Source organism: Telopea speciosissima, chromosome 6 (genome assembly GCF_018873765.1).
Source record: "Telopea speciosissima isolate NSW1024214 ecotype Mountain lineage chromosome 6, Tspe_v1, whole genome shotgun sequence".
In the NCBI taxonomy this organism is placed as follows: Eukaryota; Viridiplantae; Streptophyta; class Magnoliopsida; order Proteales; family Proteaceae; genus Telopea; species Telopea speciosissima.
This window is the reverse complement of record NC_057921.1, coordinates 37,646,234-37,718,322: the sequence shown is the minus strand read 5'-3', so window position 1 is coordinate 37,718,322 and position 72,089 is coordinate 37,646,234. Positions and strand designations below refer to the sequence as shown.

Sequence of the window (72,089 nt, the reverse complement as noted above, 5' to 3'; positions counted from 1 at the left end):
GTAATAAATATTCCAACTTTTCTTTCTCTATGAGAGTTCACTTGTTTTATGGCTTCTTACTGTGCACATACCACATCCACTCTATATTCAGAAATTGACAATGATGAGTAATGATGAGAAAAAAGTCAAATTTATTTGTTTTGTGATTTTTTTGGGTAAATCTAAGAAATTGTCCAATTATATTATGACTGTAAAAGAAAGATTAAATGGCAGTAACTGAATAGGCCAAGAAAATATTTGATCTCATGACTGATACAAGTTCTTTTTTTAGTAGAAAGCAGGGCTATTCATTCATGCAAGCCCAACGCTGAAGGAAAGAAAACAAGAAACATAACGCAGATAACGAAGATAGTTGACATGTGATACACAAGGTTTTGAAACTGACAGGGTTTAAAAACCAGTGAGAGACATATGGTCCTGACATACATGTTATAGGCGGGACCGATCGGGGAAGGGAATGGGTAACAACCACATCCCAAGGAAACTCGCTGTAGTCACAGCTTACATAATGAAGTGCATGCACGAACATGCCATAAAAAAGGAATACATCAGCAATAAACAAAAAGAAGAAATCATTTTTTATGCCGTATGCCAGACACGATCCTGGGAGACAGGAAAAGTCACAATATGCACGTGGCCCAATGAAGTTCTTGATGGTCGTTGCATCGATTCCAGGGCGAACATTCTGAGTAGCTTCACCATCGCCGGCGATGCTGACCGCCCAATCGAAAAGGGGAAGGGGCTTTGATTTTAGCTAAATCCAAGGCACCACTAATGCCAAAACCTACTAAAGCTACACAGCCACATGCAAAAAAAGAAAAGGAAAAACAAAGCCAGGTGGATGCATAGGGGTGAGCTGGGGGCTGAGGTGGGAATAGGAAATCAGAGCAGGATTTTGGATGGGAGTGAGAGAGGAGGTCTTCGAGTTAGGGCGAACAGGGGGTGCGGTGAGGGTGAACAGGGCGGAGAGGGTGAGGCGTGGAGTATGGTGAGAGTGAGGGTAAATAGGGGGGGGAGGGTGAGTCGTGGGGCATGGTGAGTGTGAGGGCGGTGAGGGTGAGTGATGACGTGGAGGATGGAGGCCTCGGTGAGGGTGAGGAAGGAGGCAGTGAGGGCGATGGCGAGGGGGATGGGAACAGTGAGGGCAGTAGCGTGGAGGATGGGAACAGTGAGGGCGATGGCATGGAGGATGGGGAAGTGAGCAGTGGACGTCGGTGAGGACGAGGAGGTGGCGGTGAGGGGGGTGGGGGTGAGGGCGATGTGGAGGTTCGTCGTCGTTGTTGGCTTCGGTGGCGTCGTCAGTGACACCCAGGGCCATGGCTAGTAAATTGATACTGAACCTCACAAGGAGGAGACACACCACTGGGCACTAGGGTAGAGAGCTTACACCCCACAGGGGTACAGAGATAACATGCCAACAAGGGCAAAGGGGGTGCATGCGGTGGCGGGGAAGGTTGCAGAGCTCATTTGAGCGTAGCGATTAGGGCCAATAATTCCAATGTCCACACTGATACAAGTTCACATTGAATAAAAACCTTACCAATAAGTTTAACATGTGGTGAAATGGGAAAAACTTTCTACTTATGAAGGAATAAATAGGAGTGCATTACATCAAGCATTCAATCAGAGAAAACTGAAAAGACTATGAGTAACACATTCTAAGGGTCATACCTTATGAGTGGGCATACCAGGGCCTACCCGGTTCACCATCAATTTGAGATGAACCCTTTAATTCCAAGCTTGAATAATATTAGTAAAGATAAAATGTATGATTTTTTTGAAGAGGAGGCAAGGATGGATCCAGCGATTTGTATAAGAGATATATTTTACTACTTCATTAAAACTAAACCCAACTAGGAAGATTTTCTTATTTTCTCTTGAGATCATGATTTGATGAATTGGTATCGGATCGATCGGATTGGTCAATTCATATTGATATTAGAAGAGACCGATATTGATTTTTTGTTGATCCTGTATCGATGGATCGAAATAAACCAATCTAAATCGGTCTTTAAAAAAACCTGATTTTTTAAAAACAAAATAAGGGAAAATCTATCCTATCCAAATCAATACGGAACGATCTAGATCGATGATATGAATCTTGATACCAATTACCCAAATTCTGCTTGAGATTGACTTGCAATTGATTAAAAAGCTAGCTGATGCAGTGAATGGGCTCCATGGCCAAGAATGAGAGGGAGTTTAGTCCCACATCGATCGGGTAGTATGCGACATTTTAGCTTATGACCTTGGAAGGACTTCTCCACCCTAAAGCTTGGGTTTTTGGATTTGGATGTCATTAAGAGGTATCAGAGCGGGTAGTCCGTGCATCGGCCATGTAGGGACCCATAGCCCAAAGATGGGGGAGTTGATGCAGTGAATGTGCTCTATGGCCAAGAATGTGAGGGGAGTTTAGTCCCACATCAGTCGAGTAGCGTCCAGCCTTTTGGCTTATGATCTTGGAAGGGCCTCTCCACCCTGAAGCTTGGGCTTTTGGGTTTGGATGTCATTAAGTGGTATCAGAGCGGGTTGTCTGTGCACCGACCATGTGGGGCCCTGAGTTTAGTCCTACATCGATCGAGTAGTGTGGGGCATTTTGACTTATGACCTTGGAAGGGTCTCTCCTCCTTTAAGCTTGGCCATTAAGAGGTATTAGAGTGGGTAGTCCATGCATCGGCCATATGTGGACCCATAGCCCAACGTTGGGGGAGTTGATGCAGTGAATGTGCTCCATTAATGTTTAGTCCAAAGATACAATGAAAATATGAATAACTATAAAATGGGATGGGGTGGCCAAAAGAAACATTATAACGGCTAATTATGTGCCACTCTTTTTTTTTTTTTTTGGGTGTAAATGGCATCTAGGGTATCTAACATTTTGATAAATTATAAATTAGGTATCCGATTTCACTTGTAGTGTTTGGGGTACCTAATCCGATTATAATTAACCTGATTACTAAACTTTTTTTTCTTTTCTAATTTTACCTTTTTAAATAACTATTTTTTTATCTTAATTTTAATTATAAAAATCTAACGTGACCCACATCACCATGAGGACATCCATGAGTTGCGCGATAGATTTCATAACTGCAACTTTACTCACCACGTTCGGGAGATCAACAAGTGTGCTGGCCTTCTAGCGGGCTTTCTACACTCAAGCCAAGTGCTTCATTTTGATACTGCTTACATGCCTCCCATCGACTCTTTCTAGCCTTAATTATACGGTCTATGGGAAGAAATTTCTAAGATTGTAAATCCTCTGATTTTTTATTTCTTCTAATAATACAAGTTCTCTTATTCCAAAAAAAAAAAAACCTGCTGAAAAACTTTTACCATCAATTTTTTATTCTAATTTTACCATTTAGTTTAAGATAAAACATAAATCAAACTTTAACTAAAAACCCCTATCTTCTTCTTCTGTTGCGTATTCCCCCCCCCCCTCCCTCACCCTACATTGCTACCATGCCTCACAACCCTACCCCACCCCACCCCACCTCCCCCATCCTACAACCCTGCAATACCCCCCTTTCTTCATCTCAACCTACCGCCCCACCCTCTATTATTCCAAAATGAAAATTTTATTTTCAAAGGGGACAATAGAAGTATGTGCATATTCTTATCTAAAATCTATTCAAATGTCAGTTACCTATTTAAAAATCAGACATGCAACTCTCTCGAGAAGCACTATTGTTGAATAAACTATATGCAACTTAGCCAAAGTATAATTATTGAAGAAAACTAATAATATACTCGATCTTGCAAAACTATATTGGCCATCTATCAACAACATAGATGAAAAGATGGGAGCAAAACAACAAAAGAAAATCCGTGAATTTCTAAGAACAACTTACTAATATAAGACAACCAAATTAGACAATCTTTATCAACACCATCACAAATTGATATATGGCCAATATTATGTCCATAATAAATTTCCAAAATCAACTTGGATTCACAAGAACCTGATATTATTGGAGTTTATCTACAAGATTTAACCAAGTACAATTTGAACCTTGAATTAGTAATCTACCAGATTATAATTGAAGAACATAGAAGTAGCACTTGGAAACACATCAAATTTGAAGACCGGATTCAAAGCTTCAACGTGGAGAGGGAAAATAGGAGGTAAAAACACAAATTCAGCTTCGTTTTTTTCTTTCTGTCTACTTAATTTTTAATCTTTATCTTGTTAGAATCGCTAACAGCAAATAGGAGTTAAAGATGTGTTTTAGTTTTGAGTCCAAGGTACAATTAACTATTCTTTCAGTTTCATGGTAGGATTAGGATTTTTTTTAATCTATAAAATGGCATGTACCCTCACGATGAGAGGAAAATTATTGAATGAAACCTCAAGTTCATAGTTGGCTACCAAGAACTCTGTGTGCATCTCTTCCTTCTGCCTAAGCTATCTTTTTCTCGTCTCAGGTTCTATGTATCTCAGATTTATACTTTTCTTTATATTACTGTTATCTTGTTCCCTTCTTTATTTATTTTTTATTTTTTTATTTTTTAAATATTATTACTATTTCATCCTTGCTATTAACGTTACCTGGGTATTTAAAAGAAGGAGAAAAGTTCTCTGTGAGGGACAAAAGGGTCACGCCCAGACATAGTGGGGTACGAAATGACCATCCCACCCCCCATAAAAGGTGAAAATCCCACCACTAAGATGCCAGTGCACACTCTCTCATTGGTTGATGCACGTGTGTAGCCCCTACATTCCCCTTTAAAAGAATTAGTTGGAACTCCCTCACTGTAACTTTGTTTGACCCAAGGCTTTGGTCGAAAGAAGCACTACAATATTCAACCTCAACTATAGACTCACATCCTCAAGCCCCCTCTACTATAAATTTTACGAACCATGGTTGCTACTTTAACTCCTTAATCCTTCCTTATCTTGGGTTGGGATGAAGAAAGGGATCCGGGGCGTGCAGGGAATGTTCACGTACGTGAACAACTCACAACCGTTCAGATGGAATCTATTATGTGGAATGTTCCATCTGAACGACTGTGAATCGTTCACATACACTCACGTACGTGAACATTCACCCCCTCAATCCGGGTGGGATGGGGCTGTGAGGCCAGGTAGGACCGGTTAAGATAGTCAGGATCTCTATTAGCAAAAATGCATTTAAAACATTGTTCCCATATTTTGCCATTTAAAACGTGTTTTCCCGTATGCTTCCCAAACATACAAAAAAAAAGGGATTCACCTGGAGGTCAAGTTTTAAACGAACGTTTAACACGCGTATACGTTTTTTAAGGATATACTTGTACTTTTGCTTTAATTTTTAGAATTTAAAAAAAAAAACCCCAAAACTTGATTCTAAACCCTATCTTTCGGATTTTCCTTACCTTCCCATTCCTTTTTTGCCAGAGTCGTTTCTTGCAAACTCATTCCTTTTTCTCTGAAGCTCCCTAAACGATTCGAGCAAGCTCCCTGCTCCCGCCATGGTTTGCTAGTAGAAGCCTTCGTTCCCAACTCTGGAGCTCTCAACATTCTTGTAGCTTGGGTGTGCATCATATAAGGTCATCTAGAATCATTTTCCGTGCTTCTAGTGTTGGGGGTTTTGTTTGACAATGATGGGTGGGAGTGTGGGATCGTGAAAATCATGTTTCCACTTTCAAATTGAAGTGTTATTTTGTTTCTATTTAAGCATTATAAAAGCCAAGGCTCAGATGGCTCTGCAAAATAGCTTGATAGAATCAATGGTGAAAAACAATTACAGGCAAAGGGATTCTGATCTGGAATTTTGGATCGAAGGGTGGAAAACCTGGGATTTCTTTGTTGTTCATTCTTCATACTCTCTTTTCTGCGCAAAATAGTATTGTTATCCCTATCAATCGAGTGCTATTTCTGATTATTTAATCTCTGATTCGAGTTAGTTTAATATCTCTGATCATGTTCCTGTTATTGATACTAAAACCCTTTTATTAGAAGCTTTATTATTCTCTGATTTAATACTTGTCGTTCCACTGTTCTGTATCCCGGTTTCAGCAATAGAGTTTTGTGAGTTTTGGCAGATCTGCTATTCAATTTTGAGGTTAGCTGTCTGAGTTGGGTTTGTCTTCTGTATCCCGGTTTCAGCAATAGAGTTTTGTGAGTTTTAACAGATCTGCTATTCAATTTTGAGGTTATCTGTCTGAGTTGGTTTTGTCTTGAGATTGATTAGACTTTGAAACTTCTCCATATACGGGTTGATATATCTAAAAACTTATAATGGGTGAAATACATATGCATTAATATTGTATGTTAGTTTTTTTTTAACATTAGGTGCAAGTATTCAGGTAGTATCTCTCAATTTATATCAATATATGCCCTTTTGTGATCCAATTTGTTCCCAGACCATTTGCCGTTTAGTGCATTATAACAATATTCATAAGCTAAGAAGTTACAAACTTGCCTTATTAGGATTGTTTTTGTTAAAAAATGGATGTTGCATAAAAAACCCAAATCATTTTAATACAGGGGCATTCCGAGAATCGAACTCGGGACCTCTCGCACCCAAAGCGAGAATCATACCACTAGACCAAATGCCCGGTTGGAAATACTTTAAACATTTTACAATAAAAGTCTATTAGAAAACTATTATGCACTTGTTATAACCGTTTGATTCGACGGAGGAAAGGGAAATGGCACATTCAATTATTTATTTGCAAGTTTGTGTAAAGGCTCCTTCTAAGTGTCACGATGACGAGTGAAGTAGTTTGCTTCATTATCTTTTATCTATCCTCTTAAGTCATTTTGGTGAAATGAAATAGAGGGGTAGAATTTGCAAATTCACCTTTGATGGAATCTTTTAAGACAATTCTTCCTATCCACCCCCCTCTCCCCTCCGGCTATCCTTCTCCGACTACGATAGTAATATAGTAATAAAAAGAATGTGTATATTTGTATTTGAATTTTAGAATTATGAGTCCACACCAGGAAAACCTGGCTGACTTTGTCGGTTGGGGAGTATCTGATGATCTGAAAGAAATTAGTTTTTGTGTTGGAGTCCAACTATTGTGAAGCATGAAGACCCTGCTCTTCGTAGAGCCATTGATTAGATTAAATTGAATTATCGTTGGTGGGGAAGAGCATCCCATAGTCCTAAGCTTTTTTTATTGGTTTGGTTTTGAATTCATCCTTATCACACCTAAATCAATTAGCCCAGGCTAAAACCAGTCCGAACCTACCAATTGACACCCTTTGGTGTAGACACCTCATTTTGTCACCTTACAGTGGCTTAGACGACGATGAATTCAGAATTCCTTTAAAATGTGAAATGATACTTTAAGTATATCCAAGATTGTTCCCCCTCGCTTTAGGTAGTGTTCTTGGTTCCCGTATTGATAAAGGTGGTTAAAATTTGATAAATTGATGTTCCAAAATTATGTTTTATGGTTTTAACATGTTTAGAATAGACCAAGACCAACCCTACAAACCTAGACCATAATCGACTTAGGCTTAGGCCCTTAGGCCCTTGCCGGACTACACCCTTGGTGTTGTTTCGAGCCAGGTTCCTATTGACTTGTAATGACACCAATGGCTTAGAGAACGACGCCACCTGCACATTGAACAATGTCGTATGCCTTGCAAATGGCTCCGTTTCTTCTCATCACATGTTGTTAAGAGTTCACCCATGTCATATTGATGACACTATATTATGGGATTTACATATCTACCACATGAGACTCGATTGAGCTTTGCGACCATAGCCAAGTGATCTCTATTCTCTATAGCCCACTGGTGGGCTATGAAGGTGAGAGAAGAAGTCAGTCATAAGGGAGGATGTTGAGAACTTTTTATTTTATTAACATTAATATTTTGTTTTATTTTCATAAAAAATGGAAAGTTTTGTACACCATTATCAACAATAGTTGCATAATTAAATTAACAATATAGTACTAAATATGGCAGGAATTGAATTTCTATCCAAAGGCATATGTGTATAAAGTATGTCAATAGGCATCGGTTTCTACCACGTGGTAAGTTGGTTATGGATGAAATATTGAGAACAGGTAGGCCACAAAATCCCTTACTCACATGTCAAGTATAAGTCCAAACGTAATTTATCAAGTGGTAAAACAAAACATTGAAAAATTAACAGCAATTCAATAGCTAGTAGAGTACAATAAACGTACATTATGGATAAAAGAACGCCATCTGGTTACGTGCGGTGCGTGGCTCTATGTCTAAACATAGGATCGCACAAATGACCACCACGTTCCATGGAAAAGCAGAAATCCTCAAGGGGGTGGTGGTTATTTCACGTGATCCTATGTCTAGGCATAGGAGCCACATGCCCCACGCGACCATGTTGCGTTTTCTCTCCCTTGATTTATTAATAAGTTTTTTAACACACCAAAAAAATATTATTAATGGGTTTTCATTGTTTTATCACGATCCAAACGGGACATTAGAGGGAAGATGAAGATCCTTAGGCTACGTGTCTTTTTTTTTGTTTGTTTGGTTGAAATTAGGCTACGTGTCACATGTGGTGCATATGAGGCATCGAATCCAGTTAAGCTCCTCTGACCTCCACATAAAACTGAAAAATCCCTCTCATCTTGAGACAAATGTATATAATATTTTAGAAATTGGAAAACCAACACTGGAGTACTGAGGCAGAGTCGTTAATGTTAGTTTTATACGGAAATGACGACGGTTGCAGGAATTGGAGCGACAGTTGGTCTCTGCTTGAAATCCAAGCCCTCGACTCCAATTTTCTTCTCAACTCCATTTATCGGAAAGAAGCTCGAAATCAGAATTTCCAGCTCTTCTGAAGCTAAGATCGCTTCGAAGTCCAAGTTTTTGGTGGTGCGTGCAGGAGCCGAACTAGTTGATCTTGTTTACCATCTCTTTGTCGGCGTAGGTGTTGGACTTCCTTGCACTGTAATGGAGTGTGGTGACATGATCTACAGAAGCACTCTCCCTAGGTCCAATGGCCTCACCATCACCGTCCCCGGTGTAATCTTAGCTCTCAGCGCTGTCTCTTACCTCTGGGCTACCCCTGGTGTGGCTCCTGGTTTCTGGGACATGTTCGTTCTTGCTTTCGTAGAGCGGCTCTTTCGTCCTACTTATAGAAAGGTGACTTATTTATTATCTCTACTCCATCCATTCCATTTTCACAAGCGAATTTGATGGTTCTGGTTTTCATATGTGCTTATTTGCTGGTTTTGGGGTTCTTGTTTTTGGGTAGGATGACTTTGTTTTGGGGAAGAAGTTGGGTGAGGGCGCTTTTGGAGTGGTTTATAAAGTTTCATTGGCAAAGAAGCCTGCTTCCAAGGTATATTTCTTTCCTTCTTTTCTTTTGTTTATTAAGTCTACAGTTATCTAAGAATTCTGATTGATTAATTTGCTTGAATATGGTTAATTTTAATGTACACAAACAATTTATATTATCTGTGGATGTTGTTTCTTTAAGTAGCTGAGAACTTGCGGTTACTATCTGAGTTTTAATTTGAAAATGGCTGGCTGTATTGTTCTAAATTTTGGGTTTTGGTGGTTTGGCAAAAAAGGAAGGTGATTTAGTGTTGAAAAAGGCTACTGAATATGGCGCGGTGGAGATTTGGATGAACGAGAGGGTCCGGAGGGCTTGCACCAATAGCTGTGCAGATTTCGTGTACGGCTTTCTTGAGGTGTTGCTCTTTTACAGTTAATATTAATCAATTACTACTATGCCTATTATGGTAATGATGTTACTACTATGCCTGCTGTGTCCTACCATCTTTGTTAATTGGTTTAATTAATTGCCTTACTATCTCTTGTTTTGGAGTACTGTTTTCAGAGCTCTTCCAAGAAAGAAGGTGAATATTGGCTTATATGGCGTTTTGAAGGGGAGGCAACACTCACGGATCTAATGCTGAGTAAAGAGTTCCCTTACAATGTCAGTATTCTCTCTATTAGATTACTGGCAGTGTTGTTGCAATTTAGAGTTCACTGTTTTAGGTTTCACAGTTCTGTAAGTTACATCTGTTGCTAACAAAATTTGGACTGTAATAGACAATGCGATATTTTTCATTCTATTAATATCCTTCTCCAGAATACGATAATGGTTATACTTGATTGAACCTAATTAGGATACAAATCATAAATTCATTTACAGCCAATAGTACAACTATTAAAATTTCTAACTGTGCTTGTTCAGTTGTTCCATATCTTCACTGGTACATATTATCAGCTTGTCTTCTGTTTAAGATATCCACAAATGCATGATAAGTTTATATTTATAATTTCTTATTATAACAATTGTCGGTTACATATAATGTCAGGTGGAAACAATGATTCTTGGAGAGGTCCAGGACTTGCCAAAGGGATTGGAGAGGGAAAGTAGAATCATTCAGACAATCATGAGACAGCTTTTATTTGCTTTAGATGGACTCCATTCAACAGGCATCGTTCATAGAGACATCAAACCCCAGAATATTATTTTCTCTGAAGGTATGGGCAGCAAGCTACCCTATTGGTTTATAGTTTTCATGAATTTCTACTGTTCTCGTGTAGCTAATTTCCTATTTCTTGTGAAACTGAAACAGGGGATCGCATATTCAAGATCATTGACCTTGGGGCTGCAGCTGACTTGCGGGTGGGAATCAACTATATTCCCAAGGAGTTTCTCTTGGACCCAAGGTATTTCCTCTGCCAGTATAGAAAATTTGATCAAAATGCAATCGAAGCATCTCATTTTAATGGACTGAAGAAGAATTTTCTGATACTGCCGTAATGATTGCCTTGAAAATAAATATGCTTTGAGTCACTTCCATTTTACTGTATAAGGTTCTGTTTCCCAATGTTAGGAATGGTATCTGTATTCCTGGTCTTTGGGTGAGTGTAACATTTTCCACACAAATTGTATGACATTCTGATTTGTTTGGGAAGAGAAAAGTTTGTATTTGATGGTTTCTCTTTTATATCCTACTTTGGCCATCCCATTGCCCATTTCATTTGGTACCTTAAACTTGCATCTAATCAGTCCTCTCTCAGACAATATTCTCATTGTCACATGATGAAACCATCTCTTTACCTGTTTAATGCACATCCACCCAGTCCTAGAATCTTTGTCTTAGCTACACTTGTTTCAAGTTCAATCTTCCCCAGTATTGCTACTTATGGAAACATCTTGACATCTTTATTCGTAGAGTACAGCTAGACTTATAGCAGAGCTTAATTTACCATTCAGTTTAATTGGTAACATCAGCTTAATATCACTAATTCACTAGTGTCACAAAGGTCATGCTCTTCGATGCACGATATATCCGCTTTGAGGCTCATCTTCAAGCTCATTAAGGCTTGGAAAATTGAAATATTTCAAGGCTTTAGGAATGGCAAGCTTTCTTTGATTTCAGATTTTGAGAAAATCAAATCACAAGATGAAGTCTCAACAGGAATTACAGAGATCTAATCTCAACCTCCATTGAGCTAGGATGCAAAGAAATAAGAAATCCTAGTCCTACTTGGGCCCTGATCCTACATTAAATAAATTAAAATAATTTGTAGGCTTGGGCCCACCCATTAAACAAATAAGAGATTCTACTAAAATTCCTATTTCTAAGCCATATTACAACATCATTAATTGAAAAATCTATATAAATAGAAGAGTCCGTTTGATGCACTGCATCAAGTTGTGGCCCAATCTCTGCTGGGTCATTTTGTGAGGTTAGGTAATAAAAATCTTCAATAGTGTAGCACAAGAGGAAGTTGTCTTCAATGGTGTAGCACAAATTTCAAATGCATCAACTACTTCATTCTTTACCATTTTTTAATAGCTCTGCTTTGCCTTGATGGGTTCTTGAAAGTTTCAGTTGCTCCCACCAGGCTGAAGCTTTCAACTTTTATGCTACAAGTTTGATCCTTTGCCTCTTCAGGCTTCATATAAATAAACAATCTCCCAAGCTAATGAAGTCAAATGAGGAAATCCTCTATATAGGGTTGACCCACCCTAAAGGTTGGGAGGTCCACCTTAATCTTGTAAGCTCTGAATTTCCAATCTATGTGGTTCTAGCCATGTCTAATTCCACTTTTGCTCTCCATGAAATCTATTCAAGCTCTTGTCAATAGACTGTTCCACATAAGAGACTCATGGCCTGTATTTCTGTAGGGATGTTTCCATGGATAGGATGACTGCAGGCTTTTTCAACTGCCTATAATGTCCTGTCTAATAGAGATGATTTTTCTTATTAGGTAGGCTGAAGAAACAAATATCCCCCTCTTATCTTTATCAGTCAATGCGAGAATCTCTATCTTGTTTGTGAACAGCTCTATTGTTCTTGATAGGGTCTCCACATAGATAATTGTCTTTTTACTATCTAGGGATTGTTGCCTTTATGTCTTCACTGATTTTTGGCTTTTGCATATGCTTGAGTGCTTTTTAAGTACTGTTAGTCGAGTTGAGGCACTTAAATTCATTTTGGAAACTAAACCAGGAGGGAACTTGCTCTGATACAAACCAGCACAAGAGTAGGCATGAAGTAACAAGAAAGAAGATTGCATCTGAAACACCAGGCACTGACCTTGTACCTGTAGGAAAAATGTAGGCAAACAGTAAAAAGTAAATTTGATTCGTTCAAAAACAGTATATAGCTCCTTCAACCATATTCCATCAATGCATAGAAGTATGCAACATGGGAAAAGAAGACACTAGTCAAAGGCTCTTGATACCATGTCAGTAACAGCACAAGAATGGCATGGGTTTTTCTCGAGTCCTTTTATAGAATTGAATTAGTAAAGTAGTTACAACAGATTGTGACGAACTTACATGATAACACAAGGTAACGTTGGGAATAGTTCCGCATCAGTTAACAGGAACCTTGGAGTTGGACCTATACACTTGGGAGGTATCTTCCCTTATGAGCTTAAGCTTTTAAGTTGGAAGCTTCAACGGATAGGAGATAAACATGAGTTTAAGAATGAGAGGGAAGTGATTGTTATCTCTTGATCATGTCATGTAAATCAGTAGATATATCATCAGCACAAGCTCCTGTGGTGGGGATGCAAAATTTTCTTCCTCCGGACTGTCCAGGAATGATGTACACAACACAGTTTTCCGATACAATGTACAGAGAAGAAAGGACCATTCAAGTATGCACTTGATATTGCATAGATTTATGTCCACATGAATTGCAGAGCTCTTCTTGCAAATGAAGGAGCTGCATTTGGGCTACACTTAGGGGATTCAATACCAGCATTGCCTTCCATGATTATCGAGCAATCGAAAATGGTCAACCCTATCATTCAAGAATTTGTAAAATCCATAGGTATCACCGACTTTCCACCTAGACGAGCTTCAGCCAAAGAGGTGACCCTTAAGGTGAAGGTTAATGTATCTTAGTTGTAGCTGATCTCATGACTCTCAGGCAATCAAATCTGCTTCATGATGTCCGAATTTTTGTGTCAGCAGTTCATCATATCTGGATGTAAGTGTCCATACATATGCCATAAGCAAATTGAATAAATAGTGGTTGGTACCTCCAGTCCCTGGTCAATATAACAAACTTCTAGAAAGAAGCCAAGAAATTCTATACTTATGTAGACAAACTCTTCCAAATCTAAACCATACTAGCTCTTTAGAGTATGGAATATAAACTGTTTATGCTAATGTCAATAAATTAAAACGGAAACGATAAGAAGAAAAACCTAAGAGAAAGAAATAACAAATGCCAGAGAATTCAGAATTTCAGATCACGTAAATAGATTCCTCAAATGGGGCGTACATTGTGAATATTGAATCCTGATATGCATGGAACCATCAATAGAGGTCCAATTTGAATACTCATATTAGCCATAACTTGTTCCATTTTACAGGACCTACCAATCAACAAGCCACACTTGAAAGATTGGTATAAAAAATAAAAGACAAAGATTCCAGCCATATACGCTGTGGATGATGTTTGAAGAATTTTTCTTTTAAATACAAAATATGTCATCATAAAATTCATAGATGATGAATCCAAATAGCAGTAATACGATAAAGTTAATCTAAGCAACATTAACACTATATCAAAACTAGATTTGCGCAAGAACAGTTTTCCATCAGAATTTTGAATTTTTTTCCCAACTATGGATTCTTAATGTCGTTTTTTGCAATGGATCAGTGGGTTAGTGAAAAATAAACTGAATGATTGCATCAAACTTGGTTTTTTTTTTTTTTTTTGCAATAAAGTGCGTACCTAAACCCTAAATCTTCCCTAGACCGAAAATGACATTTTTTTTTGTATTAGTACAAGTAAGAAGCTTCATCCTTTATACATAATCAATTAAATGAACTTGTCTCGTCGTACTTTGTTATCCTCTTTATACATGATATATTTTACATATTACTTATTATTGTGTTTATTGCTTCAGAACTGTATTTCACATGTATCCTAAACATTTCCGTTTGTATCTTGCATCTCTCTGATACGATGCGATACATCTCTTAAACCTGGTGAATAATAACAGAATATGGCCCACAACACTGGATCGATGGGGGAAACTCTGGACAAAAATATGGGCTTAAATAGTCCCCAAATATGCTCCAAATATGGGCCTTCCTTGGAACCCAACTGAAGTGCTTTTGCAAATTGTCTTTCTTATACAGCATTTTTCCTCTATGCATTATTTGGTTGAGGACCACCAATCCTCAGAGAAAGATCCACCATACTTTTCCCATTATCATCATTTCCATTAGATTAGGACCACATTTCCACAGTCAGATCCAGTGTAGTCATCACCTTCCAAGCTAAGCTTCAATTGATGCATCTGAAGCACATTTTTCTCTGTTTTTTTTATCATCATTGAAGTAGAATCAGAATGATATAGAACCCTAATCTGTGAAGCCCTGGAAGTAGATGAAAGGAATTATGTTCAGATATTTGTTTAGATATCTTTCATTGCTTTAATAAGTATAATCTTGGCCCGGATAGTCTCTCATAACACAATCTTTTGAAGATATTATAAATTCAGTAAGGAAATCTAGAGAGGAAACAAGTAAAAGGATTACCTTTCTTCCCTCGAACAAAGATCTAAGAAGATGATTTCAGGTTCTGGTAAATCGTTGATCCGATTAAGACATTCCTCCAGCAATTTGCGCCCAAATTGTTTCGTTCTTTTTTTCCTCTTCTCATTGTCGTTAGTTGAAATGAAATAGGACTTCTTCATCACTGTAAATAGCTGGCATAACATTAGAAACAGCTTGAAGATGACGAGACATTAAACAATATTTACCATATGGAAACAAGTCACTATGTTTGAGACAAATATAGCTGAAAATAACGAAAAGTTATATTTGTCAAGATGTTGAGAGTGAAAGTTAAAAAAATGTTCCAAGCCTAGAAATGGAGTCCATCCTGTTGTTTTCAGGTATGGGGAAAACTCAAGATAAGACTATGTAGCCATCATAGGTAATTTTTCAGAAGTGCCAAGGTTAACAGAGGCGGCATCAGATAGATTATTGAGGAATCAAGCTCATATTATTAGGACTCGTTTGTGCCTATATTCTGTTCTTCCCTCATCTGAGCACTTGTAGGACCAAATAAATCTACAGACCTTGTGTGGAATCAACCAGCTCTGCAGCATCTACACATTTTCAAGGTACTGCAACAGCATTGGTATAACCTGGTGTCGCTCACACCTTCTTTTCAACAAGAAAAACCAGGTTGAAGTTCCCCAAGGTTGCCCATGGATCAAGCCAAAGACTAGATATGTTGGTAAAGAAAGATGAGTCTAAAGCTTCCTCCTTCCAGCGGAGTTGTTGGAGGCATATATTGCAGAAGCTGGAAGGAATAAAACTGTAACTGATGAAACGGCAGAGAACTGTAACCGATGAAACAAACTGAGTACTATCCTTACTAGGAAAGTTATTGTTGATAGAGGCAGATATCAGAGGTTGGTTGGGAGATTGATATATCTCTTGCATACTCGACTATACATAGCCTATGCCGTGAGTCTGGTTAGTCAGTACATGCATGATCCCTATTCTACACTCTTGGGCGCTGTGTTTCGTATTCTGCAGTACTTAAAAGGCTGCCCCAGGGAAAAGTGTCATTTTCTCCCCTCATGATAGTCTACGAGTTAAGGCTTTTACAGATGCAGATTGGGTAGGTTCACCTGATGATAGGAGGTCCATGATCGGTTATGGTACCATCATTGGGGGGAATCTTGTCACCTAGCTAAGTAAGAAACAAGCAGTCGTTTCACGGTCTAGAGCAGAAGTGGAGTCCTGTACTATGGCCCATGGTATCTATGAATTATTGGGGCTTCCGAGTCTTCTACAGGACCTTGGTGTTCCCGTTCAGCTTCCCATGATGCTGTATTGCGACAGTAAATCCGCCATTAGCATTGCTTGTAATCTAGTTCAGCATGATAGGAGGAAGCATGTGGAGATTGACTGTCACTTCATCAAGGAAAAGCTGGATCAGGGTGTGTGTTGTGAACTTTTTGTTAAGTCTGGTGACCAGAGTTGGCAGATGTTTTCACTAAGGATCTTAGTAGTAAGGTGTTTCATCCTATTGTGTGCAAGTTGAATGTGTGATATCTATGGACCAACTTGAGGGGGAGTGTTGTAATATGGGTATAAGGGTATACGTGTTCTTGAACCTATTCTCTTCTATTATAAATTAAGAGTGGCTGTGGTCATATTGACCCAAGTCCTAAAGGGCATACCCAGTGCACAAGGCTCCCACCACTGCGGGGTCTGGGGAGGGTCATTATGTAGGCAGCCTTACCCCTGTTTCGCAGAGAGGTTGTTTCCAGAGACTCAATCCTGTGACCACTTGGTCACAATGGAGCAACCTAACCCTTGCACCAAGATCCACAAGTCAATTATTCCTAAATCACATCACCATTCACTTTGTTTTGTTGTAGTTTTTTTTCACTCCATGTTCTACTAATTTTCTTCCTAAATTTCTGTTCTTGCATATCAATTTTGTCCATTTGTGTTCTCAGTCTTCTCTTAAAGATTTCAGCCCACCTGACCACGAATTGAGTCCAATTTTGTATATGATGTTCCTCCTAATAGGACTATATCAATCAAGAATTGCAGCATCATCAGATCTGAAACTTGGGAGTTATCCTTGTTTTAGAAACTTACTATTTTTTATTTCCTGTCCACCATTATTCACCATCTAACCATCGGTTTCCATGATATTTAGCCACAAGTACAGAAAGTATAGACCAGCCTTTGATCGTTTTTTCAGCCTCATCGGTTGGCCAATTTGGGAGATATTGAACCTTCTATTTTCTGCCCTTAAGCTTTCTTAAGCTAGTTCACTGTGATTCTGTCCCATGGCTGTTTTTTGTTCATTAAATCTTAATTTGATTTATTAGAACTTATCAGTTCTTACCTACAGTTGTCCTCACCTTTTCAGGTATGCAGCACCCGAGCAATACATCATGAGCACTCAAACTCCATCTGCTCCTTCGGCTCCAGTTGCGACTGCTTTATCCCCAGTCTTGTGGCAGGTGTGATATCCACAGATAATTGTCCAACTTAACTAATCTTATGCTGACTGAGTTTTGGAGGATAAAGTCCATTTTATGATTGTGATGTTATTGTTATTAAACAGATGAATTTACCTGATAGATTTGATATCTACAGTGCTGGGCTCATATTTTTGCAAATGGTAAGCACCAAACTCACAGATCACTTGATTTTAGTTAATTCTGGTATATAAATAGTACCTGTCAAGACTTGCTTCAGGAGTTTGCAAGTATTGTCTCTCTCTCTCTCTCTCTCCTCTGTATTTATTCCACTCAACCAGCCCTAGATAGTATTTTAGAATTCCATAGCAGCAGTTAAAAAGCAGGGTCAAGATTTTGCCCACTTAGAAGCAATCGGAATTAGGTGGAATGATGTAAGCCAAATTTATGGTAAACTTTTTATAAAATTGCAGGACATTAGTCATTATGACTTGGTTAAGGGGGAACTAACTCCTCTTAGCTTCACTTTTCATAAGAGCAGTTCAAAGAGGACTCAATAATTTGGCCAGGTCAGATCTTACCGAGTCAAGTCCTCTGCGTATTGAGAGGTATTATGTGATTTAGGGGAAATGATGTCAAGATGAAGGCTCAGTAAACTTCATGTAACTATGACAACATCATTCAATGTGGACTACTTTGGTTTAGTGGGTTTTCCCTCCCATTGATTTCAGTGTCACTCAATCCAGCTCTTTGTCATTTGCTTCAGTGACATAATAATCACATCATATAGTTCCAACATATATCACACATGGAATATCTGTTAAATAGTTTTTATAACTAATGTCATAAGCCCAAGTAATTGTTTTAGAATTTTCACAGTTTTCTTGACTTCGTCCATCAGGCATTCCCATCATTACGTACAGACAGTAGCCTCATTCAATTCAATCGTCAGCTAAAAAGATGTGAATATGACTTAGTTGCATGGAGGAAAACTGTTGAGCCTCGGGCTGGCGCTGAACTCAGGAGGGGCTTTGAGTTACTTGACTTAGATGGTGGGAGAGGGTGGGAGCTTCTGACATCTATGGTCCGTTACAAAGCACGGCGAAGAACAAGTGCGAAAGCAGCCCTAGCCCATCCATATTTCGACAGGGAAGGTTTGTTGGCTTTGTCCTTCATGCAGAACTTGAGATTGCAGCTGTTTCGGGCTACTCAGCAAGATTACAGTGAAGCCGCTAAATGGGTAATCGGGCTAATGGCAAAATCTGGAACAAAGAAGGATGGGGGTTTCACGGAAACTCAGCTTCAGGAGCTCAGAGTCAGTTTCTGAACTTGAGAAAGAACCATCAAAAGATTTGCTAGAAGTTCATTCATTCACTTTCTCTTCCTCGTTTGCAGGAAATGGAGCCAAAGAAGAAGGCCAGTGCCCAGCGTAATGCTTTGGCATCAGCTCTTCGCTTGCAGAGGAAGATTATACGAACAGTGAACGAGAGCATTGATGAGCTCAACCAACGCAGGAAGAGTCTATGGTGGAGTAGGTGGATCCCCAGAGAGGAATGAAGAAGGTATATTCTGTGTAAATTTTGTCTAGCACTACAAGGTACATTTGTTGTTCATAATACAGAGCTCGGTTTGTATGTATATAATGGATTTTCCATACCTTTCATGGGAAGAGTGTAACACCTTTGTCATCCTTATCATTCTACAGTTTTTCAGCTTCAGTTATGTTGTACTCCAATAGGGTCCTGAGGAACAAAGGTGTGTGTGTGTGTGTGTGTGTGGGGGGGGGGGGGGGCGGGCTTGTAATCCATAATGCGATTTCTAACAGATACTTGAGCAATAGAATGAGCACAGGCAAACGATAGGAAAACTTCAAAAGGCTGTAATTATGGGAAATGGTGGTGTCTTGTTCGTCTTTGCAGCATATCAGCTTTTCTGCTACTGTCAACGGCCGAGGGGGAGGAGTTTGCTGCTCTTCTTTTCTCCCGCTTGCTTACTCCCAGTCAAAGTTGACAGAAAGTTGAAGTACTGGACAATTTTCAAGTTACTCATATGGGATTTTCTTCCATTGTGGTGGAGGATTTCCTTGAGCATGGCATGGGTTACTGGGTATACTTTCAACCTCAAACAATAGAAGTTTGTGAAGGGACAAGATTCCTAACACATGGTCACATCAACAACTGGTAAGGGAATTCTTCCCATTCCACTGATGAAGGAAATCTTTTGCCCTTAATTTTATGGAAAAGTTTCTTTGAGCGGATGGAGATACTCTAGCTCTAGGAATTCAAAAATTGGATCGAGCTTATCTGCGGTATGGGGTTGAGTGGCCATCATGCTGCGCTCAACTCACAGGTCGCCATGCGGATTTCATGCTGATCCAATGGTTGGTAGACAAGCTCCTCAGTGACCTGACATTCTTGAAATTCTGAGTGGAGAAAACGTGGTTTTAAACACATTTCCATTTTTTACTTTTTTGTAAATGTGGTTTTAAACACTTAACAGCCATTTTTTACAGAATGGGTACGGTTGATAGAATCTTTTGAGTTCAGGGGAGGGGAGAGTTATAATCTAATACCTAGGGGTGGGGTTTGTCATTCGGGCATCATCGAAGGGAGGGGGAGTAATTTAACCAAGATAGTTTTATTTTTAATAATCCTACCCATGAGGTCTTTGATGAAATGCCTGAACATTTGCATGTTCTTCAAATATGCATCCAAACAATGTTCTCATTCATAGCAAAAAATTCGTTCTAGTTTCTTAGAATGGGAATACGCATTCTAAGAATGAGAATGCATACCAAATCCAACCTTGGTTTTGAAACCAAGGTACTATTTTCGGTTTGGTACAATTTTGGTTTATGCATTATGCATCTTGAACTAAACCCCAAAAACGTATCGAATTCCTAAACCGCACCGATTGACACCCTTTAGATATCAGCATGCTATTCTTGAGGGTGATTCTCAACTAGTTATTGATTTGTTTAATAGAAGGGATCTAGGGATGTTGCTCCTCCTCTTGGAGGGTAGCTATAGTAATTTCTGATTTTAAGACTCTTGGGCGCAACGTTTTAAAAATTGGGAATCAGATCAGTGAATCGGCTGACACCGAACTCAATTTCCACCGCTCCTACTCATTGCCTCTTGAATCGGAATCAGATCCGAATCGGCTGATTCTTAAAATTTTTCTTTATAATCCATCTTGAATCTGTCGATTCATGGGCCAATTCCCGATTCTTAATTTGATTCGATTTTCACCATAAAATAGCTTCGGTTGTGTTTGGTTCGCTAATTCTGTAGGTGCTTGTATTGATTTTGGCTATAATTCCATAGAGAGACTTTCTGTGGATTCGTAATTCTCATAACTTAACTGTTTGGTTAACCTGATTCTCTGACTGAATTTTACTGAAAAATTGTTTGGTTCCCACGTTTCTGTCATTCATTCCATTAATTTCAGCCCAACTATACATCTGGTCGATTCGTATAGGAATCCTCTCTGATGATTCCGAGTTTTAAAACTTTGCTTGGGTCCAGGACAAAAACTGCCATCCTTGTACGCTAGTTAATCAACACATGGTAAACCAACTAAAGGAAACTCACCTTGAGTCCGGATCATGTCCTTGTACAAGAACAACAACTGCTGTTGTTATACACTAATTAATCTATAATTTAATTTTTGCAGGGATTTCCACCTTTTCTTTTTCTTTTCCAACAATATATGCATGCACCCAGTATCACAACCAGATAAAATCAAAGCAATATATACCTCCAAGGGCAGGCCCCCTTAAGACAATTGATGTTAAGCATCCGGTTTAGGCATTCATCTCCACAACCCAAGCTGCCATCTGGAGGAGGTTTCCAATAGCATCACAAGCTAAAACTCAAGAATAATACTAAATCACATGAATAAATGAGTAGTTCACACCTCATCAATGGTTTGGGTTTTACGACTATGATGCATAAATAAATTAGACTTGATGAATGTTCAAGTTGCATAAAATTAGTTAAATGTAATGTTTTCACCATATGTGGGTTACGATCTAGCCATTGTATGTGCCTGGATTAGTGGATAGATATTGGCTGATGAGAATGGTTGGATGAAGCTCTATGCGGGAGGTGGTTTCCTTAGTAAGTAGAGGCTTCAGTGTATCTGTTCTAATAAGTGTAAAGCATGATTTTATCTATGAGCATACTTGTAGTTATATCTTATTATAGAAGAGACATAAATTATTCTTAATTACAAGATTGATCCTTACTTCCATTCAGATTGGGATCAAATCCAGATTGCTGCAAAGAAAGAATTGCATGACAGATATAATCCTAAAATCAGAACTAGCAAAATATGCCTTCTACATAGGGGTGCAAGTTTGGTCCTGTCAGTCTTGGCCCGCCCTGAGCCCAAACAGGGTCTGGGCTGAGATATTTGGCCCTGAGTGTGGATCAAGGCTGGAAATTTGTGGCCCTGAGTTAGGGTCAGGTCAGATTAGGGTTGAGGCCTCAAGCTAAGCTTGGCCCGACCCTGATTTAAGTTATACTATAAAATATATATTGATATAATTTATACATTATAAACTTTAAATTTCACCCACATTTGTTTATATAATGTATTATATATGAAGACAATAAGTGTTATAATATAATTTAGTATATTGTTATTTTATGTAAAATTAATAATGTTCTTCCCAGCCCATTCGAGCCCATGCATTTCTTTCCCCCTCCCCATGATCACGGCCAATCAAGGTCGGCCCGACCCGACCCTGAGGGCGGGTCAGGGTTGGATTTTTCTGGCCCTGAGTCAGGGTCGGGTCGAGCCTGGGCCCAGCTAAGGGGACTTAGGGTTGGGCTAGGGTTCTATAAAGCCCGGCCCAACCCGACCCTGTTGCAACCCTACTTCTACATATTTTTGGGGGGTTTTTTATAATGCCCCCCTAAAAATACCCATTTGTCCAAATGTCTCCCTACAACTTTTCTAATTGCAAATCCCCCTACTTTCAAAATACTTAAGTCAATCGTTAGTTTTAGGAAACCTAATGACCAAGATACCCTTCTAATAAAAATCCACCAAAATTAAAAAATAAAATGATCAAATTGCATCAAACCCTAAACCATTTGGGGGAAGATGATTCTTATAATCAAACCTCCAAAACTGAAATGGGGTTTCAAAACGAAGGAACAAGCTTCGCCATGATGGAAGCGAGGCGGCCATTAAACAGTAGAAAATCATCACAAGCACGACTGAATCGGAAACACCAATTGGGATGTCTTTGGTAGGATTCCTGACCTCCTTCGCCCATAGTTGACACGGCATCGTATCCAATATAGCTTAGATACACCATCGCTGCTCCATTGAAAACCCCTGCGATTCCAAACGGGAAGAACCCACCCGCGTTCTTTGGATCCGATGGTTGTGTATAATTCTTCCAATCACCTCTCCAGAACCCAACCACTATGATGAATGCAATGAACAGTATGTGGATCATTGTCAGCACCATGTTCAATACCGAGCTCTCCTTCGTACTGGGTAATAGAAAACAGAGGAACAACAAATTAAATAGATGAAAAGGAACAAAACTGAAAAAACCCAAATCCCAGTTAGACAAAAATCGACGAACCCCCCCCCCCCCCCCCCCTCCCCCCATACCCAATAGTTTCAGGAAAACCAAGTCTGAGAACAATGTCAATGTCAAACTAACAGAGTTGAAGTTTTCTGAAACATTTGAATCAACTACCGAATAATAGACTTCTCTGTTCTCCTCTTGTAATGACAATGACCCAGTAATCAATGTTGTTCTCTAAAGAACAATCCTTAACAGGGCAAGAGGCCAACGGTACTGACTGTAAAATCTCTAATTTTTGCCACTTCTCAAACACAGTCTTTGAAAGTACAAGAGAGCAAGAAAGAGGATCCAAATGATTATCACAGTATAGATCAGGGCATCTTATCTGAGCTAAAATTTTCTTCTCAATCATCACTTCGATATAATCTGCGATGCAATCTACACATAAGGAATGAGCAAAAGAACCCCTTTGGATTCTGAATCTCTTTAATTCAAATACAGAGTTCATACGATTTGACAGGCGAAATTTGTCAAAAAAATTCTAATTCTTCCACAAGATCAATTTTAATGGGTTTTTATCACAAGGGTATTTTGGTTAATAGATTCTTTAAAACTAACATCTAATCTCTCAAAGTAACGGACTGGATCAAAGTGTTACAGTGTTTTAAAATAAAGAAGAATTTATAATTAAAAAAAATTGTAGGAAGGTATTTGGACAAATGGACATTTTTTAAGGGTAATATATGCTGACGTAGGTCACACTCCCGAACAGAGAACTTTTTTCTTAAAATTAAATACAAACAAAACAATATATTACCTCAAGGGGCAGCCCCTTAACACATTCAATGTTAAGCATTCGGTTGAGGCATTCATCTCTACAACCCAAGCTGCCATCTGGAGGAGGTTTGCAATGGCATCACGAGCTAAAACACACATGAATAGATATGAGTAGTTCAGATAAATCTAATTTATAATTTTAGCCGTGAATCCATCTTAATGCCAAGTGCTGCTAAACACAATGATTTACCTGTTTGATTGCTTCCCTTCAAATGCCTTCTAATTCTTAATTCGAGCGTCCGTTATAATCATCTTCTTCTTCTTCACAAGAGGCATCTGAGGAATTGAGCAGTCAGCAAATGCCTTGTCTGCATTTATCCTTGTAAGTCCTTGAAAATAAGAAGAAAAGCAAAACAAGTGATCAGTAAAGATTGAATAGAGAACAATAGATGCACAAGATCATTGGACATTCACCCCTTCATTAAGGTTCGTTTAATCGACGATGTGTTTTACTCTCTTTTCTGTTGTTCCATCGAATGCAACTGGTGTTTGTTTCCTTAATTGTGGTTTTCTATTGTTACAGGTAAACGAAGAAATCGAAGCAAACATATAGAGAACCAGAAATATAGAATCGGAAATTGTAAAATGCACCGGAGATGGAGAGTAGGGTTGCGATAAGAGAATCGGAATTGATGAAGATGATGATGTGTTGCTGAATTTGAGTACTGGTAATTCATGAATTTCATGATCTTTCTTATTGCGGTGAGATAAAGGAGCTGCAGTTTGTATTGATCTTTAATTTTCAGTAGTTTGTGTTGGAAGATCGTGAAGTCATTGTTTCCTTCTCATTTCAATATGGAAACTATTGTTCTCCATATTCATTTTTTGTATGGTTTAATAGATCTTGAAACAGCTATTAACATTGTTCTACCCCTACCCAAAAAAAAAAAACAGCTATTAACATTGTGAGGAGTTGAATTCCATGGATGGAAATAAGGGTTCTGACTATAGAGAATTCATTTGAAAATTCAGTTAACGTTCAAATGGCAGGCTCTCAATGGTTTCTTCTTGTTTAGTCATAGTGTCCTACTACAACTGTTGTTTACTCTCTTTTTTTCTTCTTCTCAACTGAGCTGTTAATGGTTAAGCAAATGTCCTGTTTTTTTACTGCATACTAAAAATTTCCTCTCTTCCGTGTTCTTTCATTCTTTATGAATAAAGTAATTATTTATCAAATTTCATATTTTTTTTCCAAGTCATTTCAAGGCCAAATGAGAATATATGCAAATGCATATCGAGTTCATGGTTTGCTAGATATCATTTATTTACTATGCTTTCTTCTCTTATTGCTAAAGGAAGAGTTCAAGACGTACATTCTGAAAACCTGATGTCTAGCTCAAAGTCCTATTCTTGGTGTGGACAAGATGAATTTTGAATCAAGAAATTAGAAATATTTCAATTTGTAGGGCAAATAGCTTCGGACAACCACTGAGACTATTTAGAATGGGAAGATGTTTAAAAAGAAGAGAGAAAAGAATTTAGAAATATTTTTATTGCCCTTAGTTCTACAGTATTTATTTGGAGTTGTCCTTGGATATGCTGGATGCAAAATGGAAATGATTCAAATTGGCTGTATATGCTGAGTCTTGGCTACAATTTTGTTGTACTAAGTTCTTCAGCACTGGTTTTTCTTATTCAGTATTTTGTCTAACTAGAGGGGGCTGCATATGGTTCTGCACATGTTCACACCATCTATCATTTCTTTTCTTACCAGAATTGGATGACACTGACTGGGCTCATGTAAAGAGAAAAAGTTTAATTGACTCCCTCAATAAGTTTAGGGATCATTATCTAATTTTGAGTTGCCTTTTTTCAATGGTCAATTGCGGACTGAGGAAGTCTACTAGTTCCTAAGAAGAAGAATGAGTGTAGAAAATGTTACATGTAAGCATACAACATGAGTTGTTATTAGTCACTTGGTTAATGGATTTCTGGAAAGAAAAGAGTGAACAAGAAAGGTATTTTGCTCCAGTTGTTAATTTATAGGACACTGATATTTTCTATTTACTCAGTTTAGTGTTACAGAAAAAAATATATATATATATATGTTAATTCATCCATGGTTTTTTTTTTTTATTAGTTTAGTTAGACTATTGATTTTGTACAACTTTCCTTTGGTCTTGCAAATCCAAGCAATGTATTGTTTCTATTGTCTTTGATTTGGCATACTTTAAAACAACTATAGTCGCCTAGGCATCTTGGTTGCTTAGGGGGGGCGCCTAGGAAGCCTTCTTGTTGTGGCCTAACATCCGGGCCCCCTCCAACGCTTTGGGTCACCTACACGCCATGACTATGAAAACGAACATGAAGATGATGATAGAGTGGCATTCTTTTGTTCAGGGAAGAGACCGCTAGAAGCTCCGGTAGCCTGAAAACTCTTAGGATGATGATTTCGGTGTCGCCGGGTTCAAGTTCAACCTTCTGCAAGTTGAAGGGCTCCTACGATGAAGGTTGTCGCAAGCAGCTTCAGCAGAAACTGGGGTCTCTTCTAGGGCTCCAGAGACATTTTTTGGAGAGCAGAGATTTGAGTCGTGGCCGAACTTCTTGCAGACCAGACAGTGGGGAGGACGTCAGTCATAATGGATATCTTATTCAAAGGAGAATGAGTCTCCATCATTCACCTTGATGAAGAAGGGCAGGGGATCACTAGCGGAAACTTCAACGCAGAGTCTGGCGTAAGTCAGACGGTCTTTCCTCATGGTTCTTACGTTGGAGAAAAGGGAACTACCAACAACTGATCCAACAGTGTTGAGTCCCTCCGTACACTAGAAGTAGAGAGGAAGCCCAGGGAGAGAAATCCAGAGGGGGATGGAAGACAAATCAACATTGCCGAGTTGCAGTTGCCGGTGTCATTGCCTGAGAAAGATAGGCTTCTTCCCTACCTGTCGGGGGCCACCTTCTAGAGTGCAGATCTTGTCGAGTTCATCAGAGAACTTGAAGATAAATAATCCGTTATCCAGAAGAAAGAATTCGAGATTCCCTTGGGCTCTCCACTGTTTGGAGAGCAAAAGCTTGACAATGGCAAAAGGGGGTCTAGAACCTAGGAAATGTCCGACCAGACAGTTGCCCCAGAGCTTGACTTCATCATTGAGTAAACCAGAAGGGCAAAGAGCAATTTTAGAGCTTTCTTCCACAGAAGGAGCTATGTAATGAAGGGAAAGACCTTCTCTAGAATGCTGAGGGGCAGGGCCAAACTAGGAGTTCCACGGTGGGGGAGAAGAGGAGTGGGGAGGAGAGGAAGGAACTGGGCTAGGGGAAGACGGAAGGGGAGGAGAGGGGGAGGAGGACAAAGGCATCTCACGCAAGTCAACCAACCAAGGGAGCTGACGGATGAGATAATGGAGAGGCCCTCAGGCCAACCGGGATAGCCGGTGAGCAGGAAGACGGGGTTTTTTTACATTTCTTTTGTATTATGTTGTTCAGTGTCACACTGGCGAAAACCACGTATACACAATTTACAACTCCGAGTATGATCATTTGGTGATCAAACAACCTACAATCAAGGATTGAAACCAGATTTTCACAAGAACAGTTTTCTACCAAAACTTTGAATTTTTTGCTCAAATAGTATCGTTTTTTGCAATGCATCACTAGGTTAGTGAAAAACAACTTGAATGATTGCATCAAACTAGTTTTTTTTTTATTCATTGTATTTTCCTATAGAGGTGCGTTAGGTCGGCAGCTGGCACTTTAGTATATTTGGCCAATCACCTTTTGCATGTATCCTTTTGTTTTTTGATATATATTTTTTTCTTGATCTCATGTCTTTCCGTCCTCTTTCCTCTAGGGTGTCCCCTGTATGCGACGCATCGCGTCGACGCCCGGACAAGTGAGAGGATTTCAGCCCAGAAACGTAGGATTAGATTAGCTTCCTGAAACATTGGATCCTTAATGGGTAAGAGCCTGGAATTGATAGATGTTATGAGGAGATGAAGGATTAGTATAGCTTGTATCCAAGAGACAAGATGGAAGGGTAACAAAGCTAAAATGTTGGATGACTTTAAACTTTGGTATGCTAATGGGTAAGAGCCTGGAATTGATAGATGTTATGAGGAGATGAAGGATTAGTATAGCTTGTATCCAAGAGACAAGATGGAAGGGTAACAAAGCTAAAATGTTGGATGACTTTAAACTTTGGTGTGCGGGAGACCAAAGTAATAGAAACGAAGTGGGGATAATAGTGGATAAAGATCTAAATAATGATGTAGTGGAGGTCGAAAGAGTGGGTGATAGGATTATATCCATCAAACTAGTGTTGGAGAAAGAAGTTGTCAATATTGTTTGCGCTTACGCACCCCAGATTGGGTTGGATGAAAGTTGTAAGCGCCAATTTTGGGCAACATGGATGATTTAGTACAGGGTTTTGGCCAGGATGAGTCGATTATTATTGGAGCCTTGGAGGTGACCTGAACGACCACGTTGGGAGCGATTGTAGAGGCTATGAAGGTGTTCATAGAGGCTTTGGGGTCGGAGAGAGGAATGAGGAGGGGACCTCCATCCTAGACTTTGCGGTAGCTTATGATCTATCCATTGTGAACACTATCTTTGAAAACAGAAAGGAACACTTAGTTACCTACAAAAGTGGAATTCATACCAGTCAAATTGACTTCTTCCTAATAAGAAGGGCAGATAGAATGGTGTGTACGGACTGTAAGGTTATCCCTGGGGAGAGCCTAACAAGCCAACATAGGCTGGTGACCCTGGATATATGTCTCAATACCCAGACACGAAGGAGGAGAGAACCTATGCACCCTAAGATAAGATGGTGGAGATTAAAATGGGAGTACCGAAGGACATTTACCGATAATGTGGTCAAACAAGGAAAGTGGGACTTTGAAGGAGACACCAATGCGATGTGGCATGAGATGATGATTTGTATTAAGAGGGTTGCCAAAGATGTGTTGGAGGAAGCGAAGGGTGGTCGTCAGGCCCCTAGAGAGACTTGGTGGTAGAACGAGGAGGCCCAAAAAGCTATTAAGGCCAAGAAAGTGTGTTTTAAGACTTGGCAAAGGACTAAGGAAACAGAGGATAAAAAGAAGTATAGTGATGCCAGAAACGAGGCTAGGAAGATCATGGAGATTGCTAGGGCAAAGAAATATGAGGATCTCTATATCAACCTAGACACAAAAGAAGGGGAAAAATCTATCTATAAGGTAGCTAAGATGAGATGAAAGATTTCCGACCAAAAAAAAAGATAGCTAAGATGAGAGAAAGGAAGTGTAGGGATTTCGACCAGGTGAGGTGTATCATGGGTGGTGATGGAAGAGTGTTAGTAAGAGATGAAGACATTGTGAAGAGGTGGGATGAGTATAGTTGTGATCTACTAAATGGAGATAGGTCGAACAGATATGAACTAGACGCTTACACTTTTCAATAAGACACCACACGACATAGATATGTACGAAATGTTAGTGTGGTGGAAGTTAAAAAAGCCTTAAGAAAGATGAAAACAGGCAAGACACTTAGCCCAGATGAAATCCTAATAGAAGCTTGGAAATCTAGGAAGTTGTGGGGTTTATTGGTTAACCAACCTGTTTAACAAGATTATGAGCACAAGGAAGATGCTAGATGAATGGAGGAGAAGCATTGTATTCCCGATCTACAAAAGTAAAGGTGATATCCAAAGCTACAATAACTATGGAACCATAAAGCTAAGTCACACTACGAAACTTTGGGAGAAGGTTATTAAAGCCCATTTGAGAAGAGAGACTCATATCTCGGTGAACCAATTTGGCTTTATGCCAGGTAGATCCACGACTGAAGTTATCTACTTATTGAGGAGGCTCATGGAAAGATATAGAGATAGTAAGAAGGATCTCCATGTGGTCTTTATCAACCTAGAAAAAACCTATGATCGAGTCGGAGATATAATCCAACATGTTTTAGTGAAGAGAGGGGTGTTAAGTAAATATGTGGATGTCATTAAAGATATGTATGAGGGTGCGGTAACTAGTGTGAAATCTGTGGGAGGTCAGGGTAAAGAATTCCCAATTACGATTGGATCACATCAGCTTTCAGCCTTAAGTCCTTACCTTTTTGCACTTATCATGGACGATATAACCAAGAACATTCAAGATGAGGTCCCATGATATATGCTCTTCTCCAATGATATTGTTTTGGTGGATGAGATAAAAGAAGGGATTAACTCTAAGTTGAGCTTTGGAGGTCAACCTTGGAAACAAGAGGCTTTAAGATTAGTAGAATGAAGATGGAATATATGAGGTGTAATTTTAGTCACACTGTGATGGATACTGATATGGTGTGAATTGAGGAAAGAGAGATATCACAAAGTGACTATTTTAGATATCTGGGGTCAATTATAAATAAAGAAGGTGACATAGAGGATGATGTTTCACAGAGAATTAAAGTGGGATGGATGAAGTGGAGAGGTGCATCTGGAATGTTGTGTGACCGACATATTCTTTTAAAGCTCAAAGGAAAGTTCTATAGGACTGTGGTTTGACCAGCCATGGGCAAAATGTTGGGCAGTTTAGAAGTGTCATATTGATAAGCTTTGTGTAGCAAAGATGAGGATGTTAAGATGGATGTGTGGGAAAACAAGGAAGGATAAAGTACGGAACGAATATATAAGAGCAGACCTGGCAGTTGCGCCTATCAATGACAAGCTCTAAGAGAGTCGTTTAAGGTGGTATGGTCATATTCTATGGAGGCCTAAGGATGCCCCTGTAAGGAAGAGTGATATGATTCCGATTGAAGGAGCTAAAAGAGCTAGGGGCAAACCTAAAATGACCATAGGAGAAGTGGTGAGGAAGGACATGCATAGTCTAGGTCTTGTTCCAAGTATGACCTCGGACAAAGCCGATTGGAGGGCAAGGATCCATATTGCTGATCCCATTTAGCTGAGTTTCTTCCAATGTGCTGGGTTGTGCCTCTTCCTCTTACAATCTTAATTTTTTTTTTTTTTGGGATCCAAGTAACCGACCCCATTAAGTTGGGATAAGGCTGGGTTTGTTGTTGTTGTTGTATGTGTGTATACAAACTCTAACTCTTCCCCAAACTGAAAATGACATTTTTTTTTTATTAGTAGAAGTAAGAAACTTCATCCTGTATACATAATCAATCGAACACACTTGTTTTTTCGTACTTTGTTTTCCTCTTTATACATGATATATTTTACATATTACTTATTTATAGTGTTTATTGCTTCAAAACTGTATTTCACATGTATCCTAAATATTTCCGTGTGTATCTTGCATCTCTCCGATACGATACGTCTCTTAAAATTACCTTTCTGATACGATACTGGATACCGATACTTTAAACCTTGTGAATAATAACAGAATATGACCCACAACACTGGGTCGCTGGGGGGAAATTCTGGACAGAAATATGGACTTAAGTAGTCCCTAAATATGGGCCTGCCGTGGAACCCAACTGCTGCTTCTGTTGCTGTGTCACTTTCTTTGCATCATGTGGTTGAGGACCACCAATCCCCAGAGTAAGATCCGCAATATTTTCTCATTATCGTTAGTTCCATTAGATTGGGACCCCTTCCACAGTCAGATCCAAGCTAAGCTTCAATTGATTGAATCTGAAGCACATTTTTCTTTGTTTTTAGTTGGGATAAAGCTGAGTTGTTGTTGTTATTGAAGTAGAATCGGAGTGATAGAGAACCCTAATCCGTTGAGTTCTGGAAGCAGATGAAAGGAATTATGTTCAGATATTTGTTTAGATATCTTTCATTGCTTTAATAAGTGTAATCTTGGCCCAGATAGTCTCTCATAACACAATCTTTTGAAGATATTATAGCTTCAGTAAGAAAATCTAGAGAGGAAACAAGTAAAAGGATTACCTTTCTTCCCTTGAACAAAGATCTAAGAAGATGATTTCAGGTTTTGGTAAATCATTGATCCGATGAAGATGTTCCCCCAGCAATTCACGCCCAAATTGTTTTGTTCTTTTTTTCCTCTTCTCATTGTCGTTAGCTGAAAAGAAATAGGGCTTCTTCATCACTGTAAATAGCTGACATAATATTAGAAACATCTTCAAGATGACGAGAAATAAAACAATATTTACCATATGGAAACAGGTCATTATGTTTGAGACAAATATAGCTGAAAATAACGAAAAGTTATATTTGTCAAGATATTGGTGTGCAAGTTAAAAAAAATTTCCAAGCCTAGAGATGGAATCCATTCTTGTTTTCAGGTATGGTGAAAACTCAAGATAAGACTGTAGCCATCATAAGAGATTGTTCAGAAGTGCCAGGGTTAACAAAGACAGCATCAGATAGGGTATAGAAAAATCAATCTCTGTTCTGATTGTGCAGGACTCATTTGTGCCTATACTCTATTCTTCCCTCACCTGAGTACTTGTTGGACAAGTAAATCTACAGCCCTCGTGTGAGATCAACCTGCTCTGCAGCATCTACACATTTTCAAGGTACTGCAACAGCATTAGTGTAACCTGGTTTCCCTCGCACCTTTTCTTCAACAAGCAAAACCTAGATGAAGTTCTTCAAGGTTGCCCAAGGGCCAGGCCAAAGACTAAATATGTTGGTAAAGAAAGAAGAGTCTAGAGCTTTCTCATTCCAGAGGAGTTGTTGGAGGCATATATAGCAGAAGCTCGAAGAAAGAAAACTGTAACCGATGAAACAAACCGAGCAAAAAATTGTAACCGATGAAACAAACCGAGTAGAAAATTGTAACCGATGAAACAAACCGAGTAGAAAATTGTAACCGATGAAACAACCGAGTAGAAAATTGTAACCGATGAAACAAACCGAGTAGAAAATTGTAACCGATGAAACAACCGAGTAGCAAATTGTATCGTTGAAACAAGCCGAGTAGAAAATTGTAACCGATGAAACAAACCGAGTAGAAAATTGTACCGTTGAAACAAACGGAGTACTATCCTTACTAGGGAAGTTATTGTGGTAATAATTGTATGAGATACCTCATTTCTCGTCGGATATATCATATCAAAATTTAAACTACAATTAGAATATGGTTTCTATCTTTATCACTTAGTTTCTACCTTTGTCATTTTATGATATCCTACTTCGATTGTTGTTCTCTTTCTATCTTTATCACTTAGTTTCTACCTTTGTCATTTTACGATGTCCTACTTCGATTATTGGTCTCTTACAATTCATCCCATTAAGCTGAATTATTGGTTGATTATTGATCTTGTACATTATGATCCTACCCAGACCCCGCAGTGGCGGGAGCCTCATGCACTGGGTACGCCCTTATACTTAAGCTCAACCCCCCACAGAAAAAGATTACCCATAGAGCTAAAAGTGAAGGTTACCGTAATACTCTGAAGATTTTGTAATAGAAGGGAAATTAAACAAGTTCATCTGCATAGACTCCTTCAAAATACCATCTAGAAAATTTTTGAAAAGAAAAATGATTCAGGTCCCTTAAATATTATTTCTCCTACTTCTTTCTACTTATACCCTCTTTGAATTGGGATTGCTTTCTAAATCAAGTTTCTAGCTAAACTTTCTTCTTGTTCGCAAAACCAATTCTTTTCATTAATCCATTCGTTTTTGGAGCTCTATGGTTTTTACAAATAAATAGTGTTTAATGGCAACAACAACAACAACAACAAACTCAGCCTTATCCCAACTTAATGGGGTCAGCTATATGGATCCAAACAAATCAAAGTAGGAAAAACAGAGTTCTGAAAAAGAGAGAGAGAGATGAGAGATAACTCAAAAAGGAAAGGAATCCCATGCATGATGTGGACTCTTTGTACAATAAGTTATTCAAATAAAGAAAGAAATAACTTAATCTAAGTAGTAACAGAAATTTAATTAATGCTAAATCTAATTAGTAACTGAAAACAAATTCTACCAAATATCTCTTAAAACAGAAATAAAAACTAAAGATTTCAACAGTAGCTCTCATTTTCCTCTACACAAGTCCACCTCTTGTACTCCATAGTATTCCCATGCAAGTGTAATTGGTCCCACAAGTACAGCAGGTATAGACCAACCTTTGGTCGGTTTTTCAGCCTCATCGGTTGGCTGGTTTGGGAGATATTGAACCTTCTATTCTCGGCCCTTTAGCTTTCTGAAGTTAGTTCACTGTGATTCTGTCCTGTGGTTATTTTTTGTTCATTAAATCTTAGTTTGATTTATTAGAACTCATCACTGTCATCAGTTCTTACCTACAGTTATCCTAGCCTATTCAGGTATGCAGCATCCGAGCAATACATCATGAGCACTCAAACTCCATCTACTCCTTCGGCTCCAGTTGCGACTGCTTTATCCCCAGTCTTGTGGCAGGTGTGATATCCACAGATAATTGTCCAACTTAACAAATCTTATGCTGACTGAGTTGTGGAGGATATAGTCCATTTTATGATTGTGATGTTACTGTTATTCAACAGATGAATTTGCCTGGTTGATTTGATATCTACAGTGCTGGGCTCATACTTTTGCAAATGGTAAGCAACAAACTCACAGAGTACTTGATTTTAATTACTTCTGGTAAATAAATAGTACCTTGAGAAGACTTGTTTCAGGATTTTGCAAGTATTGTCTCTCTCTCTCTCTCTCTCTCTCTCTCTACTCTGTATCTATTCCACTCGACCAGTCCTAGTTAGTGATTTTAAAACTTCGTAGCAGCAGTTCAAAAACAGGGTCAAGATTTTGCCCACTAAGAACCAATCGGAATTAGGTGGAATGATATATGCCAAATTTATGATAAACTTCTTATAAAAGTGCAGGACATTAGTCATTTTGACTGACTTGTCTAAGGAGGAACTAACTCCTCTTGGCTTCACTTTTCATTAGAGCAGCTCAAAGAGGACTCAATATATTGGCCAGGTCAGGTCTTACCGAGTCCAGTCCTCTGTGTCTTGAGAGGTATTATGCAATTTAGGGGAAATGATGTTAAGATGAAGACTCAGTAAACTTCATGTAACTATGACAACCTCATTCAATGTGGACTACTTTGGTTTAGTGGGTATTCCCTCCCATTGGTTACAGTGAGACTCAATCCAGCTCTTTGTGATTTGCTTCAGTGACATAATAATCACATCATATAGTTCCAACATATATCACACATGGAATATCTGTTAAATAGTTTTTATAACTAATGTCATAAGCCCAAGTAATTGTTTTGGAATTTTCACAGTTTTCTTGACTTTGTCTATCAGGCATTCCTATCATTACGCACAGACAGTAGCCTCATTCAATTCAATTGTCAGCTAAAAGATGTGGATATGACTTAGTTGCATGGAGGAAAACTGTTGAGCCTCGGGCTAGCCCTGAACTCAGGAGGGGCTTTGAGTTACTTGACTTAAATTGTGGGAGAGGATGGGAGCTTCTGACATCTATGGTCCGTTACAAAGCACGGCGAAGAACAAGTGCGAAAGCCCTAGCCCATACATATTTCGACAGGGAAGGTTTGTTGGCTTTGTCCTTCATGCAGAACTTGAGATTGCAGGGCTACTCAGCAAGATTACAGTGAAGCCGCTAAATGGATAATCAGGCTACTGGCAAAATCTAGGATAAAGAAGGATGGGAGTTTCACGGAAGCTCAGCTTCAGGAGCTCAGAGTCAGTTTCTGAACTATGAGAAAGAGCCATCAAAATATTTGGTAAAGTTTATTAATTCACTTTTACTCTTCCTCATTTGCAGGAAATGAAGCCAAAGAAGAAGGCCAGTGCCAACGAAATGCTCTGGCATCAGCTCTTTGCTTGCAGACAAAGATTTTACGAACAGTGAACGAGAGCATTGATGAGCTCAACTGACGCAGGAAGAGTCTGTGGTGGAGCAGATGGATCCCCATAGAGGAATGAAGAAGGTACATTCTGTGTAAATTTTGTCTAGCACTCTAAGGTACATTTGTTGTTCAAAATAGGGAGCTCGGTTTATATGTATACATGGATTGTCCATATCTTTCATGGGAAGAGTGTAACACCTTTGCCATCCTTATCATTCTACAGTTTTTCAGCTTCAGTTATGTTGTACTGCAATAGGGTCCTGAGGAACAACGTTGGGTGGGAAAAGAAATTGATAACAAATCATTTTGTAATCCATATGTGATTTCCAACAGAACGAGCACAGGCAAACAAAAGGAAAACTTCAAAAGGCTGTAATTACGGGAAGTGGTGGCATCTTGTTCGTCTTTGAGGCATATCTGCTTTTCTGCTAATGCCTTCCAGCTGAGGGGGAGGAGTTTGCAGCTCTGCTTTTCTCCCGCCGGCTTGCTCTAAGTCGAAGTTGACAGAAAGTTGAAGTACTGGACAATTTTCAAGTTACTCATATGGGATTTTCTTCCATTATGGTGGAGGATTTCCTTGAGCATGGCATGGGTATACTTTCAACCTCAAACAATAGGAGTTGGGAGTTTGTGATGGGACAAGAGTCCTAACGCATGGTCACATCAACAACTGGTGAGGGAATTCTTCCCATTCCACTGATGAAAGAAATCTTTTGCCCTTATTTTTTATGGAAAAGTTTCTCTGAGCCGATGGAGATACTCTAGCACCAGGGATTCAAAAATCAGAATCCGATCTCAATTCTGACCGATTCAAATCAACTGATACATGTATGGATTCTAGGGTTAGGGCGACTTATGATCGATTCAGCCAGTTTACTCTTTTTTCTGTAATTTCATCGAATGCAACTGGTGTTTGTTTCCTTAATTGTGGTTTTCTATTAGTACACGTAAATGAAGAAATCGAAGCAAACATTCAGACAACGAGAAATATAGAATCAGAAATTGTAAAATGCATCGAGATGGAGAGAAGGTTTGCGATAAGAGAATCGGAATGGACGAAGATGATGTGTGTTGCTGAGTTTGACATTAATAGTTTGATACAAGTGAATAGTAATATTGATACATTGGTGCTTGGCTTTTAAAGTACTAATAATTCATGGATTTCATGATCTTTCTTATTGCGGTGAGATAAAGGAGCTACAGTTTGTATTGATCTTTAATTTTCAGTAGTTTGTGTTGAAAAATCGTGAAGACATTGTTTCCTTCTCATTTCATTATGGAAACCATTGTTCTCCTCATTCATTTCGTATAGTTTTATAGATCTTGAAACAGCTAATGGCATTGTGGAATCGACTTCCATGGAAAATGACTAGAACTGGATTGCTTCGTGTAATTTCAGTCAGGATGGAAATAAGGATTTTGACTATATTTATGCTTAAGTTTTCAGGATACTACAGTTTAGAGGATTCATTTGAAAATTTCAGTGAACGTTCAAATGACCGGCTCTCAATGGTTTCTTCTTGTTTAGTCATCATGTTCTCCTACAGCTGTTGTTTATCTCCTAATTTTGTCAGACCTGTCTTATTATTGCTGTTCTTTTCTTCTTCTCAACTGAGCTATTAATGGTTAAGCAAATGTCCTTTTTTTTACTGTATACTAAATTTTTTATTCTGCTTCACCCTGAATTTTTTTTTGTTGGGGGTGGGGGTATGACTTCATCCTTACTTTGCAGAAGTGAGTATTACATGAAAACCTGCGCGACCTAAAAGTTAATATACGTTATTTATGGACCAGTTTAACTACTTTGTATAAACTAATAAAAGCAGCATTTTGACAAAACTTTCTGACCTGATATTAGTTGATTGCAAATGTGTAATGTGCTTTTTTTCAAAAGCTCTGATTGTTCTTTCATGTAGTTACAATATATGTTATGAATTTACATGATAAAATTAATTTAAGGCAAACTATACTTTTTTTTGTCATTGCTCTCTTCAGTGTTCTTTCATTCTTTTCCCAAGTCATTTCAAGGCCAGATGAGAATATATGCAAATGCATCTCGAGTTCATGGTTTGGTTGATATCATTTACTATGCTTTCTTCTCTTATTGCTAAAGGAGAGTTCAAGATGTACATTCTGAAAACCTGATTTCTAGCTTTCAGTCCTCTCCTTGGTATGGACAAGATGAATTTTGAATCAAAAAATTAGAAATATTTCAATTTTGTAGGACAAATAGCTTCGGACAACCACTGAGACTACTTAGAATGGGGAGATGTTTAAAAAGAGGAGAGAAAAGAATTTAGGAATATTTTTATTACCCTGAGTCCCACAGTATTTTTTTGGAGTTGTCCTTGGATATGCTGGATGCAAAATGGAAATGATTCAAATTGGGTGTATATGCTGAGAGAAGATTTCTGTCTTGGCCAATTTTGTTGCACTAAGTTCTTCAGCACTGGTTTTTCATATTGAGAGTTTTGTCTAACTAGAGGGGGCTGCTATATGGGTTCTGCACATGTTGACACCATCTATCATTTCTTTTCTTACCAGAATTGGATGGCGCTGACTGTGCTCATGTAAAGAAAAAGGTTGAATTTTTTAGAGATCATTATCTAATTTTGAGTTGCCTTTGTTCAATAGTCAATTGCAGACTGAGGAAATCTACTATTTCCTGAGAAGAAGAATGGGTGTAGAGAAAAGATTGAAAAAGACAGGTATTTTGCTCCAGTTGTTAATTTATAGGTCATTGATATTTTCTATTTACTTGGTTTAGTGAGAAAAAAACAAAACATTCATGGTTCTTTTTTTTATTAGTTTTGTCAGACTATTATTTTGGTATAAATTTCCTTTGTTCTTGTAAATCCAAGCATTTTATTGTTTCAATTGGTCTTTGTTTTGGCATACCTTAAAACAATTATGGTTTCCTAGGCAATGCCTAGGCACCTTTGTTGCTTAGGGGGGCGCCTTGGATGCCTTGTTGGTGTTGCCTTACATCCGAGCTCCCCTCCAACGCTTTGGGTCACCTAGCCACCGTGACTATGAAAACAAACATGAAGGTGATGATAGAGTAGCAATCTTTTGTTTAGGGAAGCATTTATTATTCAATGTAGAAAATTCAGAGGGACATTGCCAAGGGAGAAAATGAGAAATTAAGGTCATTGTCGTCAGAGAAATATCTTCTTGAAGATGAAAATGATAATTTGAATGCAAAAATTGATGTGCTAAGAAATTCAATATTGGCATTTGTAGAAGTGATCCTTGGGGAGCTTTGTGGTTCTAATTCTGGTAAGAGGCTCCATATCTTCCTTGTAAACTATTAGAAATGTTTAATGTCCTTTTTAATATTTTTTTTCATATTCAGAAAAAAGAAATAAGCCAATGAAAAATAACTTTGTGCCTTTTAATTTTTTATTTTCTATTTGAGTCTGTTCTCAAACTTGCTATTACTAGCGTTTTCCCAAGTGTTCTTAGTCAGCTATCACTTTTTTTTTTTTTTTTTTTTTTTGATAGAATAAGAAATTAGGTAGCTATCTGTTACTTGACATTTTCACTTTCCATAATATCTTAGCCTTTAGCATCTATTCTCTGGAAACCAATTGTAGGAATTGAAGCATATATATGTATGAGAGGGTATTTTACTCATTTTATGTATAATGAGTATGTAAGGACTACATGTTTATCTGTTTTAGGGAAATTTTATCTTTCTCGTGTAATTTGTAACATATTGGGTTGAGAAAGTGGGAGTTGGTTAACACCCCTCACAATTTTGCTCCATGCTCTTCTCTTCTCTCCTTCCTTTGTTCTTCTTTTTTTTCTTTCTTCCTTGTTTTTAAGATATCGAGTTAATCACAATGAATTGGAATCCCTAATGTTCTTTGTTTGCGTTCTCCTTTTTAGTCTAACATCCTTCTACAATGAATTTTTTTTCCCCCCTTTTTCTTGTCAAATTTTCCGTACTGAAAACTGGATACAACTCTTATGACTGTTCTAACATATGATAACATGGAAGACCTCCCATGGGGCCCGTTTTATGGTAAATGTTGGAAATAATTTGTAGTGAAATAGAGTATATTGAGTCCTCCACGGTTTTGGAAACTCAATATATGTTTTCCAATTTTGTTTGGCTTCTACATTGCATGTATTCGATTGATATCACAAGTCGGTTTCCTAGTCTTATATAAACTCTTAGTTTCCTATTGTAATCAGCGTTCTAGGGCTAACAGGTTCTTGTGTATAAATATGCATCAATTTCTTGATACTAAATATTTAATTTCCTTTATCTGAGCATTTTTTATCACACTATTTGGTGTTGAACACACACTGCAGATGGCGGTATTTGTGTGTTGGTTGTCATTGTTGTCAACACAATGCATATTGGTGCATCACAGTGTTAGATACAGTGTACAGTGGCAGTCCAGTGCAGTTACAGTGGTCAGTACATCATAGGCAAATTTTTGGTTGAGCTGGCAGACTTATGACAGTGCAGGCAATGACTGGACAGTGTTCCTAGCATCCCCAATAGTTATTACAGTGTTCATAGTGGCAATGGCAACATTATAGGGGTTTGGTAGTGAACACAGAGGTCCCACAATGATTGGGAGTCATCCAGGGGTATTTTTGTCATTTACAGGCATGGACAACATCACAGGGGCATTTCTATAAATTTACAGAGGACAGATGGCCTATATAGGGACAGTCAGTAGACAGGAGTGTTTTGGTGATTATATCAGTCAGAGATTAGTGGGCTGTTGATACAGCTTGCAAGGGTATTTTGGTCATTTGACAATGATGTGACAAGTTGGCAATGATACTGGAGCATCTGGGCTTATGTGGAAGCATGGGATACCTCACCTCAGTGGTAAATAATGTTTGGCAGCCTTCAGCAGCCTTGGGTGAAGGCTATATGCCTTCGGAATTATGATTTCCTAGGTTCACGCGATGGCAGCGTATTTGAAGGCAATTTCGGAAGTCCAGATGTCATTCTGGAAGGATATGAAAACTGAAGAAATGTACATCTTCGAGTTAGTATCCTGGTGCATTTAGTTTCACGTCGTTTCGATGTTGGACGGAGGAGATATTGCAGTTGTCGTAGGGTCGTGCAGATTAGAAGCAAACCTGAGAGGTTTTGGGGGATTTTGAGATGCATTCCTTGAGTTTTGTCTGTTTTGTATATTTTGAGTGATAGCTCTCGTCGTCACGAGCACGGCCCCACAAACCTTGTCCAAAAACTCAATCGGATGAGTGAGATATGACGTAGATACCTTTTCGAGTATTCTGGTAGGCTGAGGTGTACCAAAGAAATGGTACCAAAGCATGTATTGGATCAAAATTATGTGGCCGAGATCGAGCCACGTCGGCCAATTTCATTCTGTAGGCCGAGAATGAAGAGAGCGTAAGTGTGTGCTACACCACTGGAAAGATTCCCCCACAAGCTTGATTGTTGGTCTAGTGTATGGAGTAAAAAAACACCACCGCCTCACTGTATGCCGACCTGTTTCAATGTGACGCCAACGTACGAGGTGTGCCCGGAAGATTTTATTCTACTGGATCATGTGGGCACTGACTTATTTGACAAAAATATCTTGATCTAACGGACAGAACTCTTTCGCTCCCATTCTCCACAGATTGGACGATCCAGTTCGAAAGGACGGTGCACCCCTGTACTCCCTTATCCCATGAGACGCTGCTGCAACCTAAGCTTGAAAGAGATTCGATATGGTTGAATTTCATTGCCCCAGAGCTGACCTGACACTATTCAGAAGATCTAACGGCCAGGAAAATTTCAATCTTTTCATTGCAGATCATACGGTCATAAATAGGCCGTACCTGGACCGACCAATGACAGGCCAAAACATGGCCTGCCAATGTCAGCTGTTGATGGTTGACCTATGACAAAACCTGACACAATTGGACGGCCTCTTTTTAATGCTCTTCCCAAGATTATGATCCATTGGTCATTGTTAAGCGTGGCGATGCACATCGCTGCACAAGATCAAACATAGCTAAGGTGTTATGCGCGCAAGCAGGCGCTACCCACAAGATTCCCTTATGAGCCCTATGAATAGCCCAAGTTCAATAAAGCATACGTCTCTCAGTCTAACTTCGTTTGGGACGATTCAAGTTGTACTCTTCTCGTTTTATAGAGATCTATCCACTAGAATGACTAGAACATTGAGTTAGTAGCCTCTGTGGAGCGGAAAATTAAAAAAAATACCCACTACCCCTTGTTTTATGTGTTGAATCCATCCCCTACCTGTGCTTGTGTGTCCATGGAGCTCCATTAATGGTTCCAGCTAGGTAGGTAAGTTTCACAGCATTTTTATGTGATGGTTATTGCATAAAAGAAAAGAAAAGAAAAGAAGAGGGGAAGGAGGAGGAAAGAAAAACAAGGGGGAAAATGAAGGAAGAAGAAGCAAAGAAGTCGAAGCCCAGTCTCAAATTCGGTGGAGGTCTAGTACAGGAAAAAAAAAGAAAGAAGAAAGGAAAGGGAAAAAGACAAAAAAAAAAAAAAAGAAAGGAGGAAGAAAGTGGTTTGCTACACTGCTAGGAACCACTCCAGGACACTAGTGATTGAGGACACTTGAAGATTCTAGTTCTCCGTCTGTTTGGGAGGAGTTGAAGATTCCAGTGAGTTAGCAGTCATCCCAGTTGATCTCCGGAATACCAATGATCAGAGACATAGCATGTTGTGAACATTCCTTGCCCATTGGCATGTCATTTTGATATTGTGTATTTTTTTGTATATGCTAGGTTGTATTACTGCAGATACCTAGGCTAGATGTGGATTACACTGTAGGGCATTCATATAAGCCCAGCTATTTTTATTGAGTTGTCCAATTGCATCTAGACATTGTGTACGTTACCAGTGGGTGCTGGGAAACCATTGGGGATAATACCCTTGTCTCTATATTTAGGATTGAAGCAGGTTAGATGTCCCGAGTCATGGGTGTGACTGAAACATCATTTTGTCGTGTGTGCAACCTCTCAGTTTCATGCTGGAAAAATTAGTATTGAGAAAATTTTGAGGTCTGAATGACCATTACTCCGTGCTCGTAGGCAAACTGCCGAAGCATGTATTTCTCTATATTGTGGATGTTTGCTTGCTTTTGTTAGAAGTGCTTTTCTGCAGGGTGGGTCTACACACTTGGTAGAGCATTTAACAGTCAGGTTGGGGTATGTACATGACTATGTGTATATGTATGCTATTAGTGAGGGACCTCTAGCAGTGATTGAGAGTGTGCTTGAGTACAGTGCCAGTACAGTGTTAGTATCAGCTTGAGGCAGCATTTGAGATTCCCAATAATTGACACAGCAGCTCTTGGCAGTAGGGTCAGTGACTGAGTGTGATTGAGTAAAAATTTGGAAAACATTAAATTGCTTGATGATATTGATGAGTTGAAGACTTTATTGCTGGCAGCAAGCTCATGTGGGAATCATCCCTGGTAAATTTTATTTGAAGTTAAATGAATTGCGTCTTCTATGAGAGTATCAAATCTCTCTCTCTCTAGTCTGCTGTAACCATTCTTTTCTTTTGTAGTTGCTAACAAGACTTATGAACCAACCAGACATGGTGTTGTACCTCTTATTATCTTTGACTTTAAGTTACAAAATGGTTTTGAAACCAAACTAGACAATGACCATGAACATGGGCCAGCTCAAGTTAAACCTTCAGATCATTCTAGCAAAACAGTGGCATCCTTGAAATAATGTGATGGTTCATCTTGTTGCATCATATACTTGGGAGAATTATTAGTCATGACTGGATCTTACCAATTAAGATCCATTTTCTGTTGAAGTGATCTGGCAAGGAACCTTTTCTGTTTTCTTTTAAACCCTGTCCTATCATTCAAATCCGTCCCATTTTCAGGCTTAAGATGTCAACACCTCTGGCTATAAATACTGTTATTTTACTATACCAAGAATGTTTTCCAGACAACAATATTACACATTCAAAAAGCCAGTGTTTAAATATTATATGTATTAGGCCTCCCTTTGCCCTTATGGAATTGGCAGCTGTTTGGTGTCTTGTTTTCAATCTTAATGATTTAGTTTAAAAGAGCCATGTATCTGCATTCCTATTAGTTTCATTCCAGTGATGATTCACAAGAGCTATTCTCTATAATCTTAGTCAACACCTCTTATCATCCATGTATAATATAACTTTCCTATTAACTTTCTTTGTCAACCAATTTCTTTAAATATGTCTCCTTGTCTTAGTGGTGAAGCCTGGGGGTTCATTGGCTAGGATCATTTATAATTATGGAGAAAGTTTTCCTGCACCTACAAAAGTACAGCCATCAATGGCTGTAAATGTCTGCCCCCTCCCCTACCCCCACAGTACAGGGTCGATAATACCCCTGTACTGTTCCCCTATACCCTCCCTAACGCCATCCGAAGGCCTCGGTCTCCCTTGAACATGGCTGAAGGAAAACCGTCTCTATTATTGTTATTATTATCAGAATCATTGTCTAGTTTCTTATTGATGGTAAACTGTACTGCTTTTCCTTCTCTTTTTCATGGGAAAACTGTTCTTGGAAGGGGTCCATTGCATCTGATGGTTTTTTTTTTCTTTTCTTTTCTTTTCTCTCTTTTTGTTTTTTTTTTTTTTTTTTTTTTTTTTACCCTTTTGTGGGGGAGGGGGTGGGGAGGGGGATTAACAGGAAAATTCTGTTGCTAAAAGAGCTGAAGTACAATATAGATCACAAATCTTGAAAATATTACAACAGCAGAAAGCCCATGAAGCTGGAAACGCACGGTGGAACCAGGAAATTGGACCGCAAAAAAGCCCATGAAGGTGGAAACCCACAACCGAACTAAGCAATTGGACAGGAACCCAAGTGAATAGAATCTGCTCAGAATGGTTTAATTACTTTGTTGTTAATTCATTATTGTGTGTTTATTTGCTTAAAATTACTCCATAAAAATGACATTAAGAGTTCTCTTAATAGCCTTTTACTCCTTTGACAGTTTGTAATATACTGAATTAAAAGGGAAAATGATCTTTACTTCTTTTTTTGTTCATTTGAAAGAAGGGACTAAAGTTCGCCTGTCAGCAATGCAGTTAAGGGTTTTCGTGGTCGGCAGTCAATAGGCTCTGTAGTTGGATTCATTACTCACCTCTATTGTATGAATGTTCGAAATGCCCTAACTAACTTGATACAAAATTGAATTCATTCTCAATTAACAGTGCTGCAACCACTGAAACTATTTCCAACCTTTGGGGTTGAACTGTTTATCTAGTTAGGCCAATCTCTTGCCTTCACCAAGCCCAAAACTACCCAGGAAGATCTGCATTAAACGTCTGCTGATGCCTAAGAAAATTGCCAAACAGAGATTGTTCCAAACTTCTATTTCCATAATTTCTTCCTTCTGTTCTTGTATAAATTTCTGCACTTGTCACCTTCCTTGATTACTATGGTATGTTTCTTCAATATTGGGCTGTTAGAGTTGATTTATTTGGATCCCAGTCTGCATAAGACACAGCTTAAGGCTCTTTGATCTGGGTAAGCTCATCAGCCAAGGATAAGAACAACTTGAATGTTTGGAATTACTCCCCAACTATAGAATTTAAAAAGAAAACGTACCCAGTGCATGAGGCTCTCACCACTGCGGGGTCTGAGGAAGGTCATAATGTATACAGCCTTACCCATGCTTTGCGGAGGGCTGTTTCCTGACTCAAACCTGCAACCACTAGGTGGCAATGGAGCAACCTTATTGTTGTGCCGAGTTCCGCCCTCTAGTCCCCAATTATAGAGTGAAAGTGGAAAAAACAGGAGGAAAAATATATGATCCATCCTGTTATCATAGTCAAAGATATCAAGGGGATGGGTGCTTAAGAATCATAGTTCTCCAACTTTACCTTTCACTAAGCTTAAATACTAAATGGTTTCCATAGATGAGCATTTTTTTGTTTAAATGGGTGCAGAGCCTAACTCCAGAATATCCAAAGGTTTAAAGAGCAAGGCTGGGACTTCTATTACAAACTTCATCTGTTCATCATAGTATTTTGATTAATCAGAAAGAGGGTTGCACTAACTCTACCAGTTACGAAAAAAACTAAAAAAAGGCTTGGGTGGAAGAATAAAAGGGACAGGTTTAAGGGGATAATATAGACTAATTGAAGTACTGGAGCTGCATAAAAATTGGCAAAGATTTGTTCTATAGGTCTACCTACCCCTAACAGGTAAAGATTTCCACTACATGCGGGATTTTTTGTTTGTCTAGTAAGATTATTTCAACAAATAAACGAATAGGTAAATCCTTATTTCTCATCTGAGTGCTGCAACCATCCCAATAATACATTTAATTTGACTACAACTACTGAAGATGTTTAATCATAGAAATTGGAATTCGTCTACTATTGATGTGTAGTTAGGAATCCATTCTATAACTGCTCTGTTTCTTTGTTTGCTAAAAAGATCACACAAACACCAAACCATATCCTTATGTCCAATAAAACATCCTACCTACCCAACACCTCCCAAAAAACAAATGTCATTTTGTATTTTGTATTCATCTACATTTAATGACATTTTGGTAATTTTACTAAAACTTTAAGTCAATGTTTGGACAACTTTTCTTGTTTACTTCGGACTAAAATTTGGTCGCAAATAGTAAGCATTATACTTCACTAGACATTATGACACCTAAAAAGACCCTTTTCAATGCCATTTTGTATTTGGTATTCATCTCCATTTGATGGCATTTTGGTAATTTTACTAAAAATTTAAATCAATGTTTGAACAACTTTCCTTGCTTACTTTGGACTAAAATTGGTCTTTGAGATGTATGTGGGGTCCTCTATCACATGGACTAATCCATTTACTATCAATGGCAAATAGTGACACCGGTTTAGGTATTCTTCCACATTACTATACCTAGTGAAGTATAAAGCTTCACCATTTGCCACATGGCAATACATGGGTTCATCCATGTGATAGAGGATCTGGGAAACATCTCATTGATACAATTTTCAGTTTAAAATGAGTAGAGGAAGTAGATAAAATTACAAAAAAGTGGCATTTTGTATTTTATGATTATATCTCCATATGATGGCATTTTGGTAATTTTTCTAAAACTTTGAATTAGAATCTGAACAACTAAAATTTGGTCGTTGAGATGTATGTGAGATCCTCTAAAACATGAATTAACTCATGTACTGTCAAGTGGCAAATAGTGAAGCATCATACTTCACTAAGCATAGTGATTGGGAAGAAAACCCTTTAGGTTTCGAGAAACTATAAAAAGTTCCACCATTGAAAACACTGGAAAAAAATTTTGATTTTTCTTCCAAGGAATCCCAAGTTGCAGTGGACGGTAGTCAAAGGAATCCAGCCAGTCTCAACTGGATAAATATTTTTCCGGCCGGCTCGCCGAGTTTTAAAATTCTTGAAAACCAATTGATTCTAAAATCAACTGTTATAACTTAAAAAACAATTTAATTAATTTGTAATCACTTAAAAGCAACAACTGACATTGAAGAACACAATGTGTTTATATGCTGTAATTCACACATAATGATGCAAACATGCATGAGATTATGTAAAACCTGATAATGTTATTAAAGAGACAACTGTGGTACTTGCTAATTAGTTCGTGCAACTCACTTAAGTTCCCTAGATTAGAGATTAATCTATTCATCAATGGAAACTTCTGACCACATAAGCTTTAGTTTTGGGTACCCAAAATCGATAAATAAATAATTAAACTTGTCATTAAAGTATTAATTGTAGGACTAAGTAGTAACAGGCAGGGCATGCATGCAACCTTCTCAAGAAGGAAGAAGAAGACCATGCCTGCATGCATGCCACTTAAACTCACAAAACTTAAAACAAACACTAATTAAATGGTTATTAAGATTAATTAAATGTTTTAAACTTTGCCAATGGGACTAATTGCCAACTATATCACAGGCAACACCATACCTTACACGGCATCATCACGTGCAACCTGACCTCCTTGTACTCTACAACTAGGTTTTTTTTTATTTTGTTCATACTTAATTAGGGTTGTACAAGATTAATTTAATCAAATCTAACTCCTTCTCTTTCCGGGTTTAGAGGAGGGAAGGTGGGGTTGATTAACATAAACAACCTGCAAATATAAATTAGGGGAAAGGTTTCGTACACTGTCGTGTAAACCGTGTACGTGAGGGTCCCTCACAAAAAGTTGAAAAAATCATAAATACTCACCCATTAATTAATGCCTTGAAACTCCCACCCTCTCACATACACGGTTTACACTACCGTTTATGAATCCTTTCCCCTATAAATTATAATTTGCTACTTTGGACATCTTTTTCTTTGTGTTAGCGCAAACACCAATAAATACGAAGAAACAAAAACAGATTCAAGCCAAAATGATACAAAGATTTAACGTGGTTCACATATAAATGCAATGTGCTACATTCACGAGTGAAGTTGAAGATGATTCACTATGTAATGGAAGAAAAATTATAGTTGTTGCATCCAGAAACCGTCAGTTGATTCCTCTTGGATGAGACCTGCAAAGAGGAACAAATGAGCAAGGGAGAGTCGGTCTTTTCCGGTTGGGGATTCTTCGATGCCTAAGTCAGGTTTCTTTTAGCTGCAGATAACTCAAGAGAATTCAAGAGTAATTATAGAGAATTAGTTAGATCATTTACCTGACCTTTAGGCCTCCAATTTAAATGTCAGACTAGGCGAGATGGTGTCTCACTTGGAGACGGTGAGTCTTGCACTCCATGCTATTCTCAATTTGTTATGGTAAGAGTCATATTAGGAAAGTGTTAATTAGCTGGAGAGTCTACCCTTAATGGGAATTTCCATATTGTTGATCGGTGGGAGATCTCGTTTCCTTGTTGGATTATACTTACTTGCTATCAGCGTTATATTAGGATTTGGATATGTTTGTTGTTTCTCTGTGGGGATCATATCCTCACATGCTTAGGTTTCTTGATTTGGGTCGATTGGTGCCACACGGAAATAACTCAACAGGTCGGGAATCGCTCCACACGGTTGTGGCATTGCCATGTGTCGTGTTAGTATTGGCGAACCTTATTTAAGTATATCAACAGTAAAAAAATATCTAAAGAACACCCAAAAAATCGCAGCAACCCCAAAAAACCGTGACTCAAAAATTTCCAAATCTCACTTTTCACTCTTACTTGCACAACAAAACGATCAAACAAAGAAATACTCCTCCATGTTGAGTCGATCCATCAGGTCTATCAGCCAAGCCCTCTGCTACCATCACAGACCTCACAAAATTTCTCTTTCAGGTCAAACCAAAAAAATATCGAAACGAAACAAACTTCGAAATGGGTACAAGAATTCAAGACACATATAACATTTTCTATTAAGCATTTGATGAAATAGTTCCGTACACAAGTTACCTTGGAAGCTCAAATGTTATCTGGCTTTGATAAACTATAATATTATGGGCTTTCTATTCAGCTTTTTATTGAATAGTCTCTTACACAAGTTACCTTACTGGACTTGCTGCTTGCTTGCTTACTTGCTTGCTTGCTAGCATATGACTATAGTTCTGTTGTAATATCTTATCAATATTCTCTTCAGAAAAGGAAATGGAGAAGAAGGGACAGCCACTGAGACAACCTTTATTCTGCAGAGAAGATGTAATAAAGTGATTTTTGTTACACTATTTTTTTTTTTAAGTAAGAATGAAAGTGAACAGAAGTTGCTGTGCTATGGAAGAAGCATGAGACCAAGCAAGTGGAGTCTTGATTTGCGTCAATTTGCTAAAATATAATTAGTTTTGATCTCACCGTTTTGTATTGTGCGAGAAAGTGTCACCTTGGTTTTGGTGCTAACTTTTTAGTTTTTTGAGTTTCTTGGTCAGTTTCTCACTTGCTCTCCTGCTAAGCTTCCACCCCACACAGTATCTTCTTTTTAAAAATTGGGAAATGATTCAGAAATCACCTTCCTAAATGCAAATCTGCTTAATCCGTTGGATTGGAACCTGAAAGAAATAATAAAGTCAAAGGGTAGTGTTATTGGTGAAGCTTGATATCATCTTAATTCAAGACGTATTGGTGATTCTTCCCCAATATCGGTGGTTTTGTTAAACGAGGGTTTGGGAGCGGGAGCCCCCAACTTGAATTTTTTGAGAGTCGTACTGGGGGCAATTTTGTACTTTCGGAGATTAGGATTTCTCTATACTGTATTGCACGAGACGTTATATAGGGGTTGAGGGTTTGTAATTTTTTCAGTATAGTGAAAGCTCATCTTATCACTCGGCTGTGGACGTAGCCCACTTTCAATGAACCACGTAAATCTGTGTTTTATGTGTGTGATCTCCTTCGTTTTTCTTCTGCAAATCGCTATTCTACTGCGTTATTAATTCCTAACTGGTAGATCAACCTAACGAGATGATAGCAACCATCTGATCAATAATTATTTTTTTCCCCTGACCATTGATGCACCATCATGTGGATCTTTATAGGTAGATAGTCAACTCTAATAAACACCAATAGTTTTCCTTTATTCTTTTCTTCCATTTTGTTTTTTTCTCCCTTTTGGTGATGAAGAGAGGAAGGTCAGAGAGGGAAAAACAAAACAAAACAGAGGAATAAAAGACATGGTAAGAGCACCCTTCTGCTCATTTATACTTAAACATTAGGGAAGGTAGTAGTAAACATGTAATATAGTCAGATCACACAAAGTGTTTTTTTTCTTTTTTCCTTCTAATATTGGGTTTATTAAGATCTAATAGGACTATTCCCTGTTTAGGTTAATCCAAAAAGGAAAGAAATAATTAAGTTTTCTTCACCAAATTAGAACCTCATCAAGATTAATTTGAAGAATGCCTCCAAAACTAATGAAATTGGCTATTAAATGACAGTAATGGCAGACCCATTATGTTGGTGGGTATAAACAGAGAATGACATGGCATACACAGAGAGAGAGAGAGAGATTTTTTTTGGGTAAGGAAGGGGGAGAGGGGCTTATTAGTTTACCTTAATATTTTGGTTGTGGTTGGCGAATGGATTCCAAGTGGGGTGGGGCCCAAAGTTTGTTGTCTGGAGAGGTTGGGGGGGGCATTGCACGCCCCTTGATGCCCTACCTAGTTGATTCTTTACTGGACCTGAGGTGAGCATGGACCACAACCCATCTTCCCTATAAGAAGGCCTTGCCAATTGCTTCCCCTTCAAAGTTCAACTTCACTCTCACAAAGGCAAAAGAAAGGAATTGAAGGAAGTGAAGAGCTAGCAGAGTGGAAGAGTAGATACACAGGAGGATTAGTTGAAGAAGAAGAAGAAGATGAAGATGAGTAATGGTTCCATGGGTAACTCTAAGAGAAGACTGTCAAGCAGAGGACTAGGAGGTATTGTCAGAGAGCAAAGGGGAAGACTCTACATAATAAGGAGATGTGTAGTCATGCTTCTCTGCTGGCATGAATGAAGTGCTTGCTGGAGATCTTATTATTTTGTTTCCCTAGTCGTCGGGGTTCATCGTCGACGGCCTACCGCCTTTTTTTCTTCTTTTTCTTGAGTGTAAATAGCAGAAAGGCAAATGTTATGAGAATTACTAAGTTTTGTATCAGTAATGCCCATTTGGGCAAACATCCTACATTGAAAAAAAGCTTTAAAGCTTAATTAAAAGTTTCACTTCTGTTTGACAAATAGTTAATTGTTCTATCTTGTTCTGTGCATAAAAATTGTCTTAAACAAACTGATGAGCTTTACTTCAGTTCTCAAATCCTTGCCTTACAGTAGGTAGCTCTGCCTATATGGGCAGAGGGCACCTAACCAATTACTTGTGAAGACTGAAGAGTAAATGATTACCAAGTTTGGTAGTTCCAAAGTAGATCAGCCAAGGCTCTGTGGTAAAAAAATATAACTTCCTTTTCTAGAAAACACTCCAGCAGATAAAGTAATTGTTTTGCTGAAATACATTTCTAAGAATAGGAAAAGTTTTGCAGGAAAAGTATGTTTTCTCCATTAGTTTCTGAGAAATTTACCTTTTACACTGCCCCATTGTACTATTTGATTCCTTACTTTCTTTCAAATGAAAATACAGAAACTATGGTTCAGTAGCATGAAGATTTCTCCATTGGTTTCTGAGAAATTTACCTTTTACACTGGTAATTGTAGTGTCTGATACATTTTACTTGCTTTCAAATGAAAATACAGAAACTATGGTTCTGTACTTACAAACTAAGGCAGTGTTTGGTATATATTTCAAGTCGATTTCGCATTCTCGGGTGATAAAAATAGTTATTTTTATTGTCTAAGAATATGCGAAATCGAACTAGAATGCATTCCACTAAGAATGCATACCAAACACTGCATAAAAAAGAGGACTTTAGGAACCCAAGTCCTCAACCTTTTCTATTTGCATCTTTCATGAGAAAAAGTGAAGTTCCACAGTGGAAGCTATTCATAAGCATGCTTCCTTTACAATTGAATTTACTCATTGCATTCTAAATTGGGCAATTTGAGCTTTTGCTAATGAAATCTTCATAATTGATTGACTATTTATCAGTTTGAGTGAGATTATGTCTTTGGAATATTGATGGAAACCACTCTAACCAAATCTTTGATTTAATTTTGCAATCATAGTAACTTGATCATATCTGATTTTATCACCATATTTTATTTCAAATCAATCCATCTTATGCATTCAAACGATTGCGACATGGATGTAATACAGGACTAATCGCCTCGATTAACTCCAATTCATCCGTTAAAGTTGTCAAAATAGTGATCATCATAGTATAACTATGAGATCTTTGAGGTATGATCATATGGATTATCCAATAATAATTTTTGTTAGTGGAAGGGTCAAATATGATGATTTCTCTCTAAACTTTTGACTAATACCAATTACATAGATAAGGCAACTTTTCTTTTTAAAGAGACAAGAAAAAAGTATCATATCTATGTAATTGATATTAGTCAAAAGTTTAGAGAGAGATTATCATGTTTGACTCTTTATTATCTTTCTGTTTAATTTAACATTCTGTAGTTTTTCACTAATTTTTTTTTTTTTCTTCAGAAAAGTGTACTTTTCTTTCTTTACAAAAGCAATGATCCAATCCAAAATCTTCCAAACAGAGAAAGACTGGATTCAGACAACCCTGTAGGCTGTAGGCAATCAACCCCTCTTGTCACACACACTTGGCAATCACAGAATGGGGGGATTCAGGTTTTGATCCTGACCGTCGGATTAGAATTCTTACATGGGGTCCCACTGAATTATGGATTCAAGAACCCATGTGGCACCAGTAAACAGAGAAGTATTCCCTCTAGCTTCTGTTTGATTTGGTCCCAAATTTCAAAAGGAGAAAAGGAATGCAGCAGAAAGAAAGAATAGGAAAGCTGGTTTTGTTTTGTGTTTTTTGTGGGTTCAGATGAGGGTTTAAGTGTTGTATGAACAAGAGCTTGGGTAGTGAAATCTCTATTCTTATAATAATTCTGTTGTTGGCCAGTCATGAGTTGCCACCTCAGACAGAGAGACCAGACAAGAATGTGATTGGTAAAAATGGCAGCCTTATCATACCCACTTGCATTCCCTTATCCTCACAACCCTTCACCACCCACTACCAGTGTGTTATGTGTTATTCCTTTTCAAAACCAAACTCATGTCCCTACATCCCATGCCATAATAGACACATCAATGGAGGTGTTTTTCTCTAATCCATCTCATCTCCTCTCCTCTCCTCATGCTTTAGAGAGAGAGAGAGAGAGAGAGAGAGAGAGAGTGTTAGGAACTTTGAACCCAAAGCATGTGTCTCTTTACACCTTTAGGTGTAGAATATATTGTCTACAAGGTAGAATAGCCCATTAGCTGTCTTTCTATTTTCTTCTTTGTCTTTTTTTTTTTTCCTTTTATCAGGTGGGTCCACCATTATGGTGGCCTAGAGAAGGATTGGATGTCTAGTGGGGCCCACAGGGGAGGTGAGAGGTTGGAATCAATCACGGTTTTTCAGAATTAACAATGCAGTAGAATAACGATAGCAAAAGAAAAAACAAAAAATAATTCACACACATAGAATGCAACAATTTTATATGGTTCACCCAAGATGGATTATCTCCATAGAAGAGCGATAAACTAGAACTTCCACTACTCTAATGAAGAAATTATAAACCCTCACACATGTCTCCATAAGGGATCACTTTCCATCTACAATGTTTTAAGCCTCATTACAATATATAGAGAAACTATAAATTCCTGAAATTACAAAGCTATCCCCAATATAAATGTCACCAAAAAAATCTGGGACCGCTGATGCTGGGGAAAAGTGAACAGTACTTCCTGGATAAAATTGAGATCAGGCTTCACCAATAACACACCACACCCCTCCCCCCTCCCAAAAAAAAAATTGTAATCCTGTCAAATCTAATCTGTTTCTAAACGGATGGTTGACCCGACCTGATTTGAATTGAAATTGTTTCTAATGTAGAAAGATGAAGGGAACACATGTCCATATAGTCAAGATGGGGATCTTTATCGCCCCCAGTATTGGGGGCGCTACTGTGCGCATCGTGCGGCGCAGCAGTGGCCATGTGCGCAATGGGGCCCACTATGCACACATGACCGCTGCAGCGCCGCACGATAGCTCCCCCAGTACGGGGGGGACAATTTTCCCAAGATGGGAAGTAGATTGCAACTAGCTAATCCTAATTAAACCTTAACCATTTTGTGTCGGATCGGGTCAGGTCGGATCTAGAACTGATTATATGGATATACACACTGTTGTGTCGATTCCCAATAGCTTCAAGTGCAAATTTGGTCTGGATCAGTAGATCTGACTATTGATGGAATAAAGGATTAGGTTCATCTACGAAAACAAAGCTATGGCTTGACGAGTAGGTGGTTTTTGACGGTGCTTAATCATTAGGGCACCCTCTCACATTTGGGTCTGCTAGACCCACAACACCCAATTAAGGGATAAGGTTTTCTTTGTCTCTTTTTTCAGGTGTGCCGGAGCATGGCATCTAAGTAGGCCACATTAATATCCTCTTATTAAGAAACAGCAAAGCATGGACCCACGTACCCTTCTTCATGTTCTTTTCCCATGCCAATTGCCAAGTTGCCTTCACCAATGCCTCATTCATAACAACATTTAAGAGGTGCCCACAGTACAGGGGCTTTACCACCTTGGAGTATATAATTTTGCCAAGAAGAGCAAGCAATCATGAATATATATCTGACCACCCCCACCCTCTCACTCATTAAGACTTGACCCACCCTCCTCTCAGGCTGTTGGGCTGTTTCCAAGCCTGCACTTATGAGCTTTTAGTGTTTCATCCATGAATAATATGCTTAATTTTGACTCCTCCAATGAAACTATGCTACAAGCTTTTGTGACATCAACACATTCTGGTTTCTGAGGACTTCATTTAACAACATGACTCTCAGTCTATCCATCTGGCATGGACTATTATTGAAAGTCCAAGTTGGCCCAGGGTGTAAAGTTATGAATATAAGGCCCCAAAAGAGCAAATGTAGGGCCAATTTATTTATAATGTGATGCCTGATAATAGCTCCAATCCCAGTCAATGGACTTCTTGAGACATTCCAAACCTAGCCCATTTAGGTTTCTGTTGGGCCATTATAGCCCTTGTTGGCCTGTGATGCTCTACAAATATTAAACCTATGGGAGAGAGATCTATACGCTGTCTGTTTATATTGGTATCTTAAACCTTGCAAATAAAGGAATAATATTTTGGAGAAAGGGATTCGTATACGGGAGATTCTCCCATCAACTCCATCAAATTCGGGGCTAGGCCCGGGTTTTTATGACATTTAGGATTAGCATTTATGTCAATCTATTTGCATTTAATGCAAGTGGTGCACATGCACAAACTTTTGCCTATTATTTTAAGGGAGAAAGAACGCTACCTGGCCACGTGCAGTGCGTTGCCCTTGTACCCAAACACAGGGGCATGCGAAATGACTACTGCATTCCCAGGATTTTTTGCCTTTCCATGAGGTTGCGGTGGTCATTTTGAGCGTCCAGTGTCCGGGCGCAAGAGCAATGCACGACACGCACATGTAGCATTCTCTTTCCCTATTTTTAATAAGAAGAGATAAAAAAAAAAAAAAAAAAAAAGGGCCTACCTGTCTAATGATGGGAGAGGGCCAAAAAAGGAGATAGACTTTGAGAGATGAGTACACTCTCGCATGGCTAAACAATCAAGTGACGTCATTCAGTCTTTAATCCTTTTGTCTAATGGGAATATTGTTGAATGACACCGCCATAGGTGTGTTTAGAACTTAGACACCTTCATATAATTGCCCATTGTCTTGTTCTCAAAAGCATTTAATGAAGTTTTTGTAATAAGAATAAATCTATCATTTCACACATATAGGAATTGCATTAATGTTGCATTGAATAACTTTCAATTTTTTTTCAAAACCCATATTTTACCCCTGTATTTTTTTGGGTAAGAACAGAAATAACTCATCAAAAAAAAAAAAAAAGTACTGAAATAAATAATTTTTAGTAATAAAAACAAGGGTAAAAAAAGTACGATTACAAATATATTGACACGTTAGGGGGTGTCAATAAAAAAATCCATTTTTTAAAAGATCTTTAAAGCATGATTTGTTCTTGTTGTGTTGCAATCAAGTTGGACGAGTCTATTAGGCCTACCCAGCCCTATGCTCCCCAACCCATATTCAATATAACCCATCTATTTTAAATTAGATTACTTGTTCCCCACACCTTGTCCATCAAATTAGATGGGAGACTTTTGGGCATTTCCAAGCTTCTAAGGTATTCGACAAGGATGTCCCCTTAGTTCATACATGTTTATCCCAATCATGAAGGTTTTGGCTCGCCTCCTTGCAGCTTATATAGATCTGGGTATGTTTCATGGAATTAAAATTGCTCGACATGCCTCGGAGATAACCCATCTCCTTTTTGCCGATGATACATTCATCTTTTGTAGGACTTATGAAGAAGATATCCTCATTATTAAATCCATTCTTGATCTTTTCTCTGAACTTAATGGCCAGGATATCAACTATGATAAGAGTGAAATGTTCTTGTCTATAGTAGAAATGTTGATTCTCTTGATTGTCGCAGACTTTATTCCTTGATCGGTATTAATGAGATGACTCGAGATTCTCTTTACTTGGGTACTAAACTCATCCATTCCCACTCCAAAGTTAAGGACCTTGAGTTTATCGTGCAGAGAGTCATAATAGACTTTTCTCTTGGAAGTCGAATCTTCTCTCTTATGTAGGATGAAGAGTCCTTATACAATCTATTTTGATCTCCATTCCTTCTTATATGATGTCATGTTTCCTTTCTTGCTTAAAGATTTGTCGTGGTCTTGATTCCATATGTATTCGTTTTTGGAACGGAGACTCTGGGGATTCTTGAAAGTTGCATCTTATTGGCTAGGACAAGATTTGTCTCCCCCTCATTTGTGGAGGACTTAGCCTTCATAAGGCTTATACCCACAATAAGGCCTTATTATTAACACTTGGATGGATACTTTTAAATGATGATTCGGCCCTTTGGATTCGAGCCCTAAAAGCCAAATATTTTCATAACAAGTCTATTTTTTATCCAAAAGTTATGTCCAAACGTGGTTCTTGGACATGGAATAGCATTGCCTCTACTCTCCCAATACTCAAACAAATTGTGTACTTAGAAATTGGGAATGGGAAAAATGCTCTCTTCTAGGGAAATCCTTGGATCCCATCCATACCAGGTTTTTCTTCCCTTTGGAGTGTGGGCCTGATACTGGTATCTCTTTTGTCTGTGATGTGATTTCTAATTTCAGTTGGAATGTACCTTTACTTTACTCTTTACTTCCACATGCATTTGTTAAAGAAATTATTAAGATCTCTATGTCAATACATGAGGACATATGGTAGTGTTCCTTGTCCGGGGATGGCCATTTCTCAACTCAACTAGCTGCCAAATACCTTAGGACTCCAATTTTCCCATGTCATGATTTCGATTTCTCTAAATGGTGGCATTTCTTTGAAAAATGAAATTACATCCTAAGTTTAAATTGTTCTTTTGGCATGTTTTACATGCAAGAATTCCAGTCAAAGCGACCATCTCCAAATGGATCTCGATCGAGTCTAGTTATGTTCTTTGTGGTTCTTGTGTTGAATCCACCTAACACCCCTTTCTCTCATGTGAATGATATAAGCATATTTGGGTTGCAGGCCCTTTGGGATTAGGAACTGAGTTTTTATCTAGTTCTTCAATGGCTCATCTATGTGTTTCTCTGTTTTATTTGGCTGCTCTTGATAAACAATCTCCTACTTGATTTTTCTCTGTCTTTATTATTACTTGTTATTTTATCTAACATGTCCGAAATACATTGTCAAAAGATTAGCCGAAGCTGATCCTAAGTCAGTTCTTCAGCCTATACTAAGATGAATCTTTGATCTTAACATTTGCCCCCTCCCAATCTTCGCAAGATGATTTCTCTAATATTTTTCCTGTTATCACTTCTCCTATTATTTTGTATTCTCCCAACCTAAGCTAAACTTTCCTATTTTAATCTGTGCAGGAGCCTCTAACCCAAGCCTAAAATCTTCTGGTTGGGGTGTTTGCATTTTGTTAGATGGACATTTTGTTTTGATAGCTGTAATGTATTTAAATTCAGCGAATAGTCTGGAGGTCAAGTTGTTTGGAATTTTGCAGGGCTTAAAGCATGTGCATATGTTGCACTTACATATTAAAGAATTTTGGTATAACAAGAAGGACATGGGCCTCCTCTTACCAGCCCCATCAGCCACTACATGGCCATGGAACTTCCTCTCGCCTTTACTTCAACTTTTTTATGCTATCAAAAACTTCAAGGATTTTGTATGTTCGGTTAATATAGATACTAACGTTGCTGCTTTTACTAGGAAGTTGGCCCTTTAAGCCATACTACATAAACAAAATTTTGTACATTTTGGGATATCTATACATTCCGATAGTTCATTTTAATATAATTTTCTTTTCTCATAAAAAAAATTAGATTACTTGTTAGGCCAAATATGTCGTTATGCCCTAATACAAAAACAATACATCAGAAAAATAAAAAATAATTATAAAATTAAGGTCACAGCATACTCAGACGAATATATGAAAACATTTGCAATGGAAATCCCACCTTTGGCATTGCCATCAATAGGGAAAACCAAGCATCATTGGAAAGACCTTAACAAAATCTGAAATGAGGTATGCACTCTACATCCTTTGCAATTCCTCCTTTAGCTGGTAAGGAAACTGAAAAGGATACATTCAAGATCTCTAAGATGCAACCTCCTTTGCCAAAAAAAACTACTAACAGATTACCCTTCCAAAAATAGTGAGAGATTTTTCAAACTATAGATGACAAGAACGGCTCAATCGACCACCAATCTTACATTAAAAACCATGGAATAATACCACATTGGAATGAAGTAACCACCGATGTTGATCACATTCAATCCAAAATCTCTATGTACCCAAGTCTTTGTTTTTTGCAAGCCGGAAATGAGGGTAGCAAACTCCACTTCAAAGTTTGTTTTTATCCCTAGAAAATCTTTAAAGGCAAACACCACCTTTCTAGAATGATCTTTGAAAATTCCTCCGGCAATAGCCTTACCTGGGTTCCCAAGAGAACACCCGTTAGTATTCAATTTCAACCATCCAATCTTTGGTTTACACTAGAAAATTTCATAAATTTTTTGGGGAGAGCGAGGCTACACTTGAATCTTCCAAAGTAAATCGGATCTGAGAACGAACCTACTTGACCTTTCATTTTGGGACTCACTTCAATTAGCCCTTGCAAAAACAATTTGAGGAGATGAATTCCTAACATACATTTACCTTCAAATCAGCATTTATTTCTTTCTATCCACAGAAAATATGGAATCAACATGAAACTAGATAACCAAACTCCCTTCTAAGTAATATGTGTAAAATCTAAATAGGGGTTTTCACATAATCCCTAATGGTGTCTCATACAAGAATTAGAATACGAATCAAACAATTAACGGTGAATGAAAGCGTACCTTGCACCGTGGTATATTGGAGACGATTCAATGCAGTTCCCAACGAATTTTTGCTTCCTAGTCTTGGATCTTCCACAACACTTCAAACCTCCTTGTTTGCTCTCTAACTTTAGTGGTAAAGTGGAGAAGAATGAATGAATGTTGTGGGGACCCAGAATAGAGTATATATAATAATACTATCCTGACCCTAAACCCTAAACCACCATGGGTTGGGCCAGCATATCCCTAAACTTGGGAGTGAATCGAACCGGTCTGTGTAACTTAATTCTCATCAACTAATCAACCCAAATAATTAATTTAGCCCAAAATCTTACAATCTCCCACTTGGGCTACATTAATTATGAGGATGTCTTTCAATTGGTGTGGCCACGGAATCTCATTACTATAACCACTCTTACTTTGATCCAGTTGAAAAACTCACTCATGTCGAACAACAGCAGAAAATACACCTCAACATACGGCATACAACATTCTGTCATTACAAACATAAATGAATTTATCAATGTGAATCTTGTGAGATATTAACATGAAAATAGTGACATGCACTGTATCTTAACAAATGTCATTCCATGCAGGTCCTTAACTTTGATATTAACCTATACTTTGACAAATTGCCTATAATCTGGGGTTAATTTCTAACTGTGATAAAATTGTCTATAAACTGTGGCAAATACTACCTATGAACTGTGGCAAATACTGTCTATCAACTATGGCAAAACCGCTTATGAACTGTGGCAAATAAAATCATAAGTACCAACAAACAAATGTATGATGGAATTACTTTGCATAAAATAAATGCAAATGTCAAAAAAAAAAATACAACTAACATCCATCAAACTGTGTTCAAACAAACGAGCTAAAATATCAAACATAAAAGAATAACCAACAAGAAGCAAAACTCCCACTAACCAAGCATATCGAATGACTCAGTAATACCTATGTTCAAGACATGGCCTTTGAACACTCCCACTAGTAAAGCCTTAGTAAGAGGATCTGCCAACATGCTGTCAATCTTCAAGTGTTCAACTGAAATTTGTATTTCACTAATTTTCTCCTTCACCAAAAGATATTTGATCTCAATATGCTTGGAATTATTGGACTTCTTCTTGTTCTTTAAGTAAAAAATAGCAGAGCTGTTATCACAATATATCATCAAAGGTCTTGAAATGGAATTCATGATCTTCAATTCAGAGATGAAACTCTTCAACCACAAAGCTTGTTTAGTAGCCTCATAAAGCGCTACAAACTCCGCCTGCATTGTGGATGAAACCAAAATAGTTTGTTTTGCGCTCCTCCAAGAAATAGCACCCCCTGCTAACATAAAAATGTAACCTGGAGTAAATTTTAGATCATCAGTACACCCACCATAGTCTGAATCTCAATATCCCACTACCTCAAGCTGATCACACCTGTGGTATACAAGCATAGAGTCTTTAGTCCTTTGCAAATACCGCATGACCTTCTTGGCAGCCGTCCAATGAGCCAACCGACATTGGATTGGAATCTACCCAACACACCTACTGCAAATGTTATGTCAGGACGAGTACAAACCTGTGCATACATCAAACTCCCTACTACTGAAGCATAGGGTGTGTTTGTCATGGAACCTTTCTCAACTTGATTTTTGGGACATTGCTCCTTGTTTAACTTGTCACCTTTGCTGATAGGCACATCTCCAGCTAAACACTTGGACATATTGAACTTGTTGAGAACTCGATCAATGTATGCTTTCTAAGATAATCCCAGAAGTCCTCGCTTTCTGTCACAAACAATATCAATGCCAAGGATAAATTTACTTTCACCCATGTCCTTCATCTCAAATTTCTCAAACAGAAAACACTTCGTTTCGAGAAGCAGAGCCATGTCACTGCTAGCTAGGAGAATATCATCAACATAGAGCACCAGAAATATGAATCTACTCCCACTGACCTTCTGATAAATACAGTGATCCATGGCATTTTCAGCAAAGCCCAAAGATGTAACAACATCATAGAACTTTAAGTACCACTGCCTTGAAGCCTGCTTCAAACTATATATCGACTTCTTGAGCTTGCAGACCATGCTCTCTCTCCCCTTAGATTCAAAATCCCCTGGTTGAAGCATATAGACATCCTCATCCAAATTTTCATTTAGGAAAGCTGTTTTAACGTCCATCTAATGTAGCTCCAAGTTGTAATATGCCATAAGTGCCATGATAATCCTAAAAGAATCTTTTGATGACACCGGAGAGAAGGTTTCCTTGAAGTCAATTCATTCCTTCTGCGTAAACCCTTTTGCTACCAGTCTTGCCTTGTAGCGATCAACATTGGCTTTAGAATCTTTCTTGGTTTATAAACCCATTTATAGCCTATGGCTTTATAGCCCTTTGGTATTTCAACTAACTCGCAGACACCATTGTTACTCATGGGTAACAATTCATCCTACATAGCTTCTATCCACTTAGAAAAATTCTTGTTGCTAATGGCTTGCTCAAAACTAACTGTCCTCTTCTTCTCCTATGTCAAAATCACATTCATTCAGATAAACAATATAGTCTGAAGGAATGGCTGGCCTTCGAGCCCTAATCGTTCTTGCAGGTCTTTCTGGTGGTAATGCTGTTTCAACCTCAACCGCAGGTACATTTGGCAAAACTGTATCAACAATCACATCATCATCATTAGCCTCAACAACAGGCTCTGGTAAATTATCTTCAGTCATCAAGGATAGTTCAATAGAACGAACTGTCTCAACTAGAATCTCAACCCTCTCTTCCTCAAACACAAGATTGCATGCCTCAGAAGTTTCAACATCATCTACAATGAATTTAGTAACATTAGTCTCAACTAGTCTGGTGCCTGAGTGAGGGCAATAAAATCTGAAGCCTTTTGACCTCTCAAGGTATCCCACAAAATAACAACTGACAGTTTTGGAATCAAACACCTTTTCATTTGGGTTATACAATTTTGCTTCCGCCCTACAACTCCAAACATGCAAGTGTCTAAGGCTGGGCATCCTGCCAATCCAAAGCTCATATAGGGTTTTAGAAACTGATTTGCTTGGTACCTGGTAAAGAATATAAGTGTCAGTCTTAAGTGCATCACCCCATAATGATTCTGGTAGACCACTATTACTAATCATACTTCGCACTATGTCTTTTAAGGTACGATTTCTCCTTTCTGCAATACCATTTTGTTGTGGTGTTCCAGGCATAGAATATTGACGAGATATTCCATGCTCCTGTAGATATTTGGCAAATGGTCTTAAGTATTGATTTGTATCAACATGCTTCCCATAGTACTCACCACCTCTGTCAGACCTGACAACCTTGATTTTTTTAGAAAGAAAATTCTCCACTTCAGCTTTAAAGATTATGAAAACATCTAGGACATTAGATTTTTCAAAAATAATATACACATACCCATAACGAGAAAAGTCATTAATAAAGGTGATAAAGTATCGATGACCTCTAAGGGTAGGTGTAGGGAAAGGCCCACAAATGTCTGTGTGAATGAGCTCCAACAATTCCTTGCTTCAGACTGCCTTATTTTTTCTAGACTTTACCATTTTTCCATTATGTAATCCACACATATACGCATGTCATGTGAATCAAGTTCAGTCAAGATGTCATCCTTCACAAGTCTATCAATCCTCTCCTTGGAGATATGCCCAACTGTTTGTGCCACAAGGTATAAGATTTTTCATTAATAGTAGGGTGCTTAGTGCCAACATTCATCACCCATGAAGACTCATGATTCAATTTATAAAGCCCATCAACTAAGCATCCATTACCAATAATACTAGAGCCATGAGATAAGGTAAAACCATCTTTATTGAAATTAAATGAATAACCATCTCTAGTAAGAGTAGAAACAGAAGTCAAATTTCTCCTCATAGAGGGAACATAAACTGTATTGTTCAAATCAATAAAAAAGTCTGAACTCAAATAAATCCTAACTACTCCAATGGCTTCAACTTCTACTTGCTCTCCATTGCCAACGAACACGTGCACCTCATCCTTGTTTGGCACCCTCTTGCTTATTAGCCCCTGCAAGGAATGAGTGACATGTATTGAGGATGTAAAATCAATCCACCAAGAATTCATAGGAGCATTAATAGAAAAATATTCAAAACAAACAAGTGACAGATCAATACCAGAACTCTTCTTCTTCTGTAACCATCCCTTGTAAATGAAACAGTCCTTCTTGTAGTGTCCCTTCTTGTGGCACCAAAAACACTCTATATTGTCTGTGTCCTTCTTATCTGTGGAACCCTGAGCATTCTGAGATGCCTTGGATTGTTGAGAGCCCCTTGTCTTGTCATAAGGCTTGAATCTCCTTTTCTTGGTAAACTTCTTGTCCCTCCTAATTGGTCCACCATTGGATCCCCTATGAAAAGTTGCATTTGCACTCTCAACTTTGTTCTGTTTTAGCTTTCTCTCCTCCTGGGTGCAAATGCAGATAAGCTCATCCAAGCTCCACTTGTCCCTCAGGGCAGTGTAGGTAGATTAGAGAATTTTGTATGGACCAGGAAGGGTATGCAATGTAATATGCACAATAAGATCATCACTTATTTTAATGTCAAGATCCCCCAGCTTGGTAGCAATAGTAGCTAAGCCCAAGATGTATTCCCTAACACTGCCTCCATCATAATGAGGATTCATCAATTTACTCATTAAATCACTTGATTCAGCCTTTGTGTTAAGTTCAAACCTAGCCTTTATAGCATTTAGGAACTCTACGGCAGTGTCTTTGACTTCTACATTTCCACGTATGGTCTCAGGAATTGCCTTTTTCACAACTAATATGCACTTTCTATTTGCATTATCCCATTTCTCAAACTTGGCCTTTTACTCAATGATGCTACTATAAGTGAGAGGGCTAGGTTTAAGCTCCTTGAGTGCCAAATCTAAGTCTAGGAAACCCAAATGTAATTTCAAATCTTTCACCCATTTCTGATAATTATCCACAGTAAGAATTGGGATAGAGAACAAATAACTGGAAGGAATATCCATCCTACAAGGACAATAATCAACACAATGCATGCTAGTTTAAAACATGAACCATAAAATCAAAGCAAGCAATAGCAGCAATGTGTTTTAAATAAGAGTTATAATTTCTACTGTATCCCTATCCTTTGGAATAAGAATTTACTAGTCCTCTTATTTCTTTGCATTGACTGTGAAGATAACACCAACTTTCGAAAATTCAATCACCTTTGGGTAAAAGAACCCCTAAGTCAATATCCCTTCTTTTTACATGTGCAAACACTACAAACTTGATGACATCACCTTTGAAAAAATGTCATCTTTATTGTGAAAAGAACACCAACTTTTGAAAATTCAACCACCTTTGGGCAAAAGAACCCCTAAGTCAGTGTTCCTTCTTATATATGTGCATATGCCTATACTTGATGGCATTACCTTTGAGAAAATATCATCTTTGCTGTTAGGAAAAAACACAATCGAACTGAATGTGCCACTTTGGTGGATTCCACTCAATTCTATCATGTTTTTCTCCTATTGGAGATTTGTATGTATATATGTATATGCATGGAAACATACATGTCAATGTGTTTCTTAGTTATTAGAAACCAAATGCGGCATAATATTGCACATTTACAAGATTAGAACATTTAAAATTTTTCCAGAACAGGTCGGAGCAAAACCAGAAACAAAAAACCATGCTAGAATAGTCTCAAAACAGTTCTGAAACACATATTCTACTCTAGAACAGAAATCTGTCACAAAACAAAAACAGAAACAGTAATCTGTTTTCAAAATAGAAATAGAAACACTAATATGTTTCGAAACAAAAACAGTAATATGTTTCGAAACAGAAACAGAAACAAAAACAGAAATTTTTTTTTAAACAAAAACAGAAATAGTTCTAAAATTCATTTTGTTTCATAACAGAAACAGAAACAGCAGAATCTGAAATAAATAAATAAATCAAACCAAGCTGTTTTTTTTTTCCCCTTCTTTCTCGGTCAATGCCAATCAACCACTGAAATATCTGCCGCTGACAGTCGGATTCCGGCAGATTTTCGATCGGGTCGCCGACGACCCAACGGGTCAAAATTTCTGGATCATGGATCGGGTTTCGGGTCAACCCGATAACCCAAACCGGTCTCGGTCCGAACCGATTTGGGTTGACCGATTTTCCCTTTGGGTTTGGTTCACTTAATTTGGTTTGAACCGGTTTAAGTTAACCTCTTATAACTGTTTGAAACCTCTCTTTTTTTTTATATTTTAAAAAACAACTAATACTTTAAAATATGAGGGGAATATTCCCTCATTAAATAACATAATCGCTTTTCCTTTAACTTTTTTACTTTTTGTTTTTTGAACCTTTTTATTTTTTGTTAATGGATTAGGGAATATTCCCTCATCTTCCCCAATTCACGCAAAACACAACAACAAAAGCGTTGCACTTAAATTGAAACTAATCTTTTAGGGTTTGCCGCAAGGAAGAAGCCGTGAACTGCGGCTACAACAACGTGACGGTGGCCCAAAATCCCGGTGAAGAGTGGTGATACGTCGACAACCATCCATAAGCGTCAAGCACGGATAAAATTCGACAAAAACCCTTGCAAAAACCACCTCTAGTTTTGGTTTTTTTTTTTTTTAAAGCTAAACAATCATACGGATGTTTACAACCTCTCCAACTACAACCATTTAAACACTTATAATAGGAAAACCTCCCTTCACGATGAAAGGTCACTAAATCCATAGTCGCAGCCCTTTTTTTAAAAAAAAACAAATATGCAGCAGCGGTAAGAGTGCCTGGACAGCACGCGCCAACACAGCGGAAAGCTTCACCATGGGCGTGCACTTGCACCCGGTCGTCCAGAATTTTTTAATAATAAAACTCAAATTAATTTAACAAACATATTTTAATCGATTCCAGCCCTGTATGGGTTGCTCTGATACGAAATGTAAAATCTAAATAGAGGTTTTCACATAATCCCTAAGGGTGTCCCATACAAGAAATAGAATGCGAATCAAACAATTAACGATGAATGAAACCGTACCTTGCACCGTGGTATATTGGAGACGATTCGATGCAGTTCCCAACGAATTTCTCCTCCCTGATCCTGGATCTTCCATAACACTTCAAACCTCCTTGTTTGCTCTCTAACTTTAGTGGTAAAGTGGAGAAGAATGAATAAATGCTGTGGGGACCCAGAATAAAGTATATATAATAATACTGTCCTGACCCTAAACCCTAAACCACCATGGGTTGGACCAGCATATCCCTAAACTTGAGAGTGAACTGAACCGGTCTGTGTAACTAAATTCCCACCAACTAATCAACCCAAAGAATTAATTTAATCTAAAATCTTACAATATGACCTTACAAAACCACCAAAAAAACATTATTACAACCAAGCTTGGAGAATTGTAATACCCCACACGTAGAACTATCAAACAAATTATTATTTTATTTATGGATTGGCAAAATGATCAAACTGGACGGGCGAAAGCCAGTGTACCAGGCCGATGCCTAAGTATGTAAGGCACATTCCGATGTATTTATGATTATTCATGATTTTTATGACTTATGATGTGGATTTGGGCATAAGTATGATTTATGGTCTAATATAGACATTTATGTTGGTTCATGTTAGTCCAATGAACTAGTTCAATTTAAGTGATCTTAGTCTAGTTCATTAATAGATTAAGTATCCAAGGACATAATAGGAAAGACATGAGCTAGATACCGTATAGTGGATTATCATTGGTTGAGGGATTTAAAGTGATGATTATTGTCATGGTTTTATAGGCATTCCTTTGAAAAACCATTAATATTACAAGTTTACCATTAGATATAAATATTCCTTATGATTGAGATTCTTCTCAACAAATGATTCTTCACAAATTTACCAAATTAGGGTAAGAGAGTGAGAAGAGAGGAAATGACTTGAAGATGAAGAATTCTAACTGGAATTAATGGATTGAAGGTTTATGATAAAAAATTAAAGTATGTATGAATGGATTGAATCAATGGAGTGAAAGATTGAAGAGATGAACTCAAAAATGGATTTTAAGGTAAAGAAGCCTTGATTTTCGGTTAGTTTCAGTGTGATTTCATAAACTTATGTTAAAATAGCATATTAGTGATGGTTATTGGTTGTATTTGATAGATAATACAAACCTCTTGAAGTTAATTCCATTTTTGGAAGGATTTTGAGATATTTTCATGATAAAAAGGCCTAGAACTGAATTGGTTTTGAATCTAAGCTAAGGTCCTATGTTTCTAATAGGATTTTGTTTATGTTGTTTTAGAGCTAGAACCATGATGGTTTGATGAGATTTTATGATGCAAGAACTCAGCCATAGATTTTAGCCAAGAACAAGGTATAAAGAGATGATTTCGATTTGATTTAGAATCTAGACATTAATTGAATGCATATACAATGTTAGAATGATGTTTCAAGCATGATTATATGGTGAATTTTGTGGGATATGCTCTGGGGACGAAAGCCCCAAATTTAGGCAACATCCTAACTGAAATCTACTCTTTAGAGTAACATATTTGTTGTCACCGGTCAACCGGTTTGACAAAATCAATCAACCGGTTGACCACCGGTCGATCAAACAGTTATCACCCAGGTTAGTACCGATAGATGCACCGGTCGATGGCATCAACCAATGGACAATAAAAGGGAATATTTCAGGAATGATTTTAGGGGTTTTTGTTCTTTGATTTGGTCAATCTTTGGACACCAAAAGACACTCCATAATGTGGAGTTTTGGTCATGTGTAGGAGCACCCAAAGTTATCTTAAGTTGAAGGTTTGAAAGACAAGTACAACGTATTTGGAAAGTGATCAAGAGGTGAGTAGAATTACTCAATAAGTGTTCTATTATGTATATAATGTTATAGATGATTGATGAAATGAATATGTTAATGTATATTATGTAATAATATACCATGATGAATGCTATGAATAAGGTGTATTATCAAATGAAAGAACTTAGCATGTCATGTGTCCTAAATACATAATACTTCTTAAGTTGCTAAGTAACATGAAAGTTATGGAATATATGTATAAAAGATATGACATGCATGATCATAAAAGATAGCCAAGATATTGTCCAGTACGACATGCGAATCATGGAAATGTTTAAAGTTGTACTTTAGTATCGCGATCTATGATATTTAAAGGTGTGCTTCGGCGCTGCGATCCATGAAACCATGATGAGTGGTTATGTGCTTTGAGAGACATTAAGGCATAAGAAAGATAATAATGATTTTTTTTTAATCTCCGACTATTATCTAGGATCCGAGGCCGGCCCCTAAACTTTATTGAATTAGAATAAAAATATAAAGAATACAAAGGGGAACATAGCCGCCTTACCCCAACCCAAGGAGAACAAAAGAACTCTCAATCACTCGAGACTCACTCCCTTACAGGTGTCAATGGACAAGAAAGGAGAAAACAAGAGTTCTTTCTAAGGACTGAGAAACCTAATCTGTATTCCCAAAGAATACGGCTAAGGTCCCTAGGAAGCACCGCCTCAGCGTGGAAAATACAATTGGTAGCCGTCTCAGTAACCAATTTAGCAAGATAATCAGCAGCTCTATTATTCTCCCGGAACGCAAACGTAATAGCCATCAGAAAGATTACAAAACATAATGATTTCCTGAAACCATAACAACCCGTCCACAAAGTGCACTTCTTTTGGTTAATCATCTAAACCATCATTGCAGAGTCGGAGTTAACCACAAAATCCATAAGGCCAAGGTCCAAACACATTTTCAGCCCATCCCGAAGAGCTCTTAGCTCAGCAAATGAGTTAGTACAGTCCCCATAAAAGTTAGAGAAGGCCATTAGAATGACCCCATCCTTATCTCTAAGAATCTCTCCCCCACCATCAGGTCTTGGGTTTCCTTTGCAAGCACCATCAACATTAAGCTTCACAGAAACAAAAGGAGGGCACCAAAAAACTGGGAAATGAATTTTCCTCTTGGCATAATTATCTTTAAAGCTAAAATAGCTAAAGATAAGCAATTCTCTAGGAGTAGCCGGTTGCTTAGACATAGAAGGGAAAGGAAGACTGTTCACCTAACGCTTTATTGTCCAAATAATAGTCTCTGCAGTTCTAAGAGCCTCACCATGCCTTCGATTATTCCTTTCGTGCCAAAGCTCCCAAACAATAAGAGAAGGAAGGCCAGTGACAAAACCAGAAATGCTACTAAAACTCCCCAAATTCTGCTAGAAAAGGATTCTACTCTTCACACCCTGAGAACAAATGACAGTCACATCAAACACATTAGAAAAATGGGACCATACCTTGGTTGCAGTTCTGCCCTCCACAAGACAGTGGTTAGCCGACTCCCTCTTAGGAAATCCGCAACAAAAACACTTGGGTGCCAGAGGAATGCCAATGGACATCAAAGCGTCATCAGTGGGGATTTTTCCGTTAAGGAGTTGCCAAGTGAAAAATGCAATTTTTGTTGGGAGTGACTGATTCCAAATCTATTTCACATATAGAGTAAGGGGGTGTCGTTACTTAATTTAATTTCAGGCAAATTTTGAGGTAAAATGCCTATCACAAGACGTTGTCTAAACCAACCTATCATCATTGTTAGAGAAAACAATATTTCAATTTACAATGCTATCCCTAACCTCTATATTATCGAGTTGGTTTAAGATCTCCATATCCCACAAACCGTTTGCATGCACTGCATCCTTCATGCAAAGAGAACAATCCACTTGAAAAGCATTATCCACCAAATCAATGAGAGGACCCACACCAAACCAGTTGTCAAGCTAGAACCTGATATTACCAGAGCCGATCAACCATTTGGACCTAGTAAGAATGAAATCCTTGTAAGCTAAGGCATTTCTCCAAAACTTCGACCCAATCCTACTTGGCTCCACCAAGGCAAGATGAAGGTTTTTGAAAAATTTGGCCTTGAAGAAAGAGCTCCACAAAGAATTTTCTAAAACAATGCACCAAAGGCCCTTTAATCTAAAAGACATGCCAACATCTTCTAGCAGCCTCGCACCCAAACCTCCTTCCTTCAGCGGTCTGCACACTTTGCTCCAACTAACCCAATGACGGCGTTTGCCCCATTCAGAACTTCCCCACAAAAAAATCAGCACATATGCCATAAAATTTCCTAACTACAGCCTTTGGAGGATTAAGAGTAGCAAGAACGTGTATCAGCATTGAGGCAAGCACATGTTTTAAAAGAATTAACCATCCCCCAATCGACAGAAGTTTTCCTTTCCAACCCGCAACCTTTGATCTAACTTTCCCCAACAGATCATCAAAAATACAAATCTTCAGTCTTCTCGTAAACAAGGGCGCCCCCAAATAAGTTAGGGAGAGGAAATTCCTGACAAACCCATTAACGTTCCCCACCATGCGAGCCTTAGTTTCTGAGGTTTTGCACTCATAATAAAACAACTCTTCTGCTTATTGACCAGCTGTCCAGAGAACCATTCATACCTGCCAAGAAACCCAATGATCTGCTTCAAAGAGTTTTTTAATTCCTTGGAAAAAATAATCGTGTCATCCGAACAATGAGTAAGAAATACCCGGGCAGCCTCTAGGTCCTTAGAAAAAGGTAGCCCTTCCTTCCAAAAAGAGATTTTTTAGGCCTCTATTAAGGACCTCCTCCGCAAGGATAAACAAAGCAGGGGAAAGGGGATCACCTTGTCGCAGCCCCCTTGTAGATTTAAAATAGCCCGTAGGACCTCCTCCCAGATAACCGTGAACCAATAGTTCTCCATGATTTCTTTATTAGTATAATCCAATCATTTGTAAATCCAAACTTGGCCAGCACTAGATAAAGAAAATCCCACTATAAACGGTCATAAGCCTTCGCCATGTCAAGTTTAAGGATGACATTGCCCCCTTTAGTTTTTCTATTCAGATCCTGCACCACCTCTTGGACAAGGGCAACATTATCGTGAATGCACCTACCCTGCACAAAAGCCCCTTGCTCCTCCAAGATTAAGTTAGGCAACAAAAGAGCAAACCTATTAGAGAAAATTTTTACAATAATCTTAAAAGAAAAATTGCAAAGACTAATGGGGCGAAAATCAGCCATAACCTCCGGATTCTCTTTTTTGGGAATAAGCACAAGGTTTGCCGAAGTATAACTCTTAGGGAGATGCCCTCTAGAGAAAAAATCCTTTATCGCTGCCCACACATCTTCTCCAACAATCTCCCAACATGAAGTAAAAAAATATCTAGTTAAACCATCTGAGTCTGGCACACTATCACAGGAGAGAGAGAACACTACATCCTTCACCTTCGCTAGCGAAGGGAAATGCAAACGACCAGAATTATCCTCTGCAGTCACCAATTGAGGAATACAGTCAAGCAGACCCTCATCAACAATGTAGCCTTGAGAAGAAAAAATGTTCGAGAAGTGTCGAACAACTTCCGCCTTCACCTCGTCAAATCCTTCCAACCACCTCCCCTCGCCAGATTTATTTTTGGTTATAGCCTCTTTCTTCCTCCTGACACTCACCATAGCATGAAAAAACTTTGTATTCCGTTCCCCTTCCTTGAGCTAAGTAACCCTGGATCTTTTCCTCTAAAAAATCTTCTCCTGCAAAAGTACCCTCTGCAGATTTTCTTTAGCCACATTCAAATCTTCTTTTGCCTGCATGTTAGGGAGCTGATCATAAGATGCTTCAGCCCTGCTAACCACATCTTGTGCATTC

At 38.3% G+C, this 72,089-nt stretch overlaps 2 protein-coding genes, 1 non-coding gene and 1 pseudogene across 4 annotated transcripts; 3 read left to right on the top strand and 1 right to left on the bottom strand.

The window, feature by feature from the left end:
* Positions 1 to 6,468: 6,468 nt before the first annotated feature.
* On the bottom strand, positions 6,469 to 6,540 carry TRNAP-UGG. Its single transcript has one exon. It is a non-coding gene; the product is annotated as a tRNA-Pro (tRNA).
* Positions 6,541 to 8,567: 2,027 nt separating this feature from the next.
* Positions 8,568 to 19,113, top strand: LOC122664214 (serine/threonine-protein kinase STN7, chloroplastic-like). Of its 2 annotated transcripts, XM_043859943.1 has the most exons (11): positions 8,568 to 9,073; positions 9,186 to 9,272; positions 9,505 to 9,624; positions 9,774 to 9,872; positions 10,258 to 10,426; positions 10,522 to 10,615; positions 17,329 to 17,422; positions 17,527 to 17,583; positions 18,282 to 18,695; positions 18,776 to 18,942; positions 19,086 to 19,113. In XM_043859943.1, the coding sequence occupies exons 1-10, from the start codon at positions 8,642 to 8,644 to the stop codon at positions 18,935 to 18,937; spliced, it is 1,728 nt and encodes a 575-aa protein (XP_043715878.1). In that variant the 5' UTR covers positions 8,568 to 8,641; the 3' UTR covers positions 18,938 to 18,942; positions 19,086 to 19,113. The 2 variants fall into 2 exon arrangements, with proteins under 2 accessions (XP_043715878.1, XP_043715877.1); XM_043859942.1 differs by lacking the exon at positions 19,086 to 19,113 and having other exon boundaries at positions 18,776 to 19,053.
* A 6,578-nt stretch (positions 19,114 to 25,691) lies between these two features.
* On the top strand, positions 25,692 to 35,543 carry LOC122665704 (annotated as a pseudogene).
* Positions 35,544 to 50,595: 15,052 nt separating this feature from the next.
* LOC122664933 (small polypeptide DEVIL 4-like) lies at positions 50,596 to 51,076 on the top strand. Its single transcript, XM_043860973.1, has one exon. It carries the CDS (start codon positions 50,722 to 50,724, stop codon positions 50,860 to 50,862), a length of 141 nt encoding a protein of 46 aa, XP_043716908.1. The 5' UTR covers positions 50,596 to 50,721; the 3' UTR covers positions 50,863 to 51,076.
* The last annotated feature ends 21,013 nt before the right edge of the window (positions 51,077 to 72,089 follow it).

Coding starts and splice junctions, on each gene's coding strand:
- LOC122664933 (XM_043860973.1), top strand. CDS start 50,722: ATGAAGATGAGTAATGGTTCCATGGGTAACTCTAAGAGAAGACTGTCA.
- LOC122664214 (XM_043859943.1), top strand. CDS start 8,642: ATGACGACGGTTGCAGGAATTGGAGCGACAGTTGGTCTCTGCTTGAAA. Junction 9,074..9,185: donor TTCGTCCTACTTATAGAAAG/GTGACTTATTTA, acceptor GTTTTTGGGTAG/GATGACTTTGTTTTGGGGAA. Junction 17,423..17,526: donor TATCCCCAGTCTTGTGGCAG/GTGTGATATCCA, acceptor GTTATTAAACAG/ATGAATTTACCTGATAGATT.